The sequence below is a fragment of the Hippocampus bargibanti genome, linkage group LG02 (genome assembly GCF_051943395.1).
Source record: "Hippocampus bargibanti isolate YZ-2025 linkage group LG02, ASM5194339v1, whole genome shotgun sequence".
Classification (NCBI taxonomy): Eukaryota; Metazoa; Chordata; class Actinopteri; order Syngnathiformes; family Syngnathidae; genus Hippocampus; species Hippocampus bargibanti.
In genome coordinates, this window is record NC_142735.1 from 9,660,795 (window position 1) to 9,720,232 (window position 59,438).

The following is a 59,438-nucleotide window of genomic DNA, read 5'->3' on the forward strand; positions in this document are numbered from 1 at the left end:
GGTCCAGAAAAGCGCAGTGCTGGAAACAGCACGGATACTGCGCAGAACCCTCAAGCTTCCTGGCCTCTGGTAGAGGACCCGAGCTAAACAAAATGGGGGACAGACACCACCCATGGGGGTGAGATGAGAAGTTTATATATATAAACTATTTAAATAAATATATATATATATATATATATATAATGTGCTAATGTGCACCCGAGTGTAAGGCGCACCCCCAACGATTGCAGTATTTTCAAACTTTTTTCAAACTTTTTTCATGTATAAGGAGCACCAGAGCATAAGGCGCCCCTTCAATGAATGAAAAACGTTTTCGTAATATAATAATAATATTATAAAGCACACCACATTATCAGGTGCTATGATAGAGGCTGCGGTTACTCTTTACGTATTCTACAGGTGGAAATGGAGTCGGTGGCTGCTGACAGTAGTTGCAAGTCCTGTTGTAGCTCAATATTAATTCACATATAAGGCGCACCTGCGTATCAGGCGCACGGTCATCTTTTTAAGAAAATTAAGACTTTTTGGTCCGCTTTATACACCGGAAAATACGGTATATATTCCCTAAAACCATTGAAAAATATGTGTTGTGCAAATGCACACACTTCCACTGGGAATTTGTGGCGAATGTAAAATGAGAATGAAGACAAAGAGGGAGGGACACTTTCTTCCCCTCATTTGGACAGAGGAAGGGGAGGTCCAACAATGGAGTGGCAGAGGTAGAAGGACAACCATTAGCATCTTCAATAAATCTCATCTGAGCCTGGGTCAGTAAATTCTCCTCGTCGCAAGCCACATCTTTTCCATTGAAATCATCCACTGAGAAATACTTCATTGCTGGTTTCTGGCATTACAGCCATGGTGTGGGGCTGGGTCACGGACTTCTTCACCTACGAGACCACCAAATCCGTCGTGGTCAAGAGCTGGTCGGTGGGCATCATCAACAGGATCGTGCAAGTCTTTATCATCTCCTATTTTGTTGGGTGAGTGACTGCTGATGCGACACCACAAGCAGCAAATTTACAGAGAAATTATTACTTCATGTTCAAAAATAACATTTGAATAAGTGAGAGAAGCACAACGTGTTGGTGCTTTGACAGTTTGTACTTATGAATATATAAGTGAGTATAAGTATAAATAATGACATGGATACTGAAATCAAAAAATCAGTTCACATGAGTTTTCCTTTGATTGAAAATACACTTTAATGGTGTTAAAAAAGAAGGGAAACATTAGGGAGATTTCTATGCAGTCCCCAACACCATAGTTTTAACATTTTAAACATTTTACGGAATGTGTGACGGACAAAATATTATACATTACAATACAATACAATTTCATTTATGTAGCGCTTTCACAACAGATAAAGCAGTAACAAAGCCATTAAAAACAGTTAACATAAAGTAAAATAATAAACACAACATGTAACAAAAACAAATTATATATCCCGCACTATAGTACAGTATATTAATCTAGCCTCAGTAATTTTAACAGTATTTATGCAAAGATTATTTTGTTTATATAGTAACATTATGATATTTATATAGAAAGGTAGGTGGTTTGAATACAATACAAGACATATTGATTTTTATAGCGCTTTAACAACAGCTGAAGCTGCATCAAAGCGCTTAACATGGACAGGTATCATATACAGGAAATAAAGCATTCAGAAAGGTAGGCGCACGCACCAGGGAGTAAAACCAAGATCAAGTCGGAATCATGCTGAGAATAAGTAAACATGTCAGACGTCAGAAGATTGTGACAGGTGGATGTGTTATATCAGTGACATGGTTTGTTGTGTTTCACCATAGATTAACATGCTCTTTTCAGGTGGGTGTTCATTCATGAGAAAGCCTACCAAGTGTTTGACACCGGCATAGAGTCATCTGTCATGACTAAAGTGAAAGGTTTCGGCTACCATCAAAACCAGCTCATGGATGTGGCCGATTACGTCTTCCCCCAACAGGTACGAAGAGCACCCAGCATGCAACATGCCTTGATGGGAAGTCAAAAGCTTTGATATCGTTCAAATTATTTCCGTTAGATGGAAATAATTTGATAATTGTGTGTGTGTGTGTGCGTGCGTGCGTGTGTGTGTGCGTGTGTGCTTGTGCGCATGTGTGTGTTTTGCAGGGTGCAGCCGTGTTCTGCATCATGACAAAACTCATCATCACCGAGAATCAATTCCAGGGAAAATGTGGAGAGGTGGGACACCAATTTCTTTTCAATTTGTTGTGTCTCGACATCTGTACTCATGATATTTTTTTGGAATGAAAAGGTGGCAAAACAGAGATACTCGGAATACTTCATGTCATGCAGCTGTCATTTGTCTATTATTTCCACTTCATGTCTCACGACACTTGATAATTACCTCTAAAGTCAAAAATATTTCATTGTTTTTATTTATTTTTACATTAACTCCATTTATTGATTACAGTTGTACAGTTCAGTTTTCTGTCATTATTTTTGTACATGCAATACTTTGTTTTTTCTTTTCAACCCCCCCTCCTTTTCCATTTTTCTGCTGTAGATTGCAAATTTCCCCACTGTGGGACAAGTAAAGCCTTTATGATCTGATACCAGTGATGGCAACAAAAAACAGTCTGATGACAATTATGGTCGTGGAATCAGGCTAAGATGGCAATAATAACGCTGATCAGAATCAGAAAAACTTTATTCGTCCCACAATGGGGAAATTTGCAGTCCACAGCAGCAATTGAAAGGGGATGGGGTGGGGGGTGAAATGATAGAAAACAAGATATTCTAAGCATAACAAAATAAAAATGTCAACTGTATACTGTGCAAATGTAAATGTGCAAAACCGTTTCATAAAAAAACTGTACATAGTGCAAGTATCAAGAAATCCATATTGATATATTGCATCAACGCATATTTACAAGTGTCCAGTTTTTTTTGTGTTTTTTTTCACATGTGATCATTGAAAATTGCAAAGCCTGATGTTCCATTTAAAAAAAATCAGAAATTCAAGTAAACTCTTTATACTGAGGCTTTCATTTTTCTCTAACGCATCTGGTTTTTTTTTTCAGGACTGATAATACACAAGTGAGGATAATAACAATAAACAACTTAACCGTTAGATTCAGAAACGGGTGGGATTTCTTTTTTCAATCAACATAGCTGTAAACGTCCGGGTTGAGTGAACGTTGGTTCGTGTGGCTGTCGCTGCTCACCCGCAGAAAAAATATCCTGTGACTGTAATGTGTCCTTGAGAGTTTTGAAAGGCGCTTATAAATGAAATGTATTATTATTATTATTATTATTATTATTATTATTATTATTATTATTATTATTATTATTATTATCTCTCATTTTCCGTACCGCTTATTCCTCATTAGGGTCGCGGGGTTGCTGGAGCCTATCTCAGCTGTCTTCGGGCACGAGGCGGGGGACACCCTGAATTGGTTGCCAGCCAATCGCAGGGCACACAAAGACGTACAACAGTCACTCTCACACTCATACCTAGGGACAATTTGGAGTCGTCAATCTGCCTGCCATGCATGTTTTTGGAGTGTGGGAGGAAACCGGAGGACCCGGAGAAAACCCACGCGGGTCCGGGGAGAACATGCAAACTCCACACAGGGAGGCCGGACCGGGATGCGAACCGGCGACCTCTGCACTGTGAAGCCGGTGTGCTAACCACTCGACTACCGGGCCGCCCTATTATTATTATTATTATTATTATTATTATTATTATTATTATTATTATTATTATTATTATTATTATTATTATTATTATAAATGACAATGCATGGTAAAATCCTATTGTGAAATTACAACTTAAAATGGATCGATAACTAAACCCTTGTGACCTTCATATGCTATTTTTGTCGAATAAATTAGCTTGGTTTGACCAAGTGAAACCGACTTCTGTGTGAAGGATTTAAAGTGAGCTCAACACAAATGTGTCTTTCCATGTTTTAGAATGGGAAGAAGTATAGCTGTGAGATAGATGACGACTGTGAGCAGCATATTGGTTCCATCCTAACAAACGGTAATATTCTTTTTTTGTGGGAAGGACGACCTTCAAAGTTGATTTTGTGAACGTGGTTGTCTACAAAGTTGTTCTAAATTAAAAAAAAATATCAGATATTTTCCACAATAAATATTTTCTGTTAATATTTTAAAATGGATTTTTGTGGGGCAGTTTTAATGTGACTAGCAAGATTTGAATGACCATTCCTCATAGCTTGCCATTATGAAAGTGTATCGGAGCTCTTTTCACTCCCTCTGATGCACCAGGGAGGATTACTGGTCTTTGTCTTCACGGCGGGAACAAGTCTAAAGGTCAATGTGAGGTGGAAGGATGGTGCCCGGTCGAGAACGACAGCATCGAGATGTGAGACATGTCACTCAAATGCCGATAGTCGAACGTGACGCTCTGCTCCGGTCTCATCCATCTTCTGTGCTTACGTCCCTGCAGTGAACCCATGTTCGACGCGGAAAACTTCACTATCTTCATCAAGAACAGCATCCGCTTCCCTCTTTTCAACATCATCAGGTAGGTCACACACGCCCGCCACACCTTTGTAGCATCATAACCAAATTTTCCATTTCTCCCACAGAGGAAACTTTCCATCCACCATGACATCGGACGAGATCAAGAGGTGTCAATACGACCCCAAAACCAACCCCTTCTGCCCCATCTTTCGTGTGGGCGACATCCTGAAATACACTGGACAGAATGTGGCCGGCCTGGCGACAAAGGTCTTTCGATTCTTGTTTTGATATTTCGGTCCTCAAATGCGGCATCGCGGAAATGCGGTGCACTTCAAATGTCCCCATTGTGGGACGATTAAAGGCTTTCTGCTTCTGATTCTGATTCTCATGTGGTTACCGCATCCACCTTGTAGTTCTGAGGTGTTTGAATCTGGGCTCCGGACTTCCTTTGTGGTGTGGTTTGCCTGTTTATTCCTGTGCTTGTGTACATGTTTTATGAAATTGTATACGGTATAATTTTATTTCCCTTGTTAAAATTCCCTTTTTGTTTAATGCTTTATTGTCATTTAATATTTGTGTGAGGATGGTATCTGCTTCTTCGCTTATCTTATTTCCATTAAATGCACTCACAGGTAATTTGTAATGACAGTATCTCTGCTCTCTCCTTCCCAGGGCGGTGAAATCGGAATAAACATTGAATGGAAGTGTAATCTAGACCTCGACATTGAGCACTGTGTACCCAAGTATTCCTTCACTCGACTGGACGCTCCTTTCGCCAAGAACGCCGTCTCCAAAGGGTTCAACTTCAGGTTGGTTGCTCTTTCTCTCCCATTGACATTCCCTTTCCTCCCTCATGCCGTCTTCCTCTTTGCATAGGTTTGCGAAATATTTTAAGATGCAGAATGGTACTGAATACCGGACGCTCCACAAAGCTTTCGCCATCCGCTTTGATGTCATGGTAACCGGCAAAGTGAGTTGAAGGGTGGAAGGTGTTGTTGCGTTTAAACGCACATTTGATCCCCCCGGTTTGAAGGAGAACTGTGCAAGTATGCAAATCTTTAAATTTTATACAGTGGTACCTTTTTATACCAATCACCCCACTTCTGACTTTTGAGATTTGAGGTGCTCTGACACATTTTTGAGTCAACAAGCTCACGCTTCTTTGGGACTTTCTTGAAAAAAAAAAAAAAAAAAAATGTTTTCAATCTGTTTTATGCCACCCAGAGTTGAATTTTACTGCCAAACTAAACAGAAAACAAAGAAAATGACACTCTAGCATTTTTTTCAACCCTCTTCCATTTTACTAAAGAAAATTGCGCCCCTTACATTCGGAACTTCCTAAAACGATGTGTGCCAATCAGCAGTCTTGGAAATTGTCTGCCAGAAAAGTTAAACTGTGTAAGATTTTAAATACTTTATTTTTATTTTTAGGCAGGAAAGTTTGACACAATCCCAACATTAATCAACTTGGTCGCTGCCTTCACTTCTATTGGACTCGTAAGTTTCCCAATCATGAAACGTTTTTTTTAATACTACACCATTATGTTCAATTTCTGTCTTCGGCAGGGTACAGTTCTCTGTGACCTAATTCTCCTGAATTTCCTGAAGGGAGCAGAGCAATACAAAGCCAAGAAATTTGAAGAGGTAAAATCATTCACTTGAGTTACCAAATGTCCTGCGACCAACTAGCATTTTTTTCTGCACCCACATCATTAGGTCTCAGAAGCTCAGATAGAGGCTCAGATAGAAGCATCCCTCGCTCCGAGCCCGAGCAGCCAGATGTCCATCAAAGACGTTATGAAGAGTTTGTGTGACTCAGGAGCACATTCTCTGGCCACAGCTGACCAACCTGTGTGACACGGAGCTGAGTGATCGTAACCTCTTGCTGTTCCCACCAATCATTAAGCTTTTCGTGACTTTGGATTCTGCAGTTTTTGTTCAATAAGCTTCATGAATTGTGTAAAGACAGACTGCGCTACGGAGCGAATTCACGAGTATTTATAATAAACAGTTCCAGAAGTAAACATTCAAGAGCGACGGCCGCAGGATTACGTCCTTAAATTGACCCTTTAGCCTTGGGTCTAGTCATGAAAACTGAGAGAAACATTAATTGATAATAAAATCTTTTTTTTAAATCTATGACTCACAAGATATACAAAGAACAAAATTGTTACTTTTTAACCACCCATTTTTAACAGACCACAGAACACAGGTGTCAAAGTCAAGGCCCGCGGGCCAAATCCGGCCCGCCACATCATTTTTTTTCGGCCCGCGAAAGCAAATCAAACTTGTTAAATTCCATGATGATTGCTAAAATCTGAGCCAAAATTTCATATTTTTGGATGTCAACCACAATAAAAGTCATTATTCTTGACTTCAGATTTGAAAATGAGTTATTCATTAATTTGCTTTGTGCTCTATATGTAATATTTGAAGGGATTTAAACATTCTAATGGGTTCCCCAAATTCATAACGGCCCTCGAGAGGAAACCATAACTACAATGTGGCCCGCGGCAAAAAATGACTTTGACACCCCTGCCACAGAACAATTGTTGAACAAAACCTCAACTCACTGCAACACCCAAAATCAGTATTGTGAAAACCACCTGGAACTGTAGTAACATAAAATACAACCTATTCCACATTATAGGGAAACTAAAGTAAAAACAAAATATTTAAAAAAATATTTGCAACAATAGTCTCCACAAGTAATTCTGACACATAACGTATTGGTGGAATTAAGTTTAAACAGATTAATCCATGTATTCTTCCATCCCATTTTGACATCATACAGCAAAAGTAACATTCCAAGAGTCATGAGTAAATAAGTATTTCAGTGGCAAAAAAAGTTATTTTCTACTGGCCCCCGTATCTCAGCATAACTGAATATGAAATACTAAATGAATATTACATACTGCAAATATTAATTAATAATGAAACATTATGAAAAGTCAGGGAATATGAATTATGGAATCATTAATGCTATACTTTGATTGCAAGCGGCTCTTTTTTGTCACTACAGTTAATGATGGACCCCCGCAACCTCCATGATATTGCAGCTGTCTCTTGTTTGCGTTGCTTACATGAGCCATATTGAGAAAAAAATGTATCACACATAATTGTAGTAATTCCCCTCTCTGGTAAAAAAAAAAAAAAAATACAAAGTGTCCTTGTCTTTGTCACGTGGGAGTTGTGACAGAAACTGTTTACACAAGAATGAACTTCCACTTTTCCAGACTACTTCTGTTCATGTATGTGTGTGTGCGTGCGTGTGTGTGTGTGTGTGTGTGCGCGCGCGCGCATGTGCGTGCATACACGTGTGTGCCCGATAGCATAATGATACACGTTAGTCTCACTTGAAATTTCGAAATTGGACCTTTATTAGTCACGCTCGGGTAAGCTGAGCTCGAGCAATTTCCATTTCCCATGTATTGTCACAGAGAGAATTTCTGTTTATTTTGCACATCCAGAATTTCATTTCAGATACTAACCTAATTGTCTGTTATAGACACACCAAACGTCGAAATGGAGCCCCCCCCCCCACCTCCTTTCACCAAGCCGCTATTAGATCAGCTAAGAGGCTCTTTGTGGCTCTGGGATTGAGCCAATATAGTCACTGTAAAGGGAGGTCTCAGAAGAATTGACAGCAGTTAGCCACAAGTTTTGATGCACTAATTTGATCACAGCAATCAATATCATGCATGTAATGGGAATGGCTATGAAGTACTCTAACTCACTTAATGCTTTCTCATGGTCATTATCTCATCCAAAAAGGCTTCAGAAAAAAATCACCTTACCCTCACTGGAGGTAGTTTGGATTGTAAATGTTTGGAGCACTATAAAGGGCAAGGTACAATGTTTCCATTCATTGAAAAAAAAAAATAATCAGGTGATTTAAGGACTGAGGGTTTCAGCAAAGGCCCACTCCAATTTGATCTGCAAAAGATTATCCTGACCGATTATCGTAAATTTTGTCTGTTTAAAAAGTTATACAGTAATCCCTCGTTCTTTGCGATCAATAGGGACCAGGACCACCCGCGATAGACGAAAATCAATGAAGTAGAGTTATATAATAATAACCCACGTGATAAGACAGAGGAGGTGCAGGGCGGGGGTGAGAAGATGCACAGCCAATCCACATGTCATTGGGTGACGTCAGCACTGGGAACCAATCAAGCTACAGCCATGTATAAAGCTTCTGAGTCATTCTGGATTTTTTTTCTGAATGTTTTCTTGCCCTAAAAAATAACCCGCAATGCACTGAAACTGCGATAAGTGAACTGCGAAGTAGCGAGGCATCACTCGTTCCTCCATCATCTGCTCGGAAAACAGTTGTAAACTACCACACATTATCACAACAGGACACATTGGCAGTTTCTTTTGTTGTCCTAATTGTGTGGGGTCTCTCAATTTTAAAATATCCATCTATCTGAACCATTTATCCCCGCGTGAGCTATTCCGAACTGGTTGTCAGCCAATCACAGGGCATACATAGACAAACAGTCATTTTAGCTCACATTTACACATAGGTTCAATATGGACAATATTTATTCATTCCCAATTTAAAGAGATGGCTGCTTGGGTTTTAGCCTCGCCGTTAGTGCTCTTGACTCACAAACAGTGACATGGTGACTGCGTATGTTGGGAGCCCCGTGTGAAGCTTTATTTTCTTTTTTACTTCCTGTATACACAATTGCTTCTGAAATAATGCAAATTTTCCCATTGCGGTACTAAAGTAATCTAATCTAATTGAACCTAATCTTTTATTAGTTGGCTGCTCTGGCAGGAGGGTACACTGTTAAAATAGTTAGGTGTTCTTCATTGCTTCATGAGGTGTGGCTCAAATTATCTGTGGGTGTGACTGCCAGAAAACATTGTTAATGTCAATTGGGTTGATACAGCTACAGAAAAGTCAACCTGCTTGTCTTACCTTCACCCTTTTCATGCTGAGCGTTTATACTTTGAGGATTTTAGAAAATAAGTGTCTTTACTCAAGACTGTGCATGGTACTCGCTGCTTTGTCCATTTTCTATACTGCATATCCTCATTAGGACTGCAAGTGAGCTGTAGCCAATGGCAATTGATTATATGGGGGGGGGGGCACAGCCTGAACTGTTTGTGAGGCAATAGTAGGACACATTAAATATCAGAACCATTTGCGCTCTCATTCACACTTTCCATTTTTTAAAAATTCTTCTTCTTTACCTTTTGGCTTTTCCCTTCAGGCGTCACCACAGGTAATCAGTGTCCTCCATCTAACCCGGTTTTGTGCATCCTCTTCTCTCACACCGGCGACCTTCATTTCCTCTTTGACAACATCCATAAACCTCCTCTTTGGTCTTCCTCTCGGTCTCCTGCCTAGCAGTTTAAGGCTCAGCATCCTTCTTCCGATATAGTCACTGTCTCTCCTCTGAACATGTCCAAACCATCTCAGTCTGGCCTCTCTGACTTTCTCTCTAAAGCGTCTAATAGTTTAGATCTTCAATTAATCTTGACAAACGTAGAAACTGAAGGTTCGAAATTGAAGGAAAGTGCTATGGATGTGTCCGTTGATTGAGTGAAATCATGCCAATGTGAAAATCGGATGGTACTTTGTCTAGCTTTACTGTGGCTGCATATCTCTGCATATGTTAGCCATAAAAAATACATATGCTTAATGCATCGCTAGAATGATTCGTGCTGGCTCAGCACCATCACCACTAGCTAGCTCCAGAGAAAACAAGCTTTTGTGGATTGTATTAAGCACAGGATAGTTTGCACACTCTTCCACGAAACTACCTCTGGCATGGGGATTCATGACAGCGAGTTGTTCTGTAAATTGTGCCGCTTTAGGAAGATGTATTTTCTTTATGCCAGATATCCGCTTATGCAAAGCAAGTTTTTACATCTTGGAGGAGTTGGGTAACAGACTCCATGCCCTCCCCAAAAAATCAGGAAAACTGAAATGGTGAAAAACAATTTAATGATATATTTCTGCAGTTCAGTTTTACATAATTCTCAGTCTTTGTAAATGTTTTCAGAAATTATTTTCAAATAAATGTACTGTGTATTTATTTACCTTATGGAAAGCAATCCATGGTTTCAATATAAATGGTTGTTAACTGATCCATGCTCATTAAGGCCAGCATAGTTCGCAGTGATGTAGAAATGTTCTGTACTGTATCATTTAGCTAGCTAACTAGCTAGATAGATATTTTATTCACCCACAAGGGAAATCCACATATGTTACACTTTAGTAACTGTATTAGGTAACCAAAGTATTGCCCAGTTCTTAAAATGATACATTGCAATTCTACACCACTGCATCCATCCCTCTATCTATCCATCCATTTTCTGATCCACTTTACCTTCACATGGGCTGCGGAGGTGCTGGGGCCTATCCGGATCGTAGGGCACGTATGTACAAACAACCACTTATGTTCACACTCACACCTCAGTGCAATTCAAAGTGTTCAATGAGTCTCCCATGCATGTTTTTGGAATGTGGGACAAAACCGTAGTGTCAGCAGAAAACTCACGCAGGCACGGGGAAAATAGGGATCGAACCAACGACCTATGCACTGTGAGGTTGACATGCTAACTATTGGACCACTGGGCCACAACACTGCAAAGAACCATATTAATAAACATTTTTCAGCTAATACCTTTTTGTGTTTCTCAAAATTGGACATTACTATCATCGTGAAGGCACATTTTTTGATGCATATATTGTATGAATTCCCATAGACAAGTATGTTTAAATAGTGTAACTATGTGAGCAAAAGACGGGTTTCATTGACATAATTACTAACTGTGCTTCCTGCCAGTGTTCTTTCTCTTCAGGGCCCGTATCCAAGAGGGAAGAGCAGGTCTGCGTGCCGGCACCTCCTTGTGTTCTCCTGCTGCCTTGCTCTCCTCCTTCTCCTCCTCCTCCTCCTCCTCCTCTTCCTCTGATCCAGTCCCCAGTTCTATTCTATATTCTTCCTCTGACTCCCAAGGATCAAGAAATACTTCAATTGGGGGTATCTCCTGAATTGCCTCTGCAAAATGCACCCGTCTGTTGGTTTCCACTCGTCTCTGAAGAAAAGACAGAGGCATCTGGGTCAAAAAGTAATGTCTCGCTCCCATTCAAGAGCGCCACAAAATAAAGACAGCACCTTAGTAAGACTCGGACCTGCAGCATGTAACACAGTATGTGCCTTGAAACAAGCAGTCCAAATATTTTTTATTGGACCAGTAACCATACATTTGTTTATTGTACACTAATATGCTATGGTGTTATGTGTACAATAAATCAGTGGGGAAAACAATGATCTGGTAAAATGTTTGAAAATACACCATTCATTGGGGGTGCGCCTTATACTCCGGTGCACCTTATACGCCAGAAAATACGATATACATTTGTAGCAGTTATTTGTATTTTAACAGCATCTCAATTAAGACAATTGAAATGTTGCAGACATTTTGGGATTTTTTTTAAATCTCAATAGATCTAAAGTCCAGGATCCAGAGCTCTCAAAGCAGTCCAACGATATGTCCAAATATATTGTAAGAAGACACATGTATAGTTAGTTCTCCTTCTTTCCTTTGTGTGATCATTGAATTGAAAATTACCTGCTCCAAGCCATTCTTTATCGTATTATTATTTTTTGAATACTGTAAACACATACTCAAAATTTGAAATTGACTCCTCTGAGTTGTGTGACAAGTGGCTTCAGAAGTGGAATCGTCTGCAATGAGACTTGCATGGGCCACTTGCCTCACAATTCCACTATACAACTGTAACCCTAACCCTAACTTACCCTTTTGCTTTCCCATAAAGAATCGGAGTTGCTGGTTGTGGAGTGTCTGAGGACACTCCGGGGCATAGTACCACAAAGTGAAAAATGGCAAGGAAAAGGAGGTGCTGAAGATCCATTTGGGCCAACGAAAGCTGGGGTGTTATTCTGCTCTGCGCTGTCCATCTTACTGCGGTTTGGCAAGTCTCCTGAAACCAACGAAAAAATTAGTTACCTACATCTCATACGCTATATTTATTAGGTTTTTTTGCTAGGGATCATTTTTGAGGTCTGACCTTGTTGTGCCAGTCTTCCCCAGCCTGTGCGAGTCGTCTCAGCTGAGTGGTGTTGTCTCTTCCTGTTGACTCCGCTGGTTGGGGGTGAGCCATCCAAAATGTCTGCTCGCTACAAAAATATAGGTTGCAAAATATTATTCTTACTTTTTTGTTTTTTTCAATGCAGTGATTCCCAACCATTGTGCCACAAACTATTACCATGCTGTGAGAGATCAGCGGGGTGGTAAGATATTATCTGACTTCATAGAATTTTCGTGAAAATTCGGATTCATTTATTGCTGAAAATCTTTTTGTTGGTCTGGCTATGTCAGCAAGGCGTAGTGAGAGACTGAAGAAATAAATGCTGATGGTAGAAAATACTCTGTAAAATATGTGCTGTGGCTCGGTATAAGTTGTGAAACACCCAAGTATTGTCTAACCTCCACATTTGAAGTGTTTGGTTCTATTAGTCCGCTCTGCTTCAGTTGGACATATGATTGACTTTGACCTTGTTCCATTGGCTCTGATTGATCAGACTCTCTGTGTGCTTCTCTGATCTGTGCAGGATCATCCAGGATTGTATTGACAGGATCATTATGAACCGGCAGCTGCTCACTAGCCCTGAAGCTCCACAGTTTGTCTCCATCTCCTGTGTAGTGGGTAGCAAATTTGGATGGACCATTATGACTTGGTTTAGGTGTGGCATCCGGGCTACTCAGTGTCTTCTCTGATGTTTTCTGGTTGGTTGAGGAGACTGACGGGGCAACGTTCAAGAACTTGGCCCACTCTTGACCTGAGACAATCTCCTCCAACAAGCTGACTGAGCTGAAGCTAAAATGAAAATCATCGCTTGATCTGAAAGAGAGGGAAATGAAAGTGAACGTCACCTTCGTTGCAAAAAAAAATGACATGGGGCGTTTTCCCGCACATCTTAAGAGACTTAAATGCTATGCTTTGTAATTCTAAGCATTAAAAACAAAGCGAAAACTACACATACCAATAATTTTCATTTCACTCACTAGACCAGGGGTCGGCAACCTTTTTGACTAAAAGAGCCATAAAAGTAAAATATTTAGAAATGTTTTTCAGCGAGAGCCACACGCACGCGCGCGCGCACACACACGCACACGCGTGGCCACTTTTCAACAAAATATCAGAATGTATTATTTAAAATAACTTTGCGATAGTACTCACCGTTAACATGGATGGTTTTCCGTTCCTCGTGTTTGGTAAAAATCCGATCGGAATGAAATTCAATTTGCCGGTCCAGAGGCGAAGTTACTGCTAGCTAGCCTGCACACGGCTCATAAGCTTCCACACTTGCTATCTGCAATCTACTTCTCGCAGAAGTATGTCGATGCTAACATTAACATGGGGCTTGTTAAAATGTCACTGACATTCGACTGTTTCATCGATGGTATTGTTTCATTGCAAATTAGAATCAGAACATTTTCTCTCCTCTAATGCTCCAGTGCATTCAGGCTGAAGTGCACAAGTTGGGCTCATTTAAAGGGGCATTTACCTATTTCAACATGACAGCCACTATCATCCAATCAACATGGCGCTTTCGGCCATTCTAGGTCAGTGTCATCCAATCAAAATTGCGCTTTCCGCCAACTGCAGCCCCAACGGGAAATGAACGACGAAGAAAACGACAATATGTATTATAATATGTAATATTTATCGGCGAGCCATATGCAATCATCAAAAGAGCCATATATGGCTCGCGAGCCATAGGTTCCCGACCCATGCACTAGACATTGGATTGTAGTGCTGTCACAGTTACTATATTCCTGTGATTGTTCTATTTTATCCTGGTCAAATTCATTTGCAAGACATTAGGTCAATCTCAACTGGAGCCTTCTGGTTTCCTATGTAGATGCTTTTCTTCACATACAAGCGGGGCCCATCAGTTCAGCCTAATCGGTAAGATAAGACAGCTCTCGTGTTGCGGCGGAAACCCATCAGGATATTGATTGATTCCATGCCCTTCGAAAGTTAGCTAATTGCCCTGAAAAATTATTAGTCATCTATTCATCCACCTGTTTTCTCTAAGAGTCCTGCGTGACTGGTGAGCTTCCAGACGTTCCTGACTTTGGATGATAGAACAGATAAAGTACACTTTGGTGTGGTCAGTGTAGACAAAACACCATTCACACTCACATTCATACATATGGCAAAATGTTTAACCCAAACAACTGAAGTAATGTAGGAATGGAGAGAAAATGTTAACTCCCCACGGGAGGGCCTTGGCTAAGAACCTCTCGAATACGTAGGAGTGTTGCTAAATCCACTGTACTGCCCCCAAAGGCAGTAATTCGCATACTTATTGGTGTGGCAAGTGTTTATCCATCCCTTTTCCGAACCACTTTATCCTGACAAGGTTCGCAGACGGGTGCTGGAGCCTTTTTTTTTGGGAAGTTGGTAGGATACACCCTGAGGTGGTTGTCAGCCAATCACAGGGCACATAGAAACGAACAACCATCCTGGATCACACTCACACCATGGCACAATTTGGAGTGCTCAATCAGCATGACAAGCATGTTTTTGGAATGTAGGAGGAATCAGGACGCAGGAGGGAGAACATGCAAAGTCCACACAGGAAGCCTGGAGCTAGCATCGATTCTACGACTTTTGCAGTGTGAGGTCGACGTGCTAACCACTGGGTCACTGGGCCATCATAAGACAGTTTTTATAGACTTTACTTAACATAAATTACATGTTTAAATCACATCCAAAATAAAGGAGATTTGTTTCCATGACTTATTTAGAGGGACAACTTATATTAGAGACTTTGGAGGGAAAGTCAGCGAGGGAAAGTCAGCGAGGCCAGACTGAGATGGTTTGGACATGTCCAAAGGAGAGAGAGTGACTATATTGGGAGAAGGATGCTGAGCCTTGAACTGCCAGGCAGGAGACAGCGAGGAAGACCAAAGAGGAGGTTTGTTGTCAAAGAGGACATGAAGGTAGCTGGAGTGAGAGAAGAGGATGCAGAAAACTTGGTTAGATGGAGGATACTGATTCGCTGTGGCGACCCTTGAATGAAGAAGCCAAAAGGAAAAGAACAAGACGTTTTCATGACTTATTTAATTATTTGTATTATAATGGACACTTATGGACACTTATGATGTACTTGGATCATAAGGATAATGATCACATTTGGGGACATCCGTCGTTCACAAACTGCTCTGACTTTCTCTGTATGCTTGAATGAATATTATGGTGTGGTTTGTGCCGAGTATTTTGGAGGAACATGGTGTAATGATGTGAGCAAATCGTAGTTGCATGTTCGACTAGTGATGCCTGGCTATAGACCAAAGGAGCATGCGCTGCTGCAAGTCAGCCCGATGAGAGCCGACGAGAGCCACATATGTCTATTGCCTTCTCCCTCCAACCAACACAGCCGTCCTAATAAAGAACCTCAACTCTATCCAGAAGTTGTATCATTTACCGAACCCGCTTACACATAGCAACACACATGGTGTTATTGAAGCTACACAACCTCTTCAGACAGCAAAGTCTGCACTAATCCTAAATATTTTGGTTTTTAGCCGAGACCAATTTAAACTAGCGACTGTGCTTCAAGCTTAAAAATGGCAATTTCACTCACGCCTTCCTCCATTGCCTTTTATAGGCATATCTGTCATGTGCTGAAAATGACAACGTCCCTGCCTCAGACAGTAATGTGAATTTGAATCCTCCCACATTGCCTTTCACCATATTCAAACTCTAAATACTAGAGTTTTTATGTTCTGAAGCGTTGTATAATGTAGACCTATGTGTTTTGTAACTTTAATGAATACTATTTTTTTAGGAAATCGGTGTCCTCCTGCATTTTATTATTCATTAATTAATTTTACACCCATCGCTGCCTGTATGAGCCATGAATGACGGTCTTTTAAAACCTGAGTTTAGTTTGACACCTGGCTGATTAAGAAACTCTAAGTGTCAATAATGTGGTATTCACATTGCCGTGGAGGAAAATAGCCCAACTTCAGTTCATAGCAATTATTTGGAAACACCTTTAGTGCTTCATCGTCTGTGAGAACTCTCAGAACGTGTTCAGCAAACTCCTGGAATAATTTCATGTCAGTGCAAGCACAGTACTGCAGATTAATGACCTGATAAATGCATCAGCTGTGTTGGCCTCGGATTGTGCTGTCGGGTTCTCAGTGACTCCTAGCAATGGGATGGTCATTTCTTCATTCTGACATGTTGTGTTGATAAGATGGCTTTGTGGTAAACTCTGAAATCATATAAATTATTTTAATCATATGGGTGGAAATGAATTAACTCTGTAGAACTCACCGACTTTGTCCTGTCCTCTTTGGACTCATCTTTTCCTTTCCTTTCCAACCATCTCTCTTTCAGTTTGTGAGTCCATCTCTTTCCTTTGTTTTCAAATGATCGTTGCTTTCTCTTGGTCATGCTGCCTTTATGAGATATCATTTGCATGTCTTTCACTTTAGACACATCTCCGAATCCTCCATTTTCAGCATGAAAGGCTTTATTGTCTTGATTAACTGCTGGAAAAGAAGTGGTTCCCCATGACCACTGATGGACATTGTGTTTAAAGCCATGTTCTTGGTCCTTATTTCCAGATATATTATTCTGTTGGACCTCAGAATTAGTTTTCCCTAAGGAGGGAAGCGCCAAAAAGTGATGCCCTGTTAAAGCATTGGAGATCTGACTGGAATTGACATTCCCTGACACCATGTTTACCCCCATGGTTCTGTGGTCTCCCTGGTGCGGGAAGAAAAAATGACCTTTGTACTTTTCAAAGCCAAGAACCGGCTGGAGTCTCTCTTCATCTTTTTGGCTAAAACTGTTATCCACTGAAGATACCTCATATCTTTTTGCAGGAACATTAAGTTCATACCCTTTCCGAACATCTTCTTTTCCTTTCTTGTGGTTTTTGCTTGATCCCACCCCATCTCCCCCATATTCATCCGTATGTTCGCGCGCCAGCCTCTCCCTTCCAGGCTGGAGTTTCAGTCTCTCCAACATGGATTGCAGTAACGCCTGACCTTCTGGTTGATTGCTAGACTGAGACATCTCATTACAAAATTGTAAGACTGTAAATCCAAGAGTTAGGATAGAGCACATCGGACAAAAGGCATTGACACAGTTCTATCAGGAAAGTGGTTGAAATAAGAGTCCATTGTGTTGAAAAAGATTTCCTAAGGGTTGTTATCCACCGTGGACACGTCCCAGTTGCTTTCCATAATTTCTTTACCTTATTCTCGCCTCATGTTAAGACTTCTTCAGCTAGAAAGGCAAAGTCCACATTTACACAAGTGAATGCTTCTTTTCAGACTAGAGAGCATCCGGTGCGTATTTATTCCATTTTCTCAGTATTTTTTGAAGAAATATCAGCTGTGACTATGAGCCCCGCTCGTATGTGAATTTGAGTTTCTCCAGATTCCTCGCTTTGTTGCTTGTTCTTCTCCTTCAAAGTGTCCGTCTTTATGCACCACAAATGCAGTGGTTCCGCTCCAATCAAGCAGTCGTTCATGTGATGGGTGGAGAGACAGTGCACAACATTTCTGATGCTTGGTGGAACGACAAAGCTGTCTGACAAGAAAGACCAGTGAGGTGAGATGATTGAGCCTTGACTACAACTCTCTCACTTTATTTTCTTTATAGTTGTATTCATGGTTCCACTTGAGTGGTGGAGAGAGAATCTGGGAGAGCATCTGCGACCTATTTGCCCTTGGAGTTATTTATTTTATGAACAAAACACCAACATTGGATCATGCATTAAAGTCACTGCTGTTTTTGGGGAAACCACCGTATAAATACCCTCGTGATGACTTGACTGTGGATTACAAGGGTTAAGCGAGTTTGTATTGTTTTTTTCTTCAGAGTGCACTGATGGAAACCTTACTAACCGACTGATTTTGCAACCATGTTTGCCTGTTACAACAGAAAACAGGATGCCTCTAACATCTTAAAATGATTACCAATTGTTAACCGTTAATACACTTCAATTTTGTATTAGTAAGGCAGTTTTAATTTTGGGAGTGACCCCCCCCCCCTCCCCAAGCATCTTACGTTTTCAGTGTATTACACCAATTTGAGGATGTGTGACTCTGTGTAAAACTAAAATTGAAAAGCACACATAATATTTATTGCATTTAATGCAATTATTATTATTATTATTATTATTATTATTATTATTATTATTATTATTATTATTATTATTATCCATCCATTTTCCGTACCGCTTATTCCTCATTTGGGTCAAGGGGGTGCTGGAGCCACCTAAGCTGTCTTCGGGCACGAGGCAGGGGACACCCTGAATTGGTTACCAGCCAATCACAGGGCACAAAAAGACATACAACACTCTCACACCTAGGGACACTTTGTAGTTGTCAATCTGCCTGCTATGCATGTTTTTGGAGTGTGGGAGGAGGCCAGAGGACCCCGGGGGGGCCCACACGGGCCCAGGGAGAGCATGCACACTCCACACAGGGAGGCCGGACCGGGACGCGAACCGGCGACCTCTGCACTGTGAAGCCAGTGTGCTAACCACTTGACTATTATTATTATTATTATTATTATTATTATTATTATTATTATTATTATTATTATTATTATTATTATTATTATTATTATTATTATTTGTTGTTGGATTGGATTGGATTTATTAGTCTCGCAGTGGAGAAATTTACATTTCACAGCAGCAAAGTTATAAAAGGAATGAAAGTAGAAAAAGAAAATACAGTGTTGTTGTAAATAATAACAGTACTACTAATAATAATACTAATAAAAATCACCCAGTCTGTTTTCAATGAAATTTCTCATTACGATGGATTTTTTTAACGCGCATGCGTGTAGTAAAACACGCCCTTTTTCGATATACTGTTGTTCCGATTGGGCCACAGTGCGGAAAGGATTTGTGGCGGCGTAAATAACAATGATGTAGTGTGATACTTCCATCCTTTACATTCGTTCAATAAAGCTAACCGTATCCCCAAGCGGACTGTGATTACGGTACGTGGAATACGCGCTGGTGTTATGCAAAATTTTGCTGTTCCTGATTAGCGGATATCTGCTCGTTTAGTTGCTAGTAAAAGTAGTAATTGCAGCTGCAGAAATGGACTGCATTGTGACGGGTGGAAACATAAAAGGTAGGCTTTTATTCTATGCCACCCCCTTTTATTCATTTCATGTCTTCATGTTGTTATTTTACAAGTTTTGTTTTACAAGTCAAGTTTTTGTATGTCCTATGACCGTGCGTACGGTCCAGTTTTGGCGAAATCCATCCACTCCTTGTCCCGAATCGGCGATGAGCTGTACGTCGAGCCTCAGGAGCATAGTGGGGTATATTTCTCAGTGATGACAGTTGCCGAAGAGCGTCGCTGCCTATTTATTATGAGTGTCTTTGTTGCCCTCCCACACCCTACTGTTGTAGCTAGCCCTGCGGTGTGTGAACTCTTCTCGGTCGGCTTATGGTTCCTTCCTATTTTCGCCTCTCTTCTTCACCAGGTGTGTGTGGGCAGGGTATACTGTCGACATGTGTCCTGATTTGCGTTTAATATATCACCTCTCTGTGTTTTATGCAGGTACATTGTCCCCAATGGGAATGCCTTTCGCTGCAGGTTGTCAATAAAGGTGTGTTAGGAAATTAGTATTACATCTATAGTTTGGTCCCAGCACGTTTGGTCCCAACCTTTATCGAGCCCACGTACATGTATCAGGAAAAAAAAACTTATTGCACACCCCATAGCAAAGCAATGCACAGAAAGGCCTGATACACAGGTTAATTGAGTCCTGTACATTACAGGTGTCAAAGTCAGGGCCCGAGGGCCACATTTGGCCCATCACATCAATTTATTAGGCCTGTAAAAGCTAATCAAGCATGTCAAGTGCCAGGACCTGCTAAAGTCTGAAGCAAAATTTCAAATTGTTGTATGTAAACCATAATAACAGTCATTATTCTGACTTCAGATTTAGAACTGGTTGACTTCAGATTTAAAACTGGTTATTCATTAATTTGTTGTGCGCTCTATATGTAATATGTGGAGGGCATTAAACATTCTTATTACTTCCCCAAATTCATAACAGCCCTCAAGAGGAAACCGTAACTACAATGTGGTCCACGGCAAAAAAAAAAAAAAAAATGAGTTTGACACCCTTGCTGTACATTCTGTCATCTAGTGGAAGAGCATTTTATTGATCTGTCTCATTGTTTTTGGCATATGAAAACAGGAGCTACTGATTGGTTTATAACATGAGCTGTGTTCAGAAATTAATGGGAGGGGAGCACACTCTGCCTCTCTTAGCGCACACATTCTCACACACCCATATTGACGGTAGTGAATGTGTTATGACTAGATAAAACTTCGGCTTCTAATAAAATAAAATGATTTTTCTCTTAATGGACAACCGGACGTCTCCGGACAAGTTGTGTCCATTAGCATTGTGGCCAAAGAGAGAATCCTGGTTAGTTATTGTTCCTTTTACTGCTGTAAATACATTTTGTTGCCGAAGGAAACATTACTAGTACGTAGTACGTTACTCGTCAGTGACCATGATTACTGCTACTGCTTCTTCTACTTTCTTTTGGCAGTTGAAAAATACTTGATTTATCTTCATTCAGTTTCATAAAATACTTGTGTTGGTTTGAGCTATGATTGGTGTGAAAATCTAAACTATGGGACCAGAGAAGCTGTGTATCCAAGAGAAATTCTTCCAAATAAACAGCATGTACTGCTGGAAGAATTGTATTCAAATTACTGTAATCTTTCATAGAACAAAAATTGTAGTTTGTGTTGGGAAGCTAAGTCAGTGCTTCTAATGGTGTTTAACCCAGTAGGTAACTGACTGAATTATCCTCTTGTTGCAGTTCACAGTTACTCAATCTGATTTTCCTTTTGTGTGTGTATGTGCGTGTATTTTTATATGTAAAAATCCAGAGTGTGCAGGCAGTGTTCAGGTCCCTGGCGTCTCTGGAGAAGACGGTGGAAAAGTGTCACATTCATCTGGACAAGCAAAAGGATCGCCTCACCTTCACGCTGCATTGCAAATATGGTATTGCCACGTCACCTCCTCCTCCATCATCTGACATGACGTCGCATGAGGGGTTGTCTAATCTCACTTCACAGGGACAGTCTTTGTTTCTTTACATCTCATCACTATTTTGTTCGCTGCAGGCCTCTTGAGGACTCATAACCTGTCATTCCAGGACAGCGAGAGCTTGCAGGCCGTGTTTGATAAGAACAGCTGCAAAAACAAATTTCGAGCCAATCCAAGGTTTGTTACAATACCTCTTTACCACTTTTACAGACCCACTACAAAAACTTGCTGTACATTTGAGTATCTTGCGATTTTGATAAACATATATTTGAGATTAGTCAGCTTTTTTTTTTAAACACAACCTTTAATTGAACATGGCATAGCATTGACTCACACTCACATTATTATACAAACACTTTTAAACAGACTGATGTGCATTTACATTTGTCGCCACCTTGTTAGACGGTCACTGATAATTTGGTGGGGTGACAACTGGCAGTAATTTTCAAACACTGACAGCATAAGCGCAGATGGAACCGATTTTCAGCCGTCCTTAAGATCACCACGGTCCTCAAAAGCAAAGACGAGGGGCTGTTGGGGAAGGAGAACCAGGATGGGGAGCGGTAACAGCTTAATATTTTTTTTTGTGTGTGTAAAGTGGTCCAAACTGTTTGCAAATTTGGTAAGATAATTGAGTGATCTTATCACATTGAATCTTTTTAACAAACCGTTTATTCGTTGTACAGTAAAGGTAACGTAAACAGTCAGTTGGTATCAAGTGTAGTGGTGTTGGAGCATTTTTACGACTTATGAGTAGAGTACAGCTTTAGCGTCCCTATTCTATAACATTTGTTGGGTTTCCTGTGGAGCATTTCCATGTATCACTTGTCAATAAAACAACACTTGGTCCATAAACAGAACCACCACCACATACAAAATGAAATTAATGACATGCTGATATGCCGTGTCTTTCTGAGGTTGCTGTTGGACACAGTGGCACATTTCCCAGCATCTATGGAAGAAGTCACACTTTCAGTCAGCGATGAACGAATGTGGTTCAGAAATCATGTGGATGAGGAATTAGGTGATTTCTAATCGATAATTTCTTGTTATATTGATTGCCCTAATTGTTCTTTACGTGAAGATTAACTCCAAAATAATTATGTCAAAATGGATCTGTGTTCACTTAAAATGGTATGGTTTTTTTTCTTTCATCCCCGTCTCAGTGCAGTCCAAGGCCATGTTGACTGAACTTTTTCTGGTCGCCGATGAGTTTTACCATTTTGCTGTCCAAGCTCACATCAGCATTACCTTTTGCCTCAAGGAGCTGCGGGTGAGAAGATAACGAAATTGTTGTTTTTTTTTAATTTTATTTTAAGGAGTCTCATCCGGAGGAGTACTCCCGATTGCTGAGGTGATTTTTGTCATCTCTCCTCCAGGGTTTGCTATTTTTTGCTGAGAATACAGGTCACCCGATTTCAATGCACTTTGATGAGCCAGGCAGGTATGCGTGTTCAATCAATGTTAAGTGAATTTAAATCACTGCTGTTTACTGACCTGTATCTGTATGTTTATTTATGCATGTGTATTTTTCAGCCCTCTTGTGCTCTCTGTATCCGACAGTATGCTGGAAAGCGATTTTGTGTTAGCCACACTTTCAGATAATACCAGAAACGACACAAGAAGGTAACAAACATAACTAACCATGCATGGCAGAAATGTTTATAAACTATTGAATTCTGCAATCTTTTTTTTGTTGTTGTATATTTTCAACTTTGTGGGCACTATGTGGGGTTGTTTATTTTTTGCTCCAGACTGACTTGGCCCAGCGCACACCGCAACGTCCTTTTAGACATGATTTGATGGATTATGTGAGGAAGATGTCGACCTAACAGCACCAGCTAACATCAATTGGATGTACGACAGCAGCATCGGATAGAGCCTTTCGAAACTATTGTAGATGTGCGATAACATCTGCCTCATTCCTCTATACTATATAAATATTCAATACACCGTTAGAAACCTTGGACTCTCTTCTTTCTTCAGAAAAAAAAGAATTCATTCTTAAATTATGTGTGTGAAATTATATGAGCTTGAATTGAGGGCAGCTGTCCAAACTACAATGCAATACATATAATTTGGTTTATTTTGCGCTTTAACAACAGCTGAAGCTGGAACAAAGCGTTAACACAGAAAAAAAGAAAAGCTGCCCCCTTATGGAAAACAAAAAGCGTTGCCAGAGGCCATCGGCAGCACTTCATCGGCACCCAAGCATGAAAAAACAAAACCCGAACAAATTCGGGAATGGCACTCTGTCATATTTTCAAATGCCGAATAAATTGGTGAATGGCAGTGAATGAGTTAAAATAATGAACTCATTTTCAAATATTATTGATCGTATTTTGTTGTGGAAATAACGGGAGCTAAGCTCATTAGGCCATAACACTGCTTGTTCCAGATATCCCCACCCCCAAATGGCTCAAACAGGTTAAAATGAGCAAAAATGGTTAAGTATTGCAACAGGCTATGTGTTTGGTAACACACCATCGTTAGGCAGAGCGTTGTTGTGAACGGGCCTCTCTCACATTGGATTTTCATTCATAAAGTTGTCAATGGTACGAGGTGTAGTTTTCATTGAACTTCATGAAAAAACTTGAATTCAGCACTGAATGGGGACTCTGGAGGAGAGCTTCCCGAACCGCGGTACTTGACTCATTTGCCACAAAAGCCATGTCATTCTTTGATGCGTCCACCCACCCAGTACCGGTAGCTGACAATTACAGAGTCTTTTACTGAGCGAGTTGCTTGTTCTGTAGCCACAAAGGGACATAAGTCTTTTTGTGCCGGTCCCAAGCCCGAATAAATACAGAGGGTTGTGTCAGGAAGGGTATCCGACGTAAAAGCTTGGCCAAAAAAAAACATGCGGATCAAACCTCTAAAGATGGAGGACACTGATTTGCTGTGGCGACCCCTTGAAGGGAAAAGCCGAAAGGAAAAGAAGAAGAATTCAATTTTCAGTACATTATAAGCGGTTTGACAAATGGATGGATGATAACTCCTCATAGGGAAATGCTTCTCTCTAATTGTTTTTGACAACATAGTGACCCTTTTTAAAACAGTTTTGCATGCACCGTGTATACTGGTACATGATTTTTGTGTGTGTTTTGTTTCATGCTGTAGAAATGATTTCAGTGTTTGTGAACTGTGTACAAAAATTCACTGAACTAGAAATAGACTTTTATACAGTATTATCTGTCTTTGTTTGCCGCCTCTGAATTTTTTCGCTTGCATCCTGAGCGTTCCCGGTCACACCTCTAGTCTTTCCAAGTGGTAACTCCAAGATAATTATCCTCTGCATAATTGTCATTCGTCCCACCTATGGATTCACATATTGATGGATATATATATATATATATATATATATATATATATATATATATATATATATATATATATATATATATATATATATATATATATATATATATATATATATATTACCAACCAAAACCATATATTGCCAACCAAAACCATTTTAATCAACTTTTTGCTCCTCCAGAGGGGACACACCCCCAGCGCAGCCTCCTGACGACTTCATGAATGACGACATGGACTCTTACCTCATCGCCATGGATACCAGCATTGCGCCGGGTCCATCCACAGCGGATTCCTCAAACTCAAAGCGGCAGTCAGTTGTGAATCACAGTACGAGGCTGCACAGTGAAGTAGAGAAGGAAGCGGAAATTGCAGAAAATGATGGGCCACCAAATAAGAAGGTTTGTTTTTATCTTTTCTATAAAAACCAAATGCTGCCTTGAAATATTAGTTTAATTTACCAGAATTCTACATCTTCAGTTCTATTATAACCACACCACACAAATGCTGTTGTTTAGCCTGTATGCAACCATTTCATTAAATTACTCACTGCCATTTCCTATTTTAGTCGGGAATTGAAAAGCATGACTTGAAGCGCCATTGCCTAATTTGTTCTGTTTTTATTTTTTCTTGCGGAGTAGTGCCGGTAAAGCGCCTGTCAGACCTGTGGGGGGCAGCGTTTGCCTTTTTTACAGCCATCCCCATTTCAAGCTCAGATAACTTCAAACCCCTACAACTTAGGAATTAACTCTTTTTTTCTGAAGAGGAGAATCTAAGGTTTCTTACGCTGCATTGAATGTTTACGCAGTCCTAAAACTCAATATTCGGTGGGTCCTGGACTTCAAGTGGCAATGACAAAAACCGTGGCACTGGAGTGGATACATTTTTGAACATCATCTGGCAGTGAATGTGTTAAGAAGAGTACATTTTCATAAGGCGAAGGTTTGATTGAGAGATGTTTCTATGTTTACCTTGACAGTAAACATCAACGGGTATGGTATTAAACAGCCTCTTTGTTTTGAAGAATTATTTTCGATATCTCAAGGCATCACTTTGGTTTAAAAAGAACATCGAATTGTTGGAAAATTACATTTATCTTCAACAAAGTCGACTGAAATTCTGACAGTCGTTCTGTTTCTGTTGTATACTCTCACAGTTCTGCTCCTTATTGTTTGGATCGGTGCTTCCGCCGTCATCTCAAATGAGCACCCAGCCGGTGAGCAACCAGGAAGTGCTGGCCAGTGACAGTGAGGATGACACATAAATGATGGTGGCAAAAAAGACTGGTTCATTTGGCTTTGATTGAGTGATGGGCCGAGATTTTCTTCTCTTTTCTCTGAGAAGATATTGCCGTATTTTTTTATCATTAATATTATTGCTGGGTTACATTGTGAACGTATGTAATCATGTTGAAGCATGATGCACTTGCCGCATGTTTGGTATACAAGAAGCATATATTTTCCTTTGAATAAACCAAACAAAATGAAGAAAACACGGGTCTGTTTATTTACGGCAGATGACTCAAAAAGCATTTGAATCCATTAACCCCACCGGTGCAAAAGCAAAGAGCTGATGTAATCAGCATAAGAAGGACAACATTTAATTGTGTCCCTTTGCACCTGGAAACTTTTTCCTCTCGTTTGTGGTTTTCTCCTCTCTTTCTTTCTCTTTTTTGACCTCTTCCTCCATCTTCAACTTTTGCTTCTTTTCCTCCCTCCCTTCTCGCTCACACCGCTGCCACCATTTCTTCTCCCTGGAAATCGCTCCCTCTTCCTCCTTCGCATGTTCAGTGAATAGCTGATCCGACAGGTGTCGCATTAACTTTGAGTCATGGGTACTGGAGGACTTCAAGATACAAATCTTACCAGACAAGTGGGGAGTCCCATTAACAGAAGTGTGTTTCAGGCTGGCAATTATTTCTCGACGTGCTTGTTTTTGTTCAGCAACGCTTTTCATTTCTGACTTTGGATTTGTGGCATTTATGTTTAAAGTGACCTCTTCTCGAAGTGCCGAGTCAACCTGATTTTGTGTCACATCTATCGAGTTTTTACACTCTTTGTCTATGTGGTCACTTAACAGCTCATCTTCCGGGACTTGGTGAGAGATGTGTTCATCAGTTAAAGGACTATTGTGAGCAACTGGAACTTGGGACGTTTCTATCATCGCACCTGTCATCTTTACAGGCTGCTTCTTTGCATCTGAATCTTCCTTTTGTTTTTTGACACTTTTTACCTCAATTGTCATGTGCAAATTCACTCCGTTGCAGTTTTTACAATCATTTACTCCCAGAGAGCGATGCCTCGAAACTCCACCTATGTCTTTCCGTACGGTGTCGCTCTGCCCTCTCCTCCACCTCCTGTGAAGGCGACCGCGACAGGCATGATGCAGAGCGGGCTGAAGGCACTGACAAGTTTCCAGTCTCTCTCTCTCTCTCTCTCTCTCTCTCTCTCTCTCTCGCTCTCTCTCTTTCCCTTGTCCAGCTTCGCCCGGTTGAGCTGAGCCATCTCCCACGCCATGTGGTATCCGTGGCAGCGACGTCGGGTGTCAAAGGTGGACGAGGGTCTGGTTTTTCTCCACTTTGCAAGCTCCTTCTCTGTATGTTTCTCCAGATCACCAGAAGTAAGTGGCACAGCACACACCTGCAATATGAACATATTGAAATGATATGTCGGATATTGATTTGACAAACGCATTCAGACGGATATTATTTACACCAACTTGGCCGACGGCACTAGGTAGCACTCAAGGAACATATGAGGAGCCGACAGCCTCACAAAAAATGACTCAATGATGGGACACTGACTTTCTAGGATTGAGTGTATCCTGGCCATAACTCTGCTATGAAGGCGTCATCTTCTTTTTGCACCTCAGACCTGACATCCCTCAGCCTTTGCAGTGTCTCCATCTGGCCCTGACACTGCTTCCTCTGCTGTGCTCGACTCAACACGCGACGCACCAGCACAACCGCCACCTGCAGGAGCACTCTCACCCCTCGTGGGTGGCCACAGAAATTCATCTTATGTGTTTTATTTTCGAAGTAAATCTAGACATAACACAAATAAGATTTGAGTTCACTGGATTAAAAATTAATGTACAGACCCATCTGCTTGTATAATAGTAAAAAAAATCCAACCTAAGTTTTGGTGTTCACTTTTTTTCGTTTTTTTGTGTGTGAAAAAATATCCAAATGTATAAAAAGCATATTTGTCAAGGGAATTTAAGTGGGTTTTTAGATGGAATATATATTCATGGGGCCAGGCACGAGGCTTAATGTTTGGCCAACTACTTTTCGTGATACACACCCACCACGGCTCGCGGAGTGATCTTCGGATCTGGTGGAGTGATCTGCGGATCTTCGGCGGAAGCACACGACCGAACAGCGCTCCAGCCGGCGCACCTTTCCACACCCCTCTCTATGAATTCACACGTCGATCGACTCCGAGGACCTTTTTGCAGATACTTTTACTATTATGGGACAGAAAAAAAACACCACAGGCTTGTGTTCAGCCGAAGAAGACACAAAACAAAATCACCGTCGAGGAGAAGAAGGAAATCATTGAGAAACACGAACGAGGTCTGCGTTTGTGGCGTCACGTGTGCACACTGCGGCTGTCATGTGAATCTCAGCCTGACACATCTCTCACGCTGTGTGTCACTTCCCTGAGAGTAACTTTCTACGACCCTTCTACAAATAAAGAGCCCGGTACCGTCCACCATTGCTACCATCCTTTGCCTAAAAGCTTTACACAAAGGTGTTATTTAGTCGATGCTTTCACGTGACTAATGACACCGAAATTGTCACGTGCGAGTTGACAGCTGGGGCGAGGCCGCCGCTCCCGACCTCCGCCAGCTGAAGGAGACACTTCAATTTCATTTCATTTCAACGAGTCGCTGTCACCTCACCAGTGACATGATTACGACGCCTCGCGCCTCGCTGTGTCATGTGCTGGCAAGTCCAAGAGTTTGTTTTGCCCGAGGTGATTGTTAGCCGCGATCGCGTAAGTTTGTTGCTTTCCGGGATCGCGAGTGTGCCATTTTATTTTGCCTAGCTTTACAGGCTGGACGGTTCGCCCCGCCCGCCTTCTTTTGTCACTTTTTATTCTGCGTCCATGGAATCATCGGACTCGCGCCTTTTGTTGCAATAAAATCTCTGCCAGCACCTACGGGACTCGAAGTGGATGCCGATGACATCGAGGAGCTTGTTGCTGACCACAATGAGGTCCTCAACGCAGAGGATTTGATTTGCCTTCAAGAGGACAAGCAGAATCAGGCCATTCAGGAGTTTATGTGCAGGCTTTTATTGAACAGTTCCGTCCAACAAAGGCGATGAGAATCATCAACATGAAGAATGATAATGTGATGCCTCAGTTTCGTAAGATCTTACAAGTCAGAAAGCAACAGGTGTCAATTAAGAGCCATCAACGACCATTACAAATGTAAATAAAGTAACTATTATACAGTGCAGTGTATTTCTTTCATTACAATACAATAGCACATTTATTATACATAGAATAAGGTATGTTGTGTGTAGTTTTAAGGCTTATTTAGTTGAACATTATATTTTATGGAGACCTGGGAACGGATTATTCTCATTTTAATGGTTTCCTATGGTGGAAAAAAAATTGGATACCCATTTTTTGCCTTACACACTCTGTCTGGGAACCAATTAAGTTCGTAAAACAAGGTCTCACTGTATACTTTACCGTAACCTAACCACCTCGGCCTTTATGGAAATAAACTTGGCTGAGGCATATTCATTGCTGGAAGGTGACACATTTATCATGACATCAGTGTTAGTAACAATACCCCCTCCCACCCCTTTTAGATATTGCTTATTTTGCATACAATAATTCCCTCTCAGGAAGATCAGGATGCCTTAAGAAATTGTGATTTATGGATTCCTTTATGAGTGCTAATCCCAGGCGGCGCAGGAGTTGACTCTTTACCACATTCGATTCACAGCGCAGAAGTCATGGGAACGTGGCTCCTGTGTGGGGTTTGCATCTTCCCCCAACCTGGTTTTTGTTTTGGTACTCTGTTTTTCTGTCACTTTCCAAAATACATGTGCCACAGAATAGATTAATTGAACACTAAAAAAATTCTAAATGTTTGACTGTGAACGCAAAATATTCTCTCTGTATGTTTTGCCATTGACTGACGACCGCCTGATCCCGAAGACAGGTGGGATATGTGACCATCGTGAGGAGAAAAGGATTAAAAAAATACGTACAGTGTTGCGAAACTGGGATAAAAGACAAATTACCGAGGGCCGTGAAATGCATCTTAACCTGCAGTGCGCATGACAGTTAACGTTGTCTTCCGGTAGAAGCTCTTCAGACAGCAGAGGTAAGCCTTTTCAGAGGTCACCATAAGCAACGCATGAGTTAGTGCTCGTTCATTCAGAGAAAATCATAAGCTGTCGATGTACTGATGGATCCTCTTTTTAGCTTCAAGAACACATAAGACGTCTAGTGCTTTTTGAGTTTGTCCTTCAGTTTGCTAAATTAGCTGTTGTGTTAGCCTTTCGGATAAATACACGAATGCTGTCTGCAAGTGTACACGAATGATGTCTGCAAGTGTTAATCAAACGTCAGAAGAGCAATCGTATTAGTATATCGCTCTCTTTTTTCTGAAGCGTGCTCTAATTGTTATTTTGTTCAACGAGAATGGGCTCAATGTGACCAGATTACTTAACTAGCAAGTGCGCTCATGTAATAGAGCCGATACGACATTTTGGATCATCACTCAGGGGCTCTAGCCTTGGCAGGTTGGGGGACATTTAGCGAGTTCGTGATTGGGTGCAGTCATTAGTCCAATGTTTTGGCTGAGGTTCTTGAAAAAAACGGACGAATGCTTCCCACACGTTTCCCTTCATTCTTCTGAAGCACCATAAATGTGGCACCATTTTGGCGGAGAACTAGGATTCGCCTTCGGGTGGCCCTGCCACAATTGTACGACTTTTAAATAAAGTTTGAAGACACGCAAACAAACAGTATTGTATTACAAAGGCAAACCACAGGTTATCCCCTTCTCAAAAAAAGTACAATAGGCCATTTTTCGTTTCTGGTGTTTTATTGGATTTCAGGCAAATTCGACAGTCGTCGTGTGAATATGACAAACATATCAGAATTTAAAATGTATTAATTACACTCAGATTAAAATGTTGAAATTGATGATGATGATGATGACGATAATGATGAGAACATTCTAATTGTATTACCGAATTGTTGCGATTAATAGTGCACCAGAGTAGTATTCTAAAATCATCTTCTTACCTGTCTGATGAAAGAAGCATAGATTGTATACAAATCCCAATATAATGAATAGGGAGTGACTGAATGATTCCAACGCAGCCAATGTCTTATTAAAAACTGCTTTTCAGATGTCTGCTTCCCTGGGGCTACGTCTTCTATATTGCTACTCCAAGACAGGTACTGCCTATTCAGCTGTTATGTTATTAAGTACAAAATAAAGACAACATTATTTTGACTGAGAACCCTTTTTTGTGTGTGTTTGAGGCACGTTAGGATGCACCAGCGTACGTCCCTTCAGTGTCGGTGTGCACCGTAGTGGCTTCAGTGAGTCCTTCAACTAGCCAACTGATTCATATGCAATCAAGCCATATTTTAAATGTCTTTCACTAATTACAGAGTACGTTAATGCTGTGGAGCAGCCGACAGACCTCAAGTCCATCACTGACCGTGCTGCAACGACTCTACTATGGACTGAACTCTTCCGAGGTTTCATATTTGCATATTTGCTTACATGATTACACCCATTACAAAAACATTTATGTTTTGTATTTAGAAAGATCGTCATTGAAAATCCAGAGTTTATATTATAAAAGAACCAATTTAGTGTTTCCTCTCTGGGTACGATGGGAGAGGATTTTTTTATCCTCAGTCTTTTTGTGGAGCAGGGCAGTGATAGCAGGATCGCGCTGAAGCTCATTCTTTGGAGATGGTACTGTGCAGTGGATGTTTTGCATTGTCCATGAACAAGCTAACAAAATATTTACCTGGCTGTTCACTTGCTGGGTGGACTGCCACTGCGGAGACCCAGCTATTTGTCTACAAGCAATTGAAAAGTAACTTTTACATAACGTGGCCTGTTTACAGGCAATTCAAACTATTTGGGCTCAGAGACAGCATTTCTTAGCAGATTCTCAAGGACTCTCCATTCTTGATCATATCCGAATCAAAATCGTCTTTATTGGCCAAGTAAGTGGAGCAAACAAGAAATTTGTCTCAGTTAGTAGAGGCTGCACTAGTATCATCATAAAAGAACATGACAAATAACGATGGAAGGGCATTCCGTAATACAGAACTGTAGAAGTCTACGGTTGTACGTTGGTACTTGTGAGACAAAAGGCAAAGTTTCAAGCAGCGTGAAAGTGATTAGTGGAAGAATGCAATACTTTAACAGTTATACAGTTGGTGCAGAAAATCATTGCGCCATTTAAAGGTAATGAGTAGCAGGATTTGTAGTACAAGTGTAAAATTATACAGATTTCCTCGAGTGCTTTAAAGTGTCTGATGCTGGAGAATATAGTTCAGGTACAGTGTTGAAAGTGAGTACAGAGCTGTAGATACAATGATTATAGCAGATAATACTGTTCCACGGGCTTGTACAATATTGCAGAGCCACTATACGGGTAGATTTGGTTTATTGTTTCGGAAGTTAATGGTTTAAAGGGAGGAAACTGTTTAAATGCCTGTTCGATTTGGTGCGCTTGGATCTAACGCTTGCCTGAGTGGAGTAGCTGGAAAAGGTGGTGGCCAGGGTGCGCGGGGACCAGATGCTTTTTTTTGTGCATGATGACTCGGCACGTGTGGCAGCCTCAGTAACGCGCTCACTCATATTACTCTAATACACTGACTGCTATGTTGCTGCGTGCCCTCTTCTTCCCTCAGGATTGGGTATGACCATGAGTTATCTCTTCCGTGAACCAGCGACCATCAACTATCCCTTTGAGAAAGGTCCGCTCTCACCTCGCTTCCGTGGGGAACACGCCCTCCGTCGCTACCCCAGCGGAGAGGAGCGGTGCATTGCTTGCAAGCTCTGCGAGGCCATCTGCCCAGCTCAGGTGAACATGATTGTACACAGTTTTGTCTGAAGTGTTTCCTTCCATTTTGAATTCAACAATTCATGAATTACATTTTTTTCCTTTTCTAACAAGGCCATCACCATTGAGGCTGAGACTCGAGCTGATGGCAGCAGAAGGACCACTCGCTACGACATTGATATGACCAAGTGCATCTACTGTGGTTTCTGCCAGGAAGCCTGTCCTGTAGATGCCATTGTTGAGGTGGGAACTTTACATTTTATCTGAAATATGATAGCGTATATTTGCAAAATCGAGCAAGCTCTAATAGCAAAGTCGTGTCAAACTATAAAAATAAGAAAAGTGCAGTTTGGGTTACAGAGTGGTAGATTATCACGCCGCATTTAAGTTAGTTGTTGTGGCAATCGATAGATTGGATATACTTTTATTTGTCTCGCAGTGGAGAAATTTTATTATCAGGTGTTTTAGATATTTGGTCCATCGGTTTTAGAAACAGCAGTTTGAGGCAATGTAGCACTCAACTGCTGAATGTTTTTGACTTTGGCAATCTAAGACAGTTGTGTTTTATCAAGTAGAATTTGATGTTGCCCTCAAAATTGATCTCAAATGGATTGAAGGGGATATTTAGGTGGGTATTGAGAATTGAAACAAGACTTATAACTGTTCTGTTCTTCCCCAAGGGTCCGAATTTTGAGTTTTCAACAGAAACACACGAGGAGCTGCTTTACAACAAGGAGAAACTGCTTAACAATGGGGACAAATGGGAGGCTGAGATTGCAGCCAATATCCAAGCTGACTATCTGTACAGATAGACTGCGAGGGAGGCGCTGCCTGGCCAGGCTATCTTGTGTGTCCACCATGACAATATCTTTCATCCTTCTGTGCATCAGCGACTGTTGCATCACAAACATTTTCACAAATGAGGACCTAAGTCCATCTATATCCGATAGTATCTGCACATGTTTCAAGCTACAAAAAAATAAATAGCTTATTTTGTTTGTTTAACAGCCAGGATTTGGACATGAAAATCTTGAAATAAAGTCACTTCAAAATTTGACTGCAGTACTGTATTTAGGTACTTTACTGTTTATTATTGGTCTGCAGCTTAATATGTCACAATTAAAAGGAAAAAATGTTTATTCATTTTATTCTTTATTAACAGTGACTGCAAATGGATCACATTAACACATTCACTACCAGGCATGTGAAAATGTGTCCACTCCAGTGCGTCATTGTCACTCAAATTCCAGGACCCACAGAATATTAAGTTTTAGGACTACATAAACATTCAATGGGAAAAAACATTGCCTGAGGTCTGGCTGGCGTTTTATCGGCACCCCAGCAAGAAAAAATAAAACCCGAACAAATTCGGGAATGGCGCTCTACGTCATATTTTCAATTCCTGAATAAATTTGTGAATGGCAGTGAATGACTTCATATACTTTCATAACTTTAATGCATTTGGGTTGAATAAATTTGTGAATGGCAGTGAATGAGTTCATATACTTTCATAACTTTAATGCATTTGGGTTATGAAAGTATATGAACGCATTCACTGCCATTCACAAATTTATTCAGGAATTGAAAATATGACAGAGCGCCATGCCTGAATTTGTTCGAGTTTTTTTTCTTGTTTGGATGCCGATATATCACTGACCATGGCCTCTGGCAATGTTTGTTTCCTTTCCATAAAGGGGCAGCATTTCCCTTTTTTTTCCATGTTAACACTTTGTTCCAGCTTCAGCTGTTGTTAAAGTGCTCTATAAACCAATATGTACTGCATTGTATTGCATTGTATTTTGTACAGTCGGCCGGATTTTGAGCTCAGATAACTACAGACCCATGTAATTTAGGAATTATCTCTTTCTTTCTGATGAAAGAACATTGTCTAAGGTTTCTTACGCTGCATTGAATGTTTATGTAGTCCTAAAACTCAATATTCTGTGGGTCCTGGACTTCAAGTGACAATGACAAAAACCCTGCCACTGGAGTGGACACATTTTTGCACGTCTGGCAGTGAATGAGCAGAGATGAAAGTCCTTTGGATTTTCCCAGAATTTCAGATTTTTTTTAATTTTCTCCTGAAAAAAATGTGAATTGTATACAATTTTGAAAGGTGTTTATAAATGAAATGTATTATTATTCAAATGAAACTGGATAAAAATTGAAGACATTGAACGAACACATTAAAGTTCAGGGCGACCCGGTATAGCGGTTCGCACGCCGGCTACACAGTGCAGAGGTCATGAGTTCAAGACTCACTCCGGCCTTCCCTGTGTGGAGTTTGCATGTTCTCCCTGGGCCCATGTGGGTTTTCTCCAGGTCCTCCGGTTTCCTCCCACATTCTGCTCACCCGCAGAAAACATATCCTGTGACTGTAAAGTGTCCTTGCGAGTTTTGAAAGACGCTTATAAATGAAATGTATTATTATTATTATTATTATTATTATTATTATTATTCCAAAAACATGCATGGCAAGCTGATTGAACACTCAAAAATTGTCCCGAGGTGTGAGTGTGAGAGTGAATGGTTGTTTGTTTGTGTGCCCTGCGATTCGCTGGCAACCAATTCAGAGTGTCTAGAACGGTAGGCATAGGCTCCAGCGGCCCTGTGACCCGAATGAGGAAAAGCGGTAAGGATAATGAATGGATGTTTCAGTTCGTTGTTTTGTTTGTAGCGACACCACTTGAAGTGAAGCACACCTCACCTCGTGTGCTGCTCTCTGCTGTCAGTACCACACGTACACACATGCGCGACTTTTGGTTTCAACCAATCGGTGCCAACGCAGCTGACGTCACAGATCGAAGAAGCTTTGAAGTACGACTACATCTTTACTCGCTGAGATGGCAAGAAGACGCGAGAGGTCCAAGTTTTTCTGCTAATCTGCGTGTTTTCGTTTTTGTCCAAATTTTGCATTATGTTTTTCAAACTCCCTAAACATTACATACACGTTAAATTTCAGAAATTATAAATCGGGAGATTTTCGTACTCGCAACTCTTCAAATAATGTGAGCGTTACAAAAGTGTACATTAGAAGTACATAAAACACAAAAATGCGTTCATTATTTATACATCCAATTAGTATAAAATGCATTTTGTTTTTACATTTGTCTTTTGTTTCACTCCTTACAAAGCAACAGTCTGGATTTTGTCAATAGTGTAGTTGGTCTGTGTAAACTCTCAGTCGTACAGGAGTGGTCCATCGATGAGAAGGTTTCTTCAGCCGTCATCTGTACAATTTTGAAGGTTTTGGACGTTGCGCCTTCTCATCAATAGTGTAGTTGCTTTATAAAATGAGTATTGTGGTCAAAATTGGTAGTAACATGACATTAGCACCCCGCCCCACACAAACAATAAATAAATAATACATGTACGTCCAAGCGTCACATGCAACGGCGTTTATTTAATTTCGAAGTCATAGACGAATTGGACGAAAGGACAATGACGTCACAACAACCGTCGTTGTTGCCTTTGGAGGGAGATTTTGCCGCTGCGTTGTCACGTGATAAGGGCGGAAACTGACTCATCGTCTCGGCTGAATCTCCCGCGTACGCAGCCATTTACTCTTTCCTTGCTTAGCAGCACCACTGGTAAGTCTTAGTTCACTAGCGGGCCTTTCCTCGTTAGAGGTGTTCACAGAAATCACTGACGTATGTTTTAACCTGCCTCTAAGTATAACTGTGTGTGCTTAACGTCTGTGGAGCATTGTCGATCGTCCGTAGTGCTGCTAATGGTATATTTTCAGTTGGCAGTTTGTGTAAATGCTAGACGGGTTAGCATGTTAGCAAGGCATTAAAAGAGAATGGCGCCCATGCTGCGTGCTAAGGCACTAGCAAAGAGTATTTGGATGTTTTAGCGTTGCTTTGTTCGCGTAAAAACAACGAGGATAAAATAAACGTGGGCTAGCATCCAATCATTCCCTTTAGATATTACTGAGTTAGCCTTTTGTCGTCTTAAACTCTTCTGCGGCCTGAAACTTCGTAGTCTCGTCCTCCTGTATTGTTCATCAGAAGTGCTTTTGCGCGTTTGAGTGGCTCATAAGTAAAGACACGCGCATCAGCCAGATAACTCGTTTGTGGTCATTTTTAATTCTACCACGTTTTCATCGCGTAATCGTGGCGAAAGTACGCGTGGCGAAAGTTGAGCTAGGCTGCTATGGAACCTACTAGAACTGGCCTTGTAACACGATCGCGGGTCATTAAAACATCTCAATTTGAAAAATATAATAAATAAAATATATCTTATAAAATGTATATTATATAATCCTATGTAAAATATTGTGTTTTATTGGGGATGCATTTGGTCCAAGTCCGTCGTTGTTGGTGCCGCGCCGTTCTTCCTTGCGATCTCTGCTTGAAGCCGAGAATTGGGTACAAACGTGCTACTAATCCCGCTTTATTTACCTAGTTTTCGCAGACATGTCCCTGGAGGATTCTGCAGCGGCCGTATTTAAGGTACGTGTATTCAGCCACCCTACAGCTTTATTGCACATGTAGTGTAAATATGAATTAATTCAGTTCTAACTGCTTTGTGTCTTTGATAGCTTGTACTGGTGGGTGATGGAGGCACTGGTAAAACAACCTTTGTGAAGAGACATCTTACAGGAGAGTTTGAAAAGAAATATGTCGGTGAGTGTTTTTGGAAAGAAAATCACCCAACTACACTAGGCAAACACACCATATAAATACAGTTCTATTCTTTTCATTTTTCAATGCCAATCTGAATCCGAAAAGGGGGTCACTTTATTTTTTTTTTTTTATCCAACACTGAAAAAGGAAAATGTATTTCATTATGTCAACCGAATAGAGTTCCTCAGTTCGTTATACAGTGGTTGATAGAATATAAATATGTTTGTGTGTCATTTCCCCCCCCCCCCCCCTAGAGTATTGTTTCTCAGTGTGGTTCTAACCACTCGAAACATGAACAAGTATTGATGCTGCGCAATTGTTGAGTGCAGTGGAGTTGTGTTTAAAAAATACAATGCACACCACTCACAAAAATATGGTATAGTTTGTTTTCGGGTAAAAGTTATGGAAAGTGTAAAAAGTTAATGCGACCATGACATCATCAAAATAGTACATTGAAGTAGTATAATGCACTGGTTAGTTCCTCATCTCAAGCAATTCTTTGAAACAAAAGTTTACAATGGTGGGGACACCGCAATAAAAAAACTTCATCTCAATAGCTAACGTGTCTTTGAATATCAATTACATTGCAACAATGTCTGAAGCTGTTCACAAATCATCTTATCTGCTGAGACATGGCATCCCACTCTTAAAGGGTGACTCTCAGCTCACTGAGGTTCATGGGTGCAGAGGTTCAGGTTCTACATGGTGACTCAACTAATCCCGCTGGTTTTCAATAGAATTTGGTTTGGGAAAAGTGCAGGCCCTTCAATTTGAGAAGCTATTACATCAATTTTGCATGCAACAGTTTGTTGCACTTGGTGTAAACAGTTTGGACCCACTTCCTGAATCCAACCACTGTGCAGTGATAAATCCTCGACTTGGTGCATTTTTATATGCCTGAAAGTATGCAGGAATTTTCCTGGAATTACATTTTTTTTTCATGAAAGTTCATTGGGAATATTTTCCTAAAATGTATCCGGATATGAGTTGACATCATTGAACATGCGGTTGTCCATTTTGCTTGTACGGACACCGCTCGAGTGACGTGAACCACTAGACTTGATTGTTCGCTGCTTTTTGTAAAAATTTAGCTTTCGTAAATGCGTATGATCAGCCAGGTGCCTGCATTTGAATTTTCAGGAAAGTCTACATTGAAGATGTTGGCCATGCGTGACATCACACACTTGGCCTACTTGCTAAATTTGAAAGTACTCCAAGTAGAGCAGAATTATTAAATGCTCTTCCAGTGGATGGCAGGAGGTGCATCGTTAATCCATGTTTCCTCATTTTCTAACCTTTGTTTGGTGGTGTGCATCTTCTCAGAAAGGGTGGGGGGAAAACACTTCTCTTAAATGTCCAGAATAGCCCATGTTGTTATATGGCTGCAGATTTGTGGTCTGAAGTTATTGCGATTGCAAAAAGCCTGCAGTTTTGCTAATGATCATGACCAAATCTCAAGGTTTCGCAAACCTGGGCATTTCACTTCTAAAATCATTGCTGTTCTGGTTTTCATTTATCAATTCAAAATGCAAGTAACACATGCAAAAAAAACTGTTGTATATGGATCTTTGCTAACCCGTAAACTTGCAATAAGTGGTTGTGGTAACTATGTACCCATATGTCTGTATTCTCTTGTAATGTAGCTACTCTGGGGGTGGAGGTGCACCCGCTGACTTTTCACACCAGTAGAGGCGCCATCAGGTTTAATGTGTGGGACACAGCTGGCCAAGAGAAGTTTGGAGGCCTGAGAGATGGCTACTACATTCAAGGTGGCTCTCATGATTCACATGGCATTAAAAACAAATGGGCTTGCTTTCAAGCAAACAAACTGTTCTCTCCCACAGCCCAGTGTGCCATCATCATGTTTGACGTCACTTCACGAGTTACCTACAAGAACGTACCCAATTGGCATCGTGACCTGGTGCGCGTCTGTGAAAACATTCCCATTGTGCTCTGTGGTAACAAGGTTGACATCAAAGATAGGAAAGTCAAAGCCAAAAGTATTGTCTTTCACCGCAAGAAGAACCTCCAGGTAATATTCTCAAACATCTTCACGTTATACATAAACCAAGTCGATCCTGAATGATATATTTTGATGAATATTTTTACAGTACTACGACATATCTGCAAAGAGTAACTACAATTTTGAGAAGCCTTTCCTTTGGCTCGCAAAGAAATTAGCGGGCGATCCCAACATGGAGTTTGTGGCGATGCCTGCTCTCGCTCCCCCAGAAGTTGCAATGGATCCAGCCATGGCTGCCAAGTACGAGGAGGAGCTTCAAGTAAGTTGAATATGGATGGTTTGTACTCTAAACTTCAAAAGATCGTTCATCTAATTGTTGTTTGTCCAGGTTGCATCAAGGACAGCGCTCCCAGATGAAGATGATGACCTCTAACGTGTTCCTGTTTCCACTCCCTCCCCTCTGGCAGTCAAGTTGTTGGAATTTTGCCCTCATAACTGTAAAAACCCTTAAGATTTTTTTTTAAATATTTTTTTTTCTTTACTTTGTTTTAAAACTCAGTTTGGGAAAAAAAATCCTGGTGGGAATAAGTTGCTGTTCAATTTCACTGTATAGACACCAACCACCTTAGTGTTATTAGTATCACAACATGCTTTTCTTCGTTGGGCACCATCCACTGCACTTAAATAGCTTGCAATGCTGTTGTATGGTGTGTTGGAGGCACTAAAGGAGGAAAGTTTGAATAAAGATGTTCTCAAGACATGCTCCAGGTTTTTTGCCCATTATTGTTAGAAACATGTGGATCAAACCTCTAAATATGGAGGACACTGATTTGCTGTGGCGACCCCTTGAAGGGAAAAGCCGAAAATAAAAGAAGATTGTTGTTAGAACTAGTTATATAATTGTCACCTTAGCTTTCCAATTTTTTGAAGAAACCAAGGATTGTTACAAATTGTTAAAATAATTGACATACACTCGCTGGTAAATTAATGCAGAAGGAATAAGGGTCACTGTATTTTCCGATGTACAGTGCCTTGCAAAAGTATTCGGCCCCGTTGAATCTTGCGACCTTCAAAGATATTACATTTATTTATTTATTTTGTCAAGAATCAACAAGTGGGACAATTGTGAAGTGGAACAACATTTATTTGATAATTGTAGCGACACCTTTTGCTCCAATTACAGCTGCAATTTGTCTGCGGTATGTTTCTATCAGTTTTGCATATGGAGAGACTGACATTCTTGCCCATTCTTCCTCGCAAAACTGCTCGAGCTCCGTGAGGTTGAATGGAGAGTGTTTGTGAACAGCAGTCTTCAGATTCTCAATTGGATTCAGGTCTAGACTTTGACTTGGCCATTCTAACACCTGGATACATTTATTGTTTGAACTGCAACTGAATTGCAGATTTGGCTTTATTTTGGATCATGGTGTTGGAAAATAAATCTCCGTCCCAGTCTCAGGTCTTGTGCAGATACCAACAGGTTTTCTTCCAGAATGTTCCTGTATTTGGCTCCATCCATCTTCCCCATCCCTGCTGAAGAAAAGCAGGCCCAAACTATGATGCTGCCACCACCATATTTGACAGTGGGGATGGTGTCAGGTTGATGAGCTGTGTTGCTTTTATGCCAAACATTGTTTTGCATTGTGGCTAAAAAGTTCAATTTGGGTTTCATTTGACCAGAGCACCTTCCACGTTTCGTGTGTCTCCCAGGTGGCTTGTGGCATACTTTAAACGAGACTTTTGATGGATATCTTCTTGCCACTCTTCCATAAAGGCGAGATTTGTGCAGTGTACGACTGATTGTTGTCCTATTGACAGACTCCCACCTCAGCTGCAGATCTCTGCAGTTCATCCAGAGTGATCATGGGCCTCTTGGCTGCATCTCTGATCAGTTTTCTCCTTGTTTGAGAAAAAAGTTTGGAGGCACGGCCGGGTCATGGTAGATTTTCTGTGGTCTGATGTTCCTTCCATTTCAATATGATGGCTTGCACAGTGCTCCTTGAGATGTTTAGAGCTTGGGAAGTCTTTTTGTATCCAAATCCGGCTTAAAACTTCTCCACAACAGTATTTGGGACCTGCCTGGTGTGTTCCTTGGTTTTCATGATACTCTGCACTTCAAACAACCCTGAGACTATCAAAGAGCAGGTGCATTTATACGGAGACTTTGTTACACACAGGTGGATTATATTCATCATCATCAGTCAGTTAGAACAACATTGGATCATTCAGATATCCTCACTCAACTTCTGGAGCGAGTTTGCTGCACTGAAAGTAAAGGGCCCGAATAATACTGCACGCCCCGCTTTTCAGTTTTTTATTTGTTAAAACAAGTTTAAATTATCCAACAAATGTTGTCCCACCTCACGATTGTGTCCCACTTGTTGATTCTTGACAAAAAAAAATACATTTCCTATCGTTATGTTTGAAGCCTGAAATGTGGCGAAAGGTTGCAAGATTCAAGGGGGCCAAATACTTTTGCAAGGCACTGTAGTAGGTGCACCGAAAGGCCTTCATTTTCTTCCAAATATGGAATATTTATATGGGAAGTAATATTAAGCCACAAAAGGTCTCACAACTACTGTCAGGAGCCACAGACGAACGAATCAAACCTCTGAAGATGGAGGACACTGATTCGCTGTGGCGACCCCTTGAAGGGAAAAGCTGAAAGGAAAAGAAGTCGTGCGTAACCCCAGCCTCGACTGCTGTGCCTTATAGTAATGTGGTGTGCCTTACATGTATTTTATATATTTATATATGACATTTGTAAAACTTCAAACGGTGTGCCTTATACTGTATATGGAAAAACGTTTTGAAATACACCATTCATGTGCGCCTTATACTCCGGTGAGCCTTTTCACCGGGAAATCTTTTCCTTTCGGCTTTTCCCTTCAAGGGGTCGCTGGAGGACACTGATTCGCTGTGCCGAGCCCTTGAAGGGAAAAGATCTCACCGGAAAATACGGTACTCTTAGTTCACCCGGCTGGCTGTTGCCTTTTTGCCTTTCCTCTTATTATAAAAAAACAGGACCGTGAAACGTGTTTATTCACAAAATCACTAGGGGGCTGTCGTGTTTAGAGTCCAGCCGTCGACAATTTTAGTTACGTAATAATCTTGTATCACTCACCCAAGATACCGCAACCCTGATCAGGATTTACATGACCACTCTCAAAGTACATTGAGCTATTTTAAATATTTATGGGCCGCCGAATATTATTTTGCATTGCGCATCAGCATATTTTACTGTAGTGTGTTAAGATTATTCAAAAATGCATTAAATCAATTTTAGCTATTTGAAGCCAGTCGTGTTTCCCAGTCAAAAAAATCGACATTTTAATTAATTCTCTGAATACCAAAGGTTGATTAAATCTTTAGATAATTTAACACACCTGAAAAATGTTTGCCAACCTTTTTATAAACGCATTTGTCATACTTGGAGCACACTGGAATGTCCTTCATCGCACGACTCCTACATTCACCGGCAGCGCAGGTGGATGTGGGCGTGGCTTCATCCTTGTGCTTTGCCATTTGTCTGCGCATGCCCGAGTGTGAAAAGTGCGTTGAGAATGATTACCGGCGGAGGCCTTCGGGGAGACAGATTATACGGCTCCACGCAACTGTTGTTTTAATCCCTTGAGCGAGGAGATTTGCAAAGGAGAAAACACTGGTTTCAAACCGAGCAGCCATATTGTATGGTAAAAACGGAGAAGACTCTAGTTTTCGGAAACAAAAGTTAAGCCTTTGGCCCAACAGCACTGACAAGACTTTTGAGTTTAAATTCGCCTTCAAGGCCATTTACTGGTAGTGGGTTTCATGTCGGACAGCTAGCTTCGACAGCTGGTTTAGGAGGAAAGAGACCGAGGCTAGCGTTCTCAAATTATTTGAGACCAATTATTTGTGTTCGAGGCGGTTATTGAACACGCTGAAATATGAAGGACCGATTGGAGCAACTAAGAGCGGTGAGTCCGAAGAATGCAAAATTTTACTTCTACTCACCTCCTTTATTATAAACACACGTCACTTCTGCCCGACGTTATTTAAAAGATAATCACTTGGGGTTCCGAACTAGTTTTAAACATTGAACGAGTCGTCGGGTAACACATTTAGAAACTAACGGCCGCGATGGCTTAAAATGCTCTAAAATGCTGTGTTTTCAAGATGACACGCTAAATTCAGATACAGTACTATTTCGAATTGCTCTCACCAGTTTGTATACAACGTGATATATATCGTGTATCCAATAATCTTTTTTTTGTGGTCGTAATATCTGATTGACTCGTGTCTTTATTGAGTAATCAAATTAAATACAATGTGTTGGTTAACTTACTGTTCCAATATTTAATGCTATACAGCCAGTGGACTCTTGCTATAAATTAAGGAGGTCACTTGGTATGCTCCTTCTGGGTAGTGACTGATAATTTCGAGTGAGGAAGTAGAGTCTGATTATTATTATACCAACTGCTAGGAGAGAATGCTAATACAGTATATGGTTAGACACCAAAGGTGGATTTAATACAGATCCATTTTGCCTTGTTTTACCGTTCACGTTAGTGAAAATATAATTGACAGAATCATAGGAGACAATTTAATATGGTGCGATTTTGTTGTGTCATGTAAAAATTCGGGATGTGTTGCCATAGCTACATCCAAGTCCTGGCCAAATATTTGTTGTGTTTGAAGTTGTTCAACTGTGGTAGCACCCCAGGCTTCTGTGTCTCCCACAGCTGGCCTGTTTTTCAGGGAAGTGAAGAACAAATAGCAGCTGTGGCAAGCTGGGAAGGTAATAGGTTTGACCTTATTGGATCACATATGTATCTCGATTCTCTTTTCCAACCCCTGAACTCAGCTCGTGGTTTTATTACCTGGAAAATGTTCCATGTTTTAATATATTTATTCTCTGCCTGTGTATCGCTCATGTGATAAACTTTCTGAGGTCACCTGACAGTTACCTGTTCTATCTTTTGCATCTTTTCCACAACTTGTCCATAAAGCTTTTCCTGTCTTCAAACCATGTACAGGTACAGCTACAATAGCAGTGACATAAAAATGCTGGTTGCTCATTGGTAGAGCAGGTTTGTGATCATTGTTGCCACGCTTCTGAGCAAAATGTTCATGTAAAGAAAGGTATGCAAGATATTGGAGAAGAAACATCCTGCATATAAAGTGGCCGGCAATTATTTGAGGGGCAGGATTGAGACATTACTAAAAGTTAAAATTTGTCATTGGAATTTCCTGTTTGAATGGTTTAAACCATTAACATCAGATGTGTATGTTTATGGTTTGATCCTAAAACACATGACCACCATTTCAGATGCTTATGAACATCTTTGAAGGACAACCGACATTTCCGGACAAGATGTGTCCATAATTTGTAAAATGGCTTCAAATGACTTCCCCTGAGCATGTTATACAAAGATTCCACCGCATATAGCCATATTTTACGTTTTAAGACTCGCGCTGAATATTCAGGAAGTCTTGTTTTTGAGTTGGTGACGAGTCCGTACGTGACGTCACTGAAGGAACGCCCCTGACCGAGTCCTTCCATCACGTCAATGTATTTTGCTGTACTTGTTTGATCTGAAAACCTTGTGTTGCACCAAAAAGCCGCCAGAAGAGGGCGACCAAGCTCCATGGAAGAAATTTATCAGCCTGTGGAAATAGGCTGAGTAATTTCTCACAGGAGCTTGGATACCATTTTCTGCCTCTTTTTTGGTGATCCATTTCCCCCCAATGTTTCCTCAAAATGGCACGGAATAAATTCTTTAATCGATTGCAAACATGTATGCTTTCCTCTTCAGAAATATTTATCATACTCATAACTGCATGTGTAACAAGAAAGCATATTCTCGAATCTGAAGCCATTGTTTTGATTCTCTAGCAATGCAAGACGTCTTGGTGTGTTCTCTGATTGCCCCATTAGCTCTGGTATCGCCTCATTAACATGACTAAGCCCACATGGTAACGACCTAAGAAGTCTGTTGTAAGCACAATCTAAATTAAACCTCAAACTACCATGGCAATTTAGTGGAGGGTTTTGCTGTTTTACAAAAAAAAAAAAAAAAAAATTACTCCTCTTTAAAACCACCTATTTTCTTTAGTTAAGATTTTAACCTCACTGTCGTCAAATGAGTGGTTGCTAGCTTTTAGGGAGCTAAGATTTTAACCTCACTGTTGTCAAATGAGTGGTTGCTAGGTTTTAGGTGCAGATGTGCTGCAGATTGAGCCCCACAAGCTTTTTTTGAGCATTCGTTTTGATTCCCCAATGTATTGCTCTTTACAATCTTCATTTTTACAATGTATAGAATAATAATAATACATTTCATTTATAAGCGGCTTTCAAAACTCTCAAGGGCACGACAGGCACAGGACATTTTTTCTGTGAGTGAGCAGCGGGAGCCACACGCGCCAGCGTTCACTCAACCCGGAAGTAACATAAAGTTAAAAATAAAACATCGAGAGTCACCACAGGTGGCTTGGAGATGGTTGTTTATCGTGTCATTGTCTCTGTGGTTGAATTTAATTATATTTCACCATGGTACGAAAAAAATGCAAATAGGTCAATTTGTGAACATTTAACTGAATATAAATTGCTTTATTTATGTATATATTTATTTTTTGGGAAGTCTAAAAACAATTTGAAATATTATCGAATTGCACGACAGTTGAAAATATTAAGACATTACTTGTATTTCCTGTACAATCCGAAAAAGTAACTGTGGAACCGATTCAAAGTATTGTGGAATGGCTTCTCAATTATACAGACATTTCAAACAGCTTGTGCTGCTACATTAACACATACCATGCTGATATATGTGTCACTGGACTACTGTGTGTCTCAGACTTTACGCCGTGATGCTCTTCTTCCCCTGATGTGATCTTAGTGACTTGCTGTTGTGTTATTGTTATTCACGTGATTTCCACGATTTATGTAATCGAATTCGGACAGTTCAGCATTTAAAAGAGTTTTGGAGAAGGTGAACGAAAGGACTGGATTGGTTAACTGGATTCTAGTGGAATGTATGTTCTCATCAGTTACCAGTGATAGGCCTCACCTCAGCTGCGGCTGTAATATTGACAAAAAAGTACAGAAAATTATCAGATCAAGTACTTTTTTTTTTCCTTTAAAGGGGCAAGAGTTGCCAGAGTTGAGTCCTGAACATGAGCAAGGCTTCCCACTAACTTGCATTTGTTATGTACTGTACATGATTGGTTTCCTGACTTCAATTTGCTGAGTGAATGGTTGTGGAAGGAAGTTAGCCCATTCTCTTATTAAGTTCATTCACCCCTCAGACTGCTATCCTTTGGGTTTCATATTCTGGGAATGAATTGCTGAGGCATCAAGAATAGAAAAAAATGCATGAGTTTCTGCAGTTGGTGAAATATCAAAACTCGCAACTGTCAATCCAAATGCTGAATGTGAAAGGTGTAAAAATATAAACATCTGATCAGGATATACTTTTTATGTAGTTTCTACTTGGAATACATCTGTGGAGTGTCACCCTTTTGAACAAAAACCGTCTTAACATAGCACAGAGTTGATGCAAATGAATATGATTCCCATTTTGTGGGCTCCCCTCATTTCTTTATTCACACTTTAATAAATCCTCATTCCCTGCTCCTTTTTCGTGGATTTAGACATGCAATCAAGATGATGATGAAGTGGAAATTGCTATGGACAACGCAGCCTTTATGGATGAGTTCTTCTCTCAAGTGAGCTTTTGAAAATTTTAAGATCATTGGGTTTCGGACATTCACATACCGCTAACTTGCATTGTGTGTTTCAGATTGAGGACATCAGGAACAGCATAGATAAAATTGATGACAATGTGGCTGAGGTTAAAAAGCTTTTCTCGGTCATTCTTTCTGCTCCCACGTCAGATCAAAGTGAGACTTCTCAGTACTGTACTGCAATGTCATATTCGGGCCATTTTTTTTGTTTGCCTTGCTTTCCTACATATGCATGGTTTAATGTTTTTGTCACTACGACACACACACATGCACAGTCATTCACTCAAAGGTCTCAATAATAGATATTCATTCATTCATTATCCAAACAAGCCTGGGTGCTGGAGTCTATGCCAGCCGTCTTGGGGCAGTTGGCGTGGGACACCCTGAACTGATTGCCAGGCAATCACAGGCCACACTGTGACAAACAACCATCTGCTGTCACACTCACACCTCGGAAGAATTTAGAGTGTTCAGTCAGCCTGCCATCGATGTTTTTGGAATGTGGGGGTGAAACCGTAGGACCTGGAGAAAACTCACACAGGCCTGGAAACAAGAAAACACCATACAGGGAGTGGGGATTGAATCCATGGCTTCTCCACTCTGAGGTCTATGGGCTGGACCACCAGCGCAGCCTCAATAGTAGACCTAAAAGAAAAAAAAGTTTCGATCTGATGAGCAGTGCTATCAATGAGAAATGTTAACATGGTTGAAATGTGTCTTTCATGTACAGTTTATGTAGTTATGCCCTGCTCATTTATCTAAATAAGAAATTGTCTATAGTATACACTTTACAACAATGCTGTGTACTTCAAATTCACAGGAACCATTGGGCTAAAATTTAACTCCGTTTCATAGCTCAGTTATCAAGGAGAGTTTTTCTCTTCAAGAAGTCTGAATGTTTGATGACATATTTGTATTGGATTGTATTGGGGCGGCTCGGTAGTCGAGTGGTTAGCACACCGGCTTCACAGTGCAGCGGTCGCCGGTTCGTGTCCCACCCCGGCCTCCCTGTGTGGAGTTTGCATGTTCTCCCCGGGCCCGTGTGGGTTTTCTCCGGGTCCTCCGGTTTCCTCCCACATCCCAAAAACATGCATGGCAGGCAGATTGAACACTCTCAATTGTCCCTAGGTGTGAGTGTGAGAGTAACTGTTGTACGTCTTTGTGTGCCCTGTGATTGGCTGGCAACCAATTCAGGGTGTCCCCTGCCTCGTGCCCAAAGAAAGCTGCGATAGGCTGCAGCACCCCCACGACCCTAATGAGGAATAAGCGGTACGGAAAATGGATGGATGGATGGATTGTATTGGACCGCACGGGGGATAGCTAATGTTGAGTCTGGTGAGTGCGCTACACTATCTTCAGAGTGCCACAGTTTTTCCATTCCCACGAGCAAACACACATTTGTGAATTCAGTTTCATCATGATGATAAACGTATGGTGTTTTAAAGGTAAAGAAATTTTCAATGATTGATGAGAAATCTGTCTGTTCCTCTCAGAAACACAGGAGGACTTGGAAGCAATCACCAATGACATCAAGAAAATGGCAAACAACGCCAGAAACAAACTCAAGAGTGAGCCTCATGCCTTCAATATGCGCGCGCGCGCACACACACACACACACACACACACACACACACACACACACACACACACACACACACACACACACACACACACAGATATTCATTGGAATTTGGATTTAATTACTTTTCATTGGAATTAATTAATGCTACATTTGAAGTCCAAATTGTTTGAGTAATCATATTTTTTTGCAGCCATCGAGAGGAATTTGGAGTCAGAAGAAGAAAAGGAGAGGGTGTCAGCTGACATGCGAATACGTAAATCACAGGTAAAATCATGATTTGACATAGGATTATGAATCATGCCACGACTCCCCCAATCATTGTATGTTCTTGTTTTCCAGCATGCGGTGTTGTCAAGGAAATTTGTGGAGGTCATGACAAAGTATAATGAAGCTCAGGTGGATTTCAGGGAGAGAAGCAAAGGACGTATTCAGCGACAGCTAGAGATCAGTGAGTGATGCCTCTCCACAAAGAAATTCAAGCGTATGGTTTCGTCTACAACAATTCATTTGCTGTGCATTCCAGCCGGAAAGGCAACCACAGATGAAGAACTTGAGGAGATGTTGGAAAGCGGCAATGCTGCTGTGTTTACTGCGGGGGTGAGTGTGGTACCGTTTTATTGCACTTTGCTTTCCTCATTAACAGACTTACATCCAAGCTGTCTGCGTGTCATTAAAACTCCAAACTGGTTAATGTTTAGCTTTGGATTTAGTCTAGGGAGCTCAAAAGTTACTTGGGGTTGTCTAGCCTCAAATCGAGCCTGGAGAAAAATGGCTTTGTGAAATGTCACCGTTAGGTTTCCTGCATAAATGACAACCGTGAGCATTATCATAGCCCTCCTCTGATGTATGTATTAATCTCAACATAGGAAGAAAACCATTTTAATAGTTGTCACAGCTGATTGCTGCTTTGAAATGGTTCCTGTTGTCACAGTGGTGTCTTACACCATTTGAGGCTGACACAGAGAAGGGATCACAATAAATCAGGCATGTCTAAGGTCAGGTTACTCTGTGGCTCCTTCGTGTTTTCAAACAATCCTGCTCATTTGAATCAGGTGTGTAGGAGTAGGGACACATAACATACGGAGGACAGCATCGCTCGAAGACTAGGTTTGGACACCCCTGCAATAAATGAATGCATTTGGACAAATGTGTGGCTGTTCCTCCTTTATTTCAGTTTTATCTGCAATGCAATTCTCTCGATGTACATGATTGTTCAGTTGTGTGTGTGCATTTTCTCAAAGAAGAGGAGAAAAAATAAAACGAGGGTCAATAGGCAACATAACATAAAAAGGTGCACTTTACAAAGCAGCGACGTTTAAGCATCCAATACATCACTTCATTTTGACACAATCATCCAATGCGCTACTGGGCTAATTTACTAATCACAACACACGTTTACTGACGAACAACATATCAAACTACTCCAGTAAAATGGCCGAGGATTTATCATGACAACAGGTTTGCACACACTTGAATGATACTACTGATGAGTCAGCTCAGGTAACGATCAATCACAGCTCACCCACCTTCTGAATTTGGTCTTGTGACATTTGCAAGCTGAGCCTTTTTATATTTCTTCAGGATGTTGGGGGGGTTAAAAAAGGAGTTAAAATGTTACAATGTTTGCACTAACTGCAGATTGTTGACTCTGGCATTTCCAAACAAGCCTTGAGTGAAATTGAAGCCCGGCACAAAGACATTGTTCGTCTGGAAAGTAGCATCAAGGAGCTGCATGACATGTTTGTAGACATCGCCATGTTGGTGGAGAACCAGGTACGCCCATTCCCCAAACCACTTACCCATCATGTCTCCCATTCATAAACCGGTTCGTAACTTTCACCTCTACGCTTTGAACTTCACACTTAGCATTCATTGACTTCTTTCCCTCTTATTTGTGTGCATCCTGACAACATTCAGCTCGTTTCTGATCTTCATGTGCTGCTTCTGTTGATCTCTGACATTCTGTCTTCCTTCTGTCTTTTCCAGCGTCATGAAAATGTCACTTTTCCCATTACTGTTTTATACCACCTCCAGCTCATCTTCACTCATGATTTATGGGTCAGCATGAAAGCATATTATAAGACTCGATGCATCAAAATTGCTCTCATAGTTAGCCTTTGCAGCCATGTTTTTTTTGCATATAATATCTGGTATAATTTATATTTGCTTGCATCATGCTGTCTGAGTGGAAGTCTCAATTGAGGTAAGGGACACTTGTTTCTAATTGCGCTGTTTCTTTAAAAACTCTTTTCTGTCATTCTATCTTCAACTTGGATACAAGTACATTGAACAAATCGCTAACAAATATTAGAAAAATACAAAAAAAGCACATTGATTCAAGCTTCTAATGATTTTTCCATTCTGTCTAGCGTTCTGAATATATGGTTGAATTGGTCTCAAAAGTGCAAATCTGTTTTTTTTTTTATTATATGGTTGAGAAATAATCAAAATAAATATCTTTCCAGTTTTTGTTATACATGGGCAACAACAGTTCGTATCTACACTTATCTTATTCTGAGTGGAGCATCTCATGACAAAAATGTAAAAAAAATCTGAGCCTATATTAATTCTTAGCTGAGCCTTTTGGCACTGTGATGCCATTTTCAGTTGACGGCAATTGGCAAAATTATTAGCTATCCCCTATGTTATGATAATTTGAAATATGAGTGTTTTCAATCAGGAGTATGGTCACAAACTGAATTTCATTCAAATCTTAAGGCACCAGTGTACAATACAGTATTAGTTTTTATCGTGAATTGTCCTTTATTCAATTGAAGTACTTGTTTTTTTACAGGGTGACATAGTAGACAACATAGAGCAGAATGTTTCCAAGTCAGTGGACCACATCATGGTTGCAAAAGAGCAGACCAAAAAGGCTCTAAGGTACCAGACTAAAGCACGCAAGGTAATGTTATCCAGTCAACTGATAATCACTTTGACCTCATACTTTTTTCCTTACTTATGTTGTCTGCCCACTCTTTTTGGCCCTACACACATACACACACACACCCAACCACACACACAGAAACTACAGTTCGTTCAAATCATAATGCCCCCTCTTATGTTATGTATATTCTTATGCATCAATTAATTCAAAAATGCTCTGCACACAATGCACCACGAAAGGGGGGAATGATTGACAGGATTGAGAGCAACATGGACCAATCGGTGGGCTTCGTTGAGCGAGCAGTTGCAGACACTAAGAAAGCGGCAAAGTTTCAGCAGGAGGCCCGACGTGTGAGTTACTACCATGGAAACCAGTGGTTCTGTTTCCCAAAAGCATGCAAAGCATTTTATTTTGTCCCCTCAAACTGCAACATGGCGAGGCCTGAATGTTTCAGCACCGCTTTTCTGTCGTCTGAACATAACTATGATAAAGCTTCCGTATGCTACAGCACAACAGTAAGGCAAAAGTAGCAAATATAATCAAGTATTAGCATCGTATTGTGTTTTTTGAATTGAGACTGATTGAAGACGAATTATCAAGAAGTATTCAGGTTAACTCATCTCAATGAGATCTCATCCAAGAGGTATATATATGACAAATTCTGCCTTAACAATTAGATTGTTAAATTTTAATTGATTATGTTTTTTTCCCTACCTTGTAACTCCAATACAAGCTGTTTTTCCATACCTTTTATCATAATTGTCAAAGGTGAAAAATGTGGGCAGGGTGACCAAAAGAAGATAATAACTGGCTCCACTAACCTCGGTCACATCTAGGAACACACTGCACTTTTACAACGTGGTAACAACAAAAGTTTATTTGCTTTTCGTTTCCATAGTGGCAATGGTCTAATAAATAGATGTCGCATTTTGTAGCAGTAGAGTATAAAATACATGCAGTCACCATCAAGTGGGGAAGCCTGCTTATTTGCAGGGGAGACGGGCCGATCAGGTCACCAAATAGCACAAATCTGGAATCATTGATAGCGATTAAAATAAAAAAAATGCTGAACATCCAAAAGTCTGTGAGTATGCGATGCTGTCTTATAGGTATTCAGGGGTCCACTGTATCTTTGTTTCTTTCAAGTAATATACAGTACAGTAGATACATCCTGTAAATACAGGCAAGTGCAAAGAATACAAATTCCTCTTGAAGTATGCTTTTGGGAGATCAGTACCTATCCCCGTACCCTCACCACAATCCTGTCTGTCCCTTTGTGATTCCACCACCCCAACCACAGTAAAATTAAACCAGACACATCTATGCCACATATATGAACGCATACAGATAAAAGTACTCCTTTCTATACTTTTGATTCTCTCGTTTTGTCACTTTGCATGTTTTAAGAATATGTATTGACCTGCCAAGGTAAGTGAACATTGGTGATATTGATTGCTTTAGTCAACAATAGTTGTGTTTATTTGAATGTTCATTTTGACAGCATGTGTAAAGTAACTGATATTTACAAGAAAGCTTTGATGGTAACTTTAATATGGACTGTATAGTTCTGTCAGAAGGAAGAGTGACAAAGTCGAAGTTGAGTACAGTCACGATCATTGATTCTTTGAGTTTGTATGTTGAATCTATGTCGCGTTTCCTCAAATTATTCACTCAACTGGACAAAAAGTCAGTGCATATTTTGCTTGCAAAGGATTATAAAATAATGATGGGTAGATATTTGCAAAGCTGTAATTTTCACACATGTACATTCTCATTAATAATATGACCCACCAAAAAGTAAGGCATCATTGGGAATGTGTTTGAAAACTGTAAATGCACTTACACAAGAAAAGGAAAATGCACTAACATGTAAGTAGGTGTGAACAGGTATTCGATGCTGAAGGTTTGATCGCGAGCAAAATTATCTGCCTTGGTCATGAATCTACAGTACCAGTGACGTGCAGTCAGGGGAGGCAGGTGAGGCTGTGCCTCACCTGTCATCATGGCAATATCAAATGAAAAAATACATTAGTTATATTTATTTAGTGAATTCTACTTTAAAGTTTTTTTCCATTTAACTTCACCGTTTTTCTTTTTTTTTTTTTTTCAAAATCGCTGAATTTTCACATTTACCGTTCAAATACTAAGTAGAGACGAGTGGTGAGGCAGCAGCCGGCTGAGCCTCACCATGGATTGCGCAATCACTATGCTAACTTTGCTGGCTTGCTTTGCAGTGAGACAGCATTGATCTCCCTCTGCATATCGCTATTAAAGTGTTCAAACACTTTTAGTATATGAACGACATTTCTACAGTTTAGCTGGTATATATAATGTAGAGTCATTTTACATTATAAACACTGTACTACATTGTTTATTTTATTTTCATCAAAATTGTGTGCATAGGTGAGGCACACAGTTATCCTGCCTCATGACAGGGGTCGCTGGTGATTAGATTTTTCTTGTGCCTCCTTGGCTGCAGAATAATAGAATTAGGGAGAGCAAGCTACAGTAAACAGTTAGCAAGTTAAGTGCAACACTCCAGTCATTTTTTTCGTGTTGCTTTGCTTATTTTAAGAATGGAGGATTACATATCTAAATTGAAAGAAATTGAGAGACTTTTAAAACTGTTGCATCAATAACTAAAAGTTATTGATGCCTTTCTTCAGGAGTGGCGCATGGACTTCATTTATCAGTAAAGGTAACACGATAATCACATTTTTTTAATTCTTTTTTTTTATGCTACAGTTTATATAAAGAATGCTGACATGACATTTTAAACAAAACACATTAACTGTTGCCAATCAAATGGTGAATAAGCTACTCTGTAGAGTTCATATGTTTGTAAATCTGACTGTGATGACGTCAGTGCCTCACCAGCCATGAACCTCACCGCACGTCACTGTACAGTACATTATTTATTTAAGCATTGTGGATAAGCTGACTTTCGCAGCTGGTTGCAAGCGCTTATTTCAAGACTGCTTTTAGTAATATATTGACGTTATCTTGAATTTGTCAACAAATGATCAGTGAATTACAACTTCCCTGTAGTCTCAGAAAATGAGTCATTTATATGTTTACTTGTTCAAGTGGATTACACACCCATTAATTTAATTGGGACACACCATCTGTTATGTTGTGGGCCACACAGGAAATACAGTATGTCTACTGTTGCACTGTGCAATATCCTCCAAACTTATATTGTGACATAAACAAATAAGAGTCATGCACGATGGCACAGGATTAGAGGAAAGTTCTCTTGAATGGTCTCATCTGTACTTCCCAACAGAGATGGGTGCAAGTAGTGCTGATTGTTCTGGTCTTGCTGGCCGTGCTAGCTCTCATAATCGGGTTGTCAGTGGGTCTGACGAGCAGCTGACGAGATGTTTGAGTAAGATGATTGCTAAGGGTGAGTAACTCGGGAGTAAATAACCTCTCACAAAGGGTGGAGGTGTTCAACCTTCTTTTAAAAAGGGCTTGCATGGCTTTGCGGTCCCACCAAGGCTTTGTGTATAAATGACTTCGTGTTTTTGGCGTGACGCTTGGAACGGGTGGGTGTTTTCTGTCACTTAGTCGCGCAAATGAACAAAGCGGTGCGAGTGGCAATCATGTTTCCTCTCTCGTGCAAGTAGAGATTTAGATCTTGCGCTAATTATTGTTGTCCCTCTTTGTAGAAGATGATCATTATCGGTGTCGTCTGTGCGGTGCTCGTTATCATCATCCTCGCCATCATCCTCTCCCAGACTCTATAGCAGGACCTCAGTTATCATGATCATCTTCACTCCATTCATCACCCACGTGCAAACCAAAGAACGGACTTTGACAGCACTGTCGCTTGGTACTTCTAATTATTTTCTTGAACTACTGGAGGAATGGCTACTAAAATGGACTGATTTATGATCTTATTTCCCTGAAGCTTAAGGTCATTTTTTTCAGATGAAGCAAGACTGGCGGTGCATGGGCCACAGTGTAGCACCACTCCAGTGTTTTATTTTTTTCCCCATTTTGTCCTTCAAGTGGTGGAAAATGACTTAATCTGCAACAGGTTAAGGAGCTGACACTGCGCTCGAACCACATCACCTTCCCTCCTTATCTTTACTATTTGCCTTCTGTGAGCCTTTGACACATTTCACAATGAACTGGGAATTGCAAGGTCCTGGAGAGTTTTGTCACGTTACATTGTTGGGTTATCTCCATGTCGCCAACCTCAAGCCTTAAATATTTGTGTTTAGCTGAAAAGTGCACATGTGAAGTCTGTGCTTTTCATTGGAAGTGTCTGTCCAAACAAGCATGCCATTAATAATAAAACATGTAATGAAATATTTTAATGCAATGGCTTGAAATGTGCTTGGGTAGAACCAAAAGTCACAATAACACCCAAAATGTTTGTGATTTGTTTTACTTTTTGATGAATGTGTCTTGCTAATAAAGTTGCACCAACACAAAGGACATCATTCAAAACTAGACTGGCGGGTGGCTTTTCCCGCCCAGTGCTGTTTTATTAAAGAATTCATGAATTTATGTAAATAAAATGCCATGTCAAATATTTATACATCAACATGTTTGTTTGTTCTTCCCGTACATAATGTTGTGAAAGTAACTTGAGGCAACACATTGGAAACAATTCTCATACTGTATTAAGATTTGGCCAAAACAAACATGCGAGTCAAACCTCTGAAGATGGAGGACACTGATTTGGTGTGGCGACCTCTTTAAGGGAAAAGCCGAAAGGAAAAGAATATATTAAGATTTTTTTTGCCCAGGGCAGAAAAAAACAATCAAATGAATTTTAATAGTTTATATTTCTGAGTCTCAACTGAAGCTCTCAAGGACACTACAGTCACAGACAAGCATGCATAGACTATAGACCAGGGGTGTCAAACTCATGTTTTTCCGCGGGCCACATTGCAGTTACGGTTTCCTCTCAAGGGTCGTTATGAATTTAGGGAAGCAATTATGTTTCATTCGCTCCACATACTACATCTGGAGCGCACAACAAATTAATGCATAACTAATTTCAAAGTTTCAGTAAAAAAAATGACTTATTGTGGTTTACATGGGACTATTTGAAAATTTGGTTCGGACTTTAGCAAGCATCATGGAATTTCAAGTTTAATTTGGTTGCGCGGGCCGAATAAAATGATGTGGTGGGCCATTTTCCGTGAATGGCTGGCTGAGTCCGTGTTCCCTTGTAATCTAGTGCCATCTGGTTCATTTGTTGATAAATATGAAGCACCTTTCAAAAGCAATTGAAATGTCCACAAAGAAGAGGTAGGCTCTTTTTCCCCCTTTTGATAATCCAGTACGCTTTCTCTCTGTCTCTCTCTCTCTGTCTGTCTGTCTGTGTGTCTCTCTCTCTCTCTCTCTCTCTCTCTCTCTCTCTCTCTCTCTCTCTCTCTCTCTCTCTCTCTCTCTCTCTCTCTCTCTCTCTCTCTCTCTCTCTCTCTCTCTCTCTCTCTCTCTCTCTCTCTCTCTCTCTCTCTCTCTCTCTCTCTCTCTCTCTCTCTCTCTCTCTCTCTCTCTCTCTCTCTCTCTCTCTCTCTCTCGCACACACACACATTTAGACACTTTCCCCTCGGGCTTTCCTAAACCCCCGTGAGTGTATCCCGCCCCCATGCATCAGGAGTTTAAAACGCTGAAATAATTATTTTACGTCCCATGTCTACAGAAAAAAATGATGATAACTCTGTGCTGCGCCATCATTGGAATCGTGGTGTTCTCCTATCTCTACAGCTTCTTCTCATAAAAGGTATTATTCAATCAAACATGAAATGATTAAAGAAAAAGAAGTTCAACTCTAAACATACAATGTTTTTGTCTTGTATTTGCTTCAAAGAGGATATCACAGTAAAACGTCTCCCTACCCTCATTGTATAGAGTGAATGTAATACGTCCCTGTTTGCTTCTCTATTTCCCCCTTGACATGCTGTTTGATTGTAAATGTTTTATAGCCATACGAATCACGTGTTTTGGCACGCTGCACCACACCACCCACTGGTGGTAATGTAAAAAGGGTACGATCGTATGAAATATTTTCCAGCGTCATAAACTGTGTTGTGAGAGATTACGTTATCCTCTGTCGGATTTAAAATGCAGATTCCACGTGTTCATATGACTCCTCGGGTAGGAGTATTATTTTAAGACTTGGTGTAACGATGGTTATGATTTGTCTCTGTGAGTGTTTTGTGCGTGGCGTGTTGTCAAAATGCGCGTCAGTGTTTTTTTTTCGCCTCAAAATGTCACTCCCTGCCACCCTGTCAACCCAGAGAAGTGTGTTATGCAAGAAACGATGGCTTTGGGTTCTGGGGTGCGTGTACATAATTCCCGAACTCTTTCTCGTTGGGCTCTTTGTACCTCTCGGCGATTTTTAAACACAATTTTCTTGTTGTCCCGGCTCTTATATCCTTCCTCTGACTTGAAAGAGACAACCCTGCGCCATCATCACAGAGAGGCGTGGTCCAGAGAATGGTGCGCTCGATTTGAACGTAGGAGAAGCCGACGTTTAATTTAGCAACCACGGTGCCACACATTTTCGTCGCTGTCGTTTCAATCGGAGGGAGTCCGACTTTGAAAAACATGCATCTGCCTTCATTATTAGAGGCATACACAATACATGTACATGTACGGTATACGTGTATTGGGTTATGTGATTCCTAACAATTATATCCCCCTTTATTTTCTTTGCCTGATCTGGACCTCAACCTTGAGTTTTGACACCGATTACATGAGAATATTTCAATAATCTTTCAATTAATTTACCTAATGATACACGAGAACCTCTCAATAGCCGTTCAATTATTTTAATCTGTGGCGGGGACTAGGCATCTCACTTAGCAGGTGCAAGCACGGGGCGTGTTTATTTAAGAATATGTTACTGCATTTTCTATGTTGTAACCAGATCCACTTGTTAGCCTTTGGAATAAACGCGTGTCTACATTCAGTCGTGTGTGCTCCTTCCGCAACGGCTACAACCCCGTTATTTTTTCCATGTGTTATTATTTGTAGATATGATGACGTTTCAGAAAATAAAACTTTTCCTGAACCAAAATCTTAATTTACAAACATCATTCAATACTATCTAGTACTATATTATTATTATTATTATTATGTAAATTTCTCCACTGTGAGACTAATAAAGGCATATCCAATCCAATCCAATTATTATTATTATTATTATTATTATTATTTTGTTATTTTATTATTAAAAACAATAGTAATCAGGTCCTCCGGTTTCCTCCCACATTCCAAAAACATGCATGGAAACATGCATGGCAGGCAGATTGAACACTCCAAATTGTCCTTAGGTGTGAGTACGAGAGTGACTGTGTGTGTCCTGCGATTGGCTGGCAACCGATTCAGTGTGTCCCCCGCCTCGTGCCCGAAGACAGCTGGGATAGGCTACAGCACCCCCCGCGTCCCTAATGAGGAATAAGCGGTACGGAAAATGGAAGAATGGACTATAAACATGATTTTTTTAGAGCATAGTGAGTTGGAAAAAATAAACGAAGGCAGATTGGAAATCTGTAGAAAAATCATCTCCAAAAGATGACTTGCATCTCTAATTAAAATATTTATTAAAATGTGTTGACCAGTCCAAATAATTAAATGAAGCAACACTAGTTCGGCGCTAACCGGTATGTAAAATCAAACGCTGCACTTTGTTAGTATGTAAAATCAAACGCTGCACTTTGTTAACGTATTATAA

General features: G+C 40.6%; 6 protein-coding genes across 30 annotated transcripts; 5 read left to right on the plus strand and 1 right to left on the minus strand.

Annotated features, from left to right (window-relative positions):
• The first annotated feature begins 274 nt into the window (after nt 1-274).
• p2rx3a (purinergic receptor P2X, ligand-gated ion channel, 3a) lies at nt 275-7,971 on the plus strand. The gene is made up of 13 exons (XM_089017057.1): nt 275-767; nt 857-983; nt 1,831-1,966; nt 2,134-2,205; nt 3,943-4,012; nt 4,261-4,357; nt 4,442-4,519; nt 4,584-4,725; nt 5,131-5,267; nt 5,335-5,428; nt 5,890-5,955; nt 6,025-6,102; nt 6,175-7,971. Exons 1-13 carry the CDS (start codon nt 596-598, stop codon nt 6,313-6,315), a joined length of 1,410 nt encoding a protein of 469 aa, XP_088873183.1. The 5' UTR covers nt 275-595; the 3' UTR covers nt 6,316-7,971.
• A 2,432-nt stretch (nt 7,972-10,403) lies between these two features.
• On the minus strand, nt 10,404-17,989 carry LOC148901494 (uncharacterized). Of its 2 annotated transcripts, none has more exons than XM_088987936.1 (6): nt 16,799-17,989; nt 16,612-16,736; nt 12,931-13,345; nt 12,512-12,620; nt 12,240-12,424; nt 10,404-11,514 (listed from the first exon to the last, which is right to left on the minus strand). In XM_088987936.1, the coding sequence occupies exons 1-6, from the start codon at nt 17,594-17,596 to the stop codon at nt 11,245-11,247; spliced, it is 1,902 nt and encodes a 633-aa protein (XP_088844062.1). In that variant the 5' UTR covers nt 17,597-17,989; the 3' UTR covers nt 10,404-11,244. The 2 variants fall into 2 exon arrangements, with proteins under 2 accessions (XP_088844062.1, XP_088844072.1); XM_088987946.1 differs by having other exon boundaries at nt 16,803-16,933.
• A 1,393-nt stretch (nt 17,990-19,382) lies between these two features.
• Nucleotides 19,383-26,405, plus strand: rad9a (RAD9 checkpoint clamp component A). Of its 2 annotated transcripts, XM_088987966.1 has the most exons (13): nt 19,383-19,486; nt 19,557-19,623; nt 19,743-19,816; nt 19,908-19,981; nt 20,059-20,107; nt 21,412-21,526; nt 21,649-21,748; nt 22,489-22,595; nt 22,738-22,844; nt 22,951-23,015; nt 23,108-23,197; nt 25,071-25,287; nt 26,043-26,405. In XM_088987966.1, exons 2-13 carry the CDS (start codon nt 19,590-19,592, stop codon nt 26,148-26,150), a joined length of 1,140 nt encoding a protein of 379 aa, XP_088844092.1. In that variant the 5' UTR covers nt 19,383-19,486; nt 19,557-19,589; the 3' UTR covers nt 26,151-26,405. The 2 variants fall into 2 exon arrangements, with proteins under 2 accessions (XP_088844092.1, XP_088844082.1); XM_088987956.1 differs by having other exon boundaries at nt 19,387-19,623.
• A 3,776-nt stretch (nt 26,406-30,181) lies between these two features.
• ndufs8b (NADH:ubiquinone oxidoreductase core subunit S8b) lies at nt 30,182-34,006 on the plus strand. Of its 5 annotated transcripts, none has more exons than XM_088987995.1 (7): nt 30,182-30,232; nt 31,269-31,317; nt 31,414-31,464; nt 31,537-31,626; nt 32,800-32,972; nt 33,066-33,194; nt 33,632-34,006. In XM_088987995.1, the coding sequence occupies exons 2-7, from the start codon at nt 31,269-31,271 to the stop codon at nt 33,761-33,763; spliced, it is 624 nt and encodes a 207-aa protein (XP_088844121.1). In that variant the 5' UTR covers nt 30,182-30,232; the 3' UTR covers nt 33,764-34,006. The 5 variants fall into 5 exon arrangements, with proteins under 5 accessions (XP_088844121.1, XP_088844104.1, XP_088844140.1 ...); XM_088987978.1 differs by having other exon boundaries at nt 30,187-30,232; nt 31,405-31,464; XM_088988014.1 differs by lacking the exon at nt 30,182-30,232 and adding an exon at nt 30,242-30,269.
• Nucleotides 34,007-36,436: 2,430 nt separating this feature from the next.
• Nucleotides 36,437-40,300, plus strand: ran (RAN, member RAS oncogene family). The gene is made up of 7 exons (XM_088988026.1): nt 36,437-36,541; nt 37,359-37,405; nt 37,495-37,579; nt 39,223-39,348; nt 39,424-39,611; nt 39,691-39,861; nt 39,931-40,300. Exons 2-7 carry the CDS (start codon nt 37,370-37,372, stop codon nt 39,973-39,975), a joined length of 651 nt encoding a protein of 216 aa, XP_088844152.1. The 5' UTR covers nt 36,437-36,541; nt 37,359-37,369; the 3' UTR covers nt 39,976-40,300.
• A 2,780-nt stretch (nt 40,301-43,080) lies between these two features.
• Nucleotides 43,081-58,747, plus strand: stx3b (syntaxin 3b). 19 transcript variants are annotated; one of them, XR_016113598.1, is made up of 12 exons: nt 43,081-43,498; nt 47,175-47,249; nt 47,324-47,423; nt 48,761-48,835; nt 49,040-49,113; nt 49,189-49,297; nt 49,373-49,446; nt 50,488-50,622; nt 51,644-51,754; nt 51,976-52,086; nt 55,408-55,571; nt 55,670-56,281. XR_016113598.1 is itself a non-coding variant. In XM_088988058.1 (12 exons), the coding sequence occupies exons 1-11, from the start codon at nt 43,469-43,471 to the stop codon at nt 57,477-57,479; spliced, it is 972 nt and encodes a 323-aa protein (XP_088844184.1). In that variant the 5' UTR covers nt 43,081-43,468; the 3' UTR covers nt 57,480-57,482; nt 57,570-58,744. The 19 variants fall into 19 exon arrangements, 17 of the variants coding, with proteins under 17 accessions (XP_088844184.1, XP_088844270.1, XP_088844311.1 ...); XM_088988058.1 differs by lacking the exons at nt 55,408-55,571; nt 55,670-56,281 and adding exons at nt 57,402-57,482; nt 57,570-58,744; XR_016113599.1 differs by lacking the exons at nt 55,408-55,571; nt 55,670-56,281 and adding an exon at nt 50,836-51,052.
• Nucleotides 58,748-59,438: the final 691 nt, after the last annotated feature.

Bases quoted from the DNA above. Each gene is read 5' to 3' on its own strand.
- p2rx3a (XM_089017057.1), top strand. From the start codon at position 596: ATGCACACACTTCCACTGGGAATTTGTGGCGAATGTAAAATGAGAATG. The intron at 984-1,830 runs GTGAGTGACTGC...TGCTCTTTTCAG, and splicing joins ATCATCTCCTATTTTGTTGG to GTGGGTGTTCATTCATGAGA. The intron at 5,956-6,024 runs GTAAGTTTCCCA...TGTCTTCGGCAG, and splicing joins CCTTCACTTCTATTGGACTC to GGTACAGTTCTCTGTGACCT.
- stx3b (XM_088988040.1), top strand. From the start codon at position 43,469: ATGAAGGACCGATTGGAGCAACTAAGAGCG. The intron at 47,424-48,760 runs GTGAGACTTCTC...TGTTCCTCTCAG, and splicing joins TGCTCCCACGTCAGATCAAA to AAACACAGGAGGACTTGGAA. The intron at 50,623-51,643 runs GTACGCCCATTC...GTTTTTTTACAG, and splicing joins CCATGTTGGTGGAGAACCAG to GGTGACATAGTAGACAACAT.
- LOC148901494 (XM_088987936.1), bottom strand. From the start codon at position 17,596: ATGTGCTCTATCCTAACTCTTGGATTTACAGTCTTACAATTTTGTAAT. The intron at 13,346-16,611 runs GTCATTAATCTG...CCTCTCTTTCAG, and splicing joins ACAGCTGATGCATTTATCAG to ATCAAGCGATGATTTTCATT. The intron at 12,621-12,930 runs GTTAGACAATAC...ATATTTTTGTAG, and splicing joins CAAACACTTCAAATGTGGAG to CGAGCAGACATTTTGGATGG.
- ndufs8b (XM_088987978.1), top strand. From the start codon at position 31,269: ATGTCTGCTTCCCTGGGGCTACGTCTTCTATATTGCTACTCCAAGACA. The intron at 32,973-33,065 runs GTGAACATGATT...TTTTCTAACAAG, and splicing joins AGGCCATCTGCCCAGCTCAG to GCCATCACCATTGAGGCTGA. The intron at 33,195-33,631 runs GTGGGAACTTTA...TTCTTCCCCAAG, and splicing joins CTGTAGATGCCATTGTTGAG to GGTCCGAATTTTGAGTTTTC.
- ran (XM_088988026.1), top strand. From the start codon at position 37,370: ATGTCCCTGGAGGATTCTGCAGCGGCCGTATTTAAG. The intron at 37,406-37,494 runs GTACGTGTATTC...TGTCTTTGATAG, and splicing joins CTGCAGCGGCCGTATTTAAG to CTTGTACTGGTGGGTGATGG. The intron at 39,612-39,690 runs GTAATATTCTCA...ATATTTTTACAG, and splicing joins ACCGCAAGAAGAACCTCCAG to TACTACGACATATCTGCAAA.
- rad9a (XM_088987966.1), top strand. From the start codon at position 19,590: ATGGACTGCATTGTGACGGGTGGAAACATAAAAG. The intron at 19,982-20,058 runs GTGTGTGTGGGC...TGTTTTATGCAG, and splicing joins TCGCCTCTCTTCTTCACCAG to GTACATTGTCCCCAATGGGA. The intron at 21,749-22,488 runs GTTTGTTACAAT...TGTCTTTCTGAG, and splicing joins AAATTTCGAGCCAATCCAAG to GTTGCTGTTGGACACAGTGG.